Source organism: Condylostylus longicornis, unplaced genomic scaffold (assembly GCF_029603195.1).
Source record: "Condylostylus longicornis isolate FDR11 unplaced genomic scaffold, ASM2960319v2 ptg000135l, whole genome shotgun sequence".
Taxonomy (NCBI): domain Eukaryota; kingdom Metazoa; phylum Arthropoda; class Insecta; order Diptera; family Dolichopodidae; genus Condylostylus; species Condylostylus longicornis.
Genome location: NW_026578103.1, coordinates 18404403 through 18476491, shown reverse-complemented (window position 1 = coordinate 18476491; position 72089 = coordinate 18404403). Strand labels below are relative to the sequence as shown.

At 26.8% G+C, this 72089-nt stretch overlaps 2 protein-coding genes across 2 annotated transcripts; one reads left to right on the top strand and one right to left on the bottom strand.

Moving 5' to 3' along the window:
- Window positions 1-35384: 35384 nt before the first annotated feature.
- Window positions 35385-48983, bottom strand: LOC129615408 (uncharacterized). The gene is made up of 2 exons (XM_055530607.1): window positions 48924-48983; window positions 35385-36446 (listed from the first exon to the last, which is right to left on the bottom strand). Exon 2 carries the CDS (start codon window positions 36441-36443, stop codon window positions 35751-35753), a length of 693 nt encoding a protein of 230 aa, XP_055386582.1. The 5' UTR covers window positions 36444-36446; window positions 48924-48983; the 3' UTR covers window positions 35385-35750.
- Window positions 48984-49768: 785 nt separating this feature from the next.
- On the top strand, window positions 49769-53546 carry LOC129615436 (uncharacterized). The gene is made up of 4 exons (XM_055530647.1): window positions 49769-50483; window positions 50598-52986; window positions 53128-53446; window positions 53502-53546. The coding sequence occupies exons 1-4, from the start codon at window positions 49769-49771 to the stop codon at window positions 53544-53546; spliced, it is 3468 nt and encodes a 1155-aa protein (XP_055386622.1).
- Window positions 53547-72089: the final 18543 nt, after the last annotated feature.

Below are 72089 nucleotides of genomic sequence, written 5' to 3'. Positions count from 1 at the left end.
TAGGGAGAACGGAAGAGTTTTGATAATCGAAACAAAATTATTCTAAGACATTTTATATTTTAAAATTTTTGTCACTTAAGAAATTTTCTGTAAATTCCTAAAAATATTGAGTTCTTTCTTAAAAATAAGTGAATTTTAAGGTTATTCTTTTAAAAATCACTCTGGATTTTGTTCAAATATATTCCACGTTAACAGAATAGAATATTTCATAGAATATTTGAAAAAAAATTAAATAAATTTTCAAAATTTTCAAAACTATATCAATTTTCAAATCAAAATATAATCAGCGTGTGCCAAAAATATTTCAAAAGAACACAATCCAATAGCATCAATAGTTTCTTTTCAATATACACAAACATTGAAACCAAAATAAAATAAATAGAACAGCTTCTCTTTTAGTAGACTCTAGGTGAACTATAGGAAATCCAGCTGCTATCTGCAAAAAAAAATTTTTGTTTTTGTTCAAATTTTTAAAAATATTTTAAGATTTTTGTCTTCTTGCAAAAAATTTTGTTCATTAAAATAATAATCAACCTTATTACCAGCTGTGAATTAGCTTACCACCATAAGCCAAAAATTTTTAGAAATTTTATTTAATTTTTTTGATTTATGTAATATTTTTTTCTTTTCAATAATTTTTATATATCCTGCATAGATTAAGGTTGCTCACCTGAAGTCATTTATATGTGTATTTAATGATGCAAACAGAATAAACCAAAAAACATAGTTCTGTATAAAAGATTGTTTGGGAGATTTCCTTAGAAATTTTAATTCAATACAAAGGACTATATTTGTAGATAGCAAAACACACAAAAAAATAAATATCCTTATTTAATATAAATTACTCTATATATTCATTATTATATATAAATTAAAAACTAAACATGAACACAAAACCAACATTTTAGAGACAACAATGATTTTAACAAAAACTCTTACGCATATAGGGGTATAAATAAAAAATATGAAAACAATACAAAAAGTGTTATCCTTCTTGATTGTTTACCACATAATTAAGCACAAAAAAAATAGGTATGTTTGGCAAATAATTTATAAATGAGAATGTGTTAATAATAGAAAACAAAAACCGAGAGTAAAGAAAGAAAAACTGAGTTTCTTATTTTTCTTTTTTATCATTGTAACTTCCAAATGTCCTTATTTTGACTTTAAATTGTTGTTATAATATTGGTAATTTATAAGAAAACAAGGTATTCAATTATTTCTTTATTTAATATTTTATTTACTCACTTGGTGTCATTCAATACACCATAAATAGTATTATGTGTGGCCCATTATCTCAAATGTACAGGGTGAACTTTATATTTAGATAAAAATATTAAGAAATTCATTATGTATACCAATACCTCGTAGTTATTATAGTGTAAAAGGAAAAATATGAGAGAATGACGAAATATTCAAGGTGGAAAACAAAATTTCAGACTTCTGTATTCGTAAATTTATAGAAATTTGAGAAGCCAGAGAAGCGTATTTGGGAAAATTATCAAAAAACTAATTGAGAAAATGAGAATTTCAGTTTATTTTTCAAAATTTATTTAATTTAAATTGCTGAATAAATGAGTAAAATCCATAATTTTAATCTAAGATAATATTAAACACTGCTTCGAAAATATTAATAATCTCTCAATCTCGAAAGATCGTATTCGCGCAGCAACTGTAGGCAGCATATATACTCTCTCTCTCTCTCTCTCTCTCTTCGAAAATTCAGCTCTACTATATTGATTGCATTTAAAAACCAGAGATAAAAAGAATATTTTATTTATTTAGTTTCATAATTTTTTCAATACAATTACTGAGTGGGATGTTTGACATTCTTTAAAATGTGATTCATAGTATGTAAAAGTATTTTCCCTCCGGATCAACGTATTAATTCCTGACATTACGTACAGTGTTTAATAGTCATGCGCAATATTATTTTCTGCCTAAAATGCAGCCTAATTTTCATATAAACACAAAAATTTGGGAGCTTTGATATTTCAACTTAAATTTTGCTTTATGGCATTATTTATGATAATTTTAATAAATTGTCATATTCATGTTTAATTTAGCACCCTGTTTTAGTATAAATTACAAATATATCTAAATGTCCTTTTCAATAAAAATTCAAAATTAATGTATGTATAACATATTTCTAACATAAAGAAAATGAAGACACAAAACATATTTTGTGTTGTCGTAATTTTCAACAATTAAGAACAATTTTCTTTATCATATTTTTTTTTTTAAACAGCTTAAATTGACTTATAAATGCTTATATATTTATTGAACATTAGGCTCAAATTGGTACTTTTGAAGTGTTATTATTCTTATTTTTTTTTTCTAAATAATTCGGAATCCAGTAACAATTGAATTAGTAGAAAAAAAATTTTAGTAAAAAGGACATTTTTTATTGTTACAAATATATTTTAAATATTTTTACAATTCACACACGCACACACACACACATTCGTTCTTTATTTTATTAAGTCATACTTACAATACATACAAAATATATAGAAGAAACATAAAATTATTTTTGATTTGAACAATGGCCCCAGAAGAAAGAACACTTTATTCTTTTCAAATTAAGAAATATTGTAACAAAAGAGATTTTTTCCCCCGTCTGTTCTTACGGTTTTGTTAACATCTTATTAAAAGGTGAGAAATTAATAAAATATAAAAGGAAAAGGAAAAATTATGGAAGGACTTCAAATGAATTCATTAAAGATGGATCAATTTTCTAAGATTATTTTAGCTTTAATACACATTTAATTTTTTCTTTAAGTTCATTTATGTGTGTATTATTGTATTTTATAATTTTATATGGATTAAAATGTAAAAAATAATATAATAAAATATTATCAATAATATTTCATATTAAATTGAAATGGTGTGCACTTAAATTCTGGGCATAATAAAGATTTAAGAAAAAGTAAAATAAAATAAGAATTGAAAAAGGTACTCAAGAAATAAACATAATTTTTATTCATGTATAATAAATTCAGTAAAATTCAAGATAGATTCAGTATAAGAAAACCAAAATCAACAAAAAAAAAAAAACGAATAAGGACACTTAATTAATAATTGATTTTTATAGGTAAACACAATTTTGTTATGAATGGAATAATAGACTCCTTGACAATTATTCAAAGGACCGATACCTAAACAATTTTCACAATCAGTTTTTTGTTAATATTCGGTACTATGTGAAGATTTAAAAGGAGTTTTTTTTTTAATTATTTATGTAAATCACTACTTATAACTAATAATACCAGTTCTTCTATGAGTGCCTAACAATATAAGTATATAGAATTGCAATCATAATTATTCGGGGATAGTTGTAAAGTGGTTGTGAATAATTATTTTGAGAATGTGATTCTAATATGTTCGTTAATTAAGATAACAAAATACATGTACAAAGCTTAATAATGCAATATCCAGACAGGAGATTTTTTATCTTCCATCAATAAGAGGTACGTGGGTAAAGGGGGTTAACTAACATTTTGACGAAAATCGAGCTTTTTTGATAGACCATCATTAAATTTCATATATTTTTAACTTCAATTATTTTTATAGCTAGAAATTTTATATAGAAGACGATATTGGCAGTCCACATAGAAGATGAGTAACAAAAAAATTAATAGTTTTACAATTTGTTAATGAAAAAATAAGTCACAATGCAATTGTAAGTTAACCCCTTTCTTCACTTACCACTTCAATTATTAATTACTCTTCCCAATTACACCCTAACAAATCTCGACCACAGCGCATATTATTTTCTAAATTTAAAACATTACTTTTTATTTATTTTGAAGGAAATTTTCCGCATTAATGCTAAACAGTAATACCAAACAATTTTGAAAATACCTTTTTTTTCATTTATGTACGAGTAATAAAATAGTTACCGTTATAAATATTATTTTTCTTCATAATAATATAAACGAAATAATATCGTAAGGATTTCAAAATTTTAATAAAGAAAAAAAGAAAATTCACAATAACCTTAATGGTAATTTTTAAATAAATTTAAAAATTTTATAATAAAAAAATTACATCTACCGATGTGTGCGACATCTAGTGAAAGATAGAAATAACATCTTTTCTTTTGTAAACGCCATCAATTTTTTCGTTTCAAAACTATATACAAGCATGGTTTCCAATCAATGTTCATGTTTTTTATCAAAAGGTGGCGGAGGTGAATAAAATTTTCAGAAAAATTGTATATGATTCGAAGAGTACTAATACAAATTTGTAGTAGGTAATGTAATTTTGTATTAGAAAAAGTTGAAAAAAAAATATTAATTATCAATTAAAATGTGAAATCCATATACATTTGCAAATACTTTCCAACAAAAATATTTATGAGAAACTAGTAAAATTGCAAGATTTAGGAGTTTATAAAGTGACATCTAGTGAGAAAAAGTATAGATTAACAATATTAATAAAAATTTAATTTTAGCAATATAAATGTTCGTACTACTTGTACTTATAGAATAGAGTAGATATAATAATTTTAATTTTTAAAATGTTTGATAGATGGCTCTATACAATTATGGTTTGAATAATAGCTAATTCTACAAATTCAATACTATATTGTCGCTTGGAAAATAAATAAAATTATATTTTGATGTTAAATAATATATGGATCTGCTCATACGAGTACTACCTACATTTACTGACCCCAAATTTTGCAAAGAATTCCCGGGATTATAAACTCTTATTTGTTATGTGCAATATTATTATCTTCAATCTTCAACAATGTTATTAAATAGAGGAGAGTGGTGTGAGATTCCGAGTATTTAAATACACAAATATTTTGTGCATGTATATTTAAAAAAAATTGAAGTACGAAAAATAGTAGAAATTTCTGAAATTATTTTTGCTGAAATTATGACATCTACTACATCCGAATTCGGCTGCTAATATTAAATTTTTCACTAATAAAATATTTTATTCCGCTTTCAAAAGTTTTTCAAAATTCAAAATGCAATGTTCTCAGTTATAATTTTAAAATTTATTAACGTTCCCATTTACAGACTTATTTACATTAGCAAAATTATTAAAATTATTTTTTATACCATAAATCTGAATATCCTATGGTTGAACTTGCAACTTTTACCTGAGACATTATTAACATGCAGTGTTTATTTTATACTGAACAAATTATGTAATAACAATGTTGGCATACACTACACTTGGACAAGCAAACATAATTTTTGATGTTTACTATTTTATTTTATTACCCTTACGTCTGTATAGCATTTTATAAGAAAAACAAAAAATTAAGAAGAAAAATTCGAAATAATAACGCGTTTAATAGCGAAATACAAGTACAAGTAGCCAAAATAAATAAGGCGCTACAAGATATTTTATTTTCAAAACTACAAATTATTAAATTTTTTGATAGCTGTTTTAAGTGATTTTGATTTTAGGGCAAATTGAATGGTTAGTTAATTAAAGTTTTAGTTATTTTTTAAGGTGTTCATAAAAAATAATTGGAAATCTTTATAGGTGGGTATATATAAATTTTTCCTCTTGTGTTTTTGTATGGCGTAGAAGTAAGTTTGAATTTAATAATTATTTAAGGAAATATTTTACAATTTAATTTGATCGGAGCTCAATAGTAAATTGTAAGGAAGATTATTTTTTAAGGTCCGTGTATATTTACTTAATGAATGATTAAAATCAATTTAGTTATAATTAAGATTTTGATGAAATATGTATGAGTGGTCTTAGTATTTAAATCAATTGATACTTGTGTACTGTAATTATTTTTTTTGTATACATAGTTGTTATTTGTCCAAAGTATTGTACATATGCGTTTGACCACATTGTAGCCACTTCTTGTTAATGATGTTTACATAGTATGATTCGCTGAAATTGGCAAGAATATGACAACAATTCAACAAAACAATTCATATTATATTAAGATGATACAAAAATATTCCAAGCCTCAGACTGCATCGCATTTGCTTACAATCAGGAAGGTGATGAAATTGTATCAATAAATGAATTTTTACAAATTCCTCGATAGTACGAAAGCATAAAAGAAAACTATTATAAGGTGGATGTCAGCCTGTCGGCTTGTCTGTGTGTGTACGCGTGTATCCCAAATTCGACTATATTGATTTTGATAAAATTTTATATGTGATTTTATTTTGATTATGATTGATCAACTTTTAGGATATATCAGACCTCGAAAACAGGACCTTTTTCCGGACCGATAATACATTAGTGCGTATATAAAGAGAAATAATCAACCAATCTCCTTGATTTAATATCTAAATTCGAGGTATTGAAACAATGAATATGTAAAATTTTTAGAGATATCAAAGCTCGGAAACCAAACAGGGTTTCGATTTATATTTTTCACCATATTTAGGTAAAGGATTTATGGAATTTCTTGAAATTTAATATTTGAGTTCTTATTGCTACCAAAACTAACTGGTAAACTTTTCAGGGTGTTCGGGCTGCATAAAGCAAAATTCTATACTAAGAGCCAAGTTTAAATTTTCCTAAGTATCTCAACTATAAAAGCTTCTAGATGTGCTGATCACATCAGATTTTTTTACATTACAGAAGAGTAAATAAACTACTTTGAGAGAAATATCTGTTATACTATTACTCTGTCAGTCTGTCGATTATGTGCTAAAAATCTCTTAATAATATTTTGTTATAATTTCTAATAATGTAGGGCAAATTATCTAAATTTAATCTACACACAATTATTAAAAGAAAATCACTATTATCACAATCAAATTATTAATTGTATACGATTATTTTACGAACATCAATTTCATTGAGCTTAAACTTGACTCTTATATTGTTAAACATAATTTTACTTCGTATTTTTTTTAAATTGCATTGAGTGTCTTAATGAACATATGAATTTAGTAATAAAATTTGAAGCTTAATTTTCATTAAAAATTCAATTTAATTTTCTTAAAATTGAAATTGATTCGTACAAAATTCTTATTCGAACTCAATTTATTTGCTTAATTTAAAAATATTTAATTGAATATATTTCCTTGTAGAATGTATTACAACATATTTTACATACATATATGTTTAGATTACACATATGAAATAGACAGGTGAATTTAATAGTCATCTATAACCTCCATAAATACTTGGTAATCAATATTATTGTGTTATCTTTACTCCTTTCTAAATTTTAATTCAGTAAAATATTTCAATCAAGTTAGACAGTAGTTTGATTTGAAGGTGTGATTCAATTCTTCTTCTTCTTCTTCTTCCTATTTTCGATGATAATTATTGTATACACTTGAAGAATTTTTAATAATAGCACAGTTTGGGATTTTATACTTTTTATAGAATGATTTTTAACCTTTAATTTTATTTTCAAACACTTGCATTATATTTAAGAGATTGTACTAAAAAGAGATTGTACTAGCTATAGGTACATTTCACATATTATAAAATTGCACATATTTTGGATGCATTGTGACACATTCATTCACAATATTAAAATATATAAGTAATTTTTATTTTGTTCATGTTTTGTCTATATGGCAGATTAAGTATAATAAAACTACCTTCTAACATTTTGATCTTAAATATAAAATTATCGTTGAAAGGTCGTTTTTAGATTTAAAATATAATCAATTTTTAAGGTGCACAATTTATTATAAGAATTTACGTCTGTATAGGTACACATTGTTGTGTATAATGCATTAAGTGATTTTCAGATTAAAGATTATTAAAACAGGAATTTGGAACCGCGTTTTTCATCTTAAAACTCCATAATTTTTATTTTTTAAATATATATGCACATTAAAGGAGCACAGAACACACCTATGTATATACGAGTACACTTAGGTAATCATTTATTAAAGTTTATCAAAGTAAATGCTTAAAGAGAATAATGTCTGTTATACTAATAATATTTTGAGGTCATTCAAGGTGACAATAATACGGAACAAACTTATATGTTTTTATGTTACGTTATATTTGATTTCATAAAAAAGAGAATTAAAAATTTTAAGTAGAACAAGTGCCAAAAGTTTTAATCAATGGGTATGTTGTTTCGAAGAAAATATTTTGTAATTGTTAAAAACAGCAATAATTTCTATATTGTGATATTTAAATAAATGCAAATTGGCTAAGGTTTTAGAGGTTTTCATGAAAATTAAAAATAAATTTTCAAATTCTCGATTTATGCATTTACATACAACTCCTGGCTATATATTTTCTTTCCCGACTTATGAAATTGTAGGCAAAATTGTAATTTTCATATTTTTAATTGTAATCACATTAGTTAGGAAAGGTCTGAATGAATTTAGTGCAATCAAATGAAGAAAGTCTATAACATAATACGAATCAATCATTCTACATATTAATTCCATTTAAAATAGAAAGTCCAATTAGACAAAATAAGTAGAGTGTTAATATAAAATCGCAAATCTAATGCTACAGAAAAAAGAAAATGAATAAATTTCAAGTAAAATATTGGTTTAAGACAAGAACTGCGTTTAAAATTTTTAAATTTTTTTTGAAATATGCTTCTTAAAATAATATTGAGGTTGGGTTCTAAAGTGGTTAAAGCACATATGCCGTAAATTGCACATACGTATTGAAATTTGAACGAGAACATTATGAGCACTCACAAGTTTAACAACATTTCTATTATGCGGAAAATTCAATAGTTGTATGTATAAAAATTACATTAATTTTAAGATCCTAAAAATTAATATATCAAGATATAGCTACCTTACTAAGATATATATTGCTACTACGACCCCATATACTACAAAATATTTTTTATGAATTGAAAACCGTAGAAATATTTTTTATTTTTAATTAACCTCAATAATATTTTTGAACTTTTTTAACATTTTTCATCATAATTACACGATTTGCAATTTAATTTTAAGATGAACCAGAAAATTGTAATAAAAGAATCATGATGACTTAATTGTTATATACTGTTGACTCCCACATTTCACTTTTCAAAAAAAAATTGCATTGCAAAATTAATTGATCAGCTACACTTATTTAAAATCGAACAACTACACTGAAACTCATTCTGATTAAATTTCAATAATATTGTAAAATAAATTTGATAGCAGTAAGTAAAATATTATTTTAGTATTTGTGATTTACTAAAGCACTTAATCCTCTTCTAGTGGTAGCAATGCTTCTAAACTAAAATTTCAGATTTAGAAATATTTTTAATAAAATTTTTAATTTTAATTTTAAATGCTTTAAAGTTTTTCATATAATTATACTCAGAGATATTGGGTGTATAAAAGTCCCAAAATACATGCAACAGTGATGTAGTATAATTATGTGCCAATATGATAATTCCGATTAAATCTCATTAACCTTTCGCTGCTCCTGTAAAATTAAATTAAATTTATTTTTTTTTTATTCAGTAAAGTTGAATTTTGATGCTTGCTATATAACTTTTGACTTATATAAAATTAATGAAGACATAATGAATGTTGTCATGAAAATGGCGACATTATCTTGATAAATTTTTTTTTATTTTTTTGGGATCGTATTATCGAAATAATTAAATAGTGAAAAATTTTCATTAGAAGATTTTTATTTAAAATATTTCAGCTTGGTATTTTAATTCAGTACATGGGATAACTTAAAAACTACCTAATTTATCTGGGAATTGGGCTAATTGAAATGCAAATTCAATTGAGACAGAAATTCGGCGGTTGTTATTGAAAAGTATAAGAATATTAGTAAATAATATAAAAAAAAAATCATTCAAAACTGTTCTCTAGCACTAATATGATAGGCTATACGATGACACTAAATTCCATATCTTGAATTTTACAAATTATGGAACGATTTGATAAACTTTTGGAGTTAGTATGTCAGATTGCAGTAATTGGACTACAGACTAAACTCACATTTTTCACAATACATAGAGGAATGAACAACCGATATGCTTTAAACAGATTTTTTGGGAATACCAAGGCTCAAAAATCGGATATCAACTAGAGGACCGTAATTTATGGAGTTAACGAAATTTCTTAAAATGTAATAACAGACTTAGTTTCGGCAAAGAAATTAGTAGAAACTCTGCTCTCTATTTGAATATGAATCTCTATTAAAACCCAAAATTATATTTTGGAAAAACACATTAATCAGAAGATATGTACCATTTTTCGTAAAATTTGAAGTAACTATTTAAAGGAAATTTTTATAATCTTATGCAACTCCTTCGTCCATTAAATATATATTAAATAATATTATGCAGAAAATAAACATTGCACTCGATTGTGTGTTGTGCTCACCACATCAGATTTTCTTTACTTCACCTATTTTTTATAAATTTGAATGTGGGAGTAAAATGACACCCATATAATAGAAAACAATGACACTCATATTTTTCTTTAATTTATTTATGGTGTGTCACAAAAATAATAACTCATCACGTCACTATTAATAACTGAGTCATAAATTTTCATTTATAAAATTTGCAAGTGTTTCAAATTAAATCAATAAAAAATATAAAATTGAATTATTTATATTTTATTGTATTTTTTATTACTTAATCAATGACCTAAACTTTATTAATCAAATTGAAAATGAAAATTTTTCGAAAAATGAAAATTTTAACCTTTAATACTTGAATTTTAAAATTTTCATATTAAAATTCAAGTTTTGGTATTGTATGTAAAATTTTTATAAAAACACACTAAAAACAACATAAAAAAATATTTGTCCAATTAAAAGGAAATAGAAAATTTTAGAATTGAATTTAAAGATTTTGCAGGTGGTTACCTAATTCTATTCACTTTTTTGTGCCTTTTTATAGAAAAATCACAATATTTTGTGATTTAAGTAAGTGTTATTTTAAATAAAAGGTGACAATTACAATGTGATTTCCATAAAAATACGGTAAATATATGATACCAGTTGTTACAGCCTACTTTGATGTTACTCTAATGTGGTTTATTCGAAACGAAAATAATTGACTTCTTTACAGCATAATTTTAAGCATTTTATTTGAAATTCACTTATTAGTACGAAGGATGTTCTAGTTAGAGATAACAAAAATAGTATGCAAGAAATTTAAAACTGCTGGCAACCAGGTGAAATTGCCTAAGTCAAAATTATTAGTTTTGAGCAAATCAAATTTACAGATTTTAAGTAATTTTTTTGGGAAAACTTCCAAGTTGGAAGCAAATTCTGTTTAACTTATTGAAGTTAAACTTATCGGTCGAATTGCCTTTTTAATTTTTACACTTATGTTTGAATGCTAACTTTCATAAAAAAATATAGCAGACCAACAGGCGTCTTGTAGAACTTTGCCAAACCCTCGAAACGATATCCTCACATAAAGCGTGTTCTCTTCCGCATCAGGGCGCAGCACTCGCACGACATGTGACGTATATCATCCACCACCCCGATGTCTTGGCATCCCCGGCAAATATCCGATGAGGAAATGCCAAGCCTTTCAGCCATCTCCGATGTCTGAGATATCAAAGCAAATCTTCCCTTCTTCTAATTTCCCTTTCTATTGTGTTCTTCAATTCCTTCAAGGACGGAATCCATGAAGATGACCGCAGTGTCGGCCACCACCCCCAATATGGCTAGATTGCCGGCCTTTTCTTTAACTTTGACATCGCTTTTCCCCGGAACCCAGCATTTTTATGCTTTATTGTCGCAAATATTTCGAAAAAATTGAAAAAATTGAATTGTAAAGTAATACAAATTTTTTTTAGGTAGAGTTTTTTTTTTTCTTAACTTACTTCCAGTAGAAAATATCTGTTATGAAACATTTTTTTATTTTAAGATTTAAATAATTATTATTTTTACAAGATCTACAGAGCTTTGTTTGCAATACAACTCCTTAATTCTAAGCTTTTAATAAGAGCACTAAAAAAAACAAAAGACTCAAGAGAAGAACTTTAAACAATAAAGTTTCAATTCCTTATTTATTTTCTTCATATAATTATGCCATAAAAAACTATTTGTGTAGGATGAAAATAAAATTGTACTATTTGTACTTCTATGGTGCAATACAGTATATAGAAACTCATCGTGTACAGCTTATAAATATTGTGTACAATGTCTATCTAGTGTCTTAATGTTGAAAAACAAGCAATTTTTATGAATTAATTTCTAAAATGGTATAAGAAAACCAAACATGCTTTCCATATTTTTGTTTACATTTCAGTTGCTTTTATGACATTAACAATATGACACATGACATAAATGTAAGGTAAACCAAAAATAAAAGAAAAAAACAAAAATGTTTTCATTTTGAACATAAATTTGTTTTTTTTTTCAGTGCATTCGTTTGTATGCATATTAGGGCAACGCTAACATTCTACTATTTTTTTGTTTTGGTACACAGTCAGTAATTAATTGAGAACTGAAATGTTTTCATGTTATATTTTTATTTTAATAAATTACATAAAAAAAAATAGTAAAATAAAATTTTGAGTACAAAATTAAAGGTACATTTGTTTTTTTTTTAAATTGAATTTAAATATAGGTCTATTTTAGTACAAATAAATTGTTTCAATCTAGTTAGTTTTGAATTTTATAAAATGGTAATGATAAAATTTTTATATTTAGATAAAAATCACCAAATTATTTCAGTCTTTAGTTTAGATAAGATTTTGTCATAATTATTATTAATGTTTTAGGTTTCATTTGAAAATATAAGCTTTTGATATATCTAACGGTTTACCTAATCGGTGTTTTAAATTTAAATTTTAATAAGAGATTGTGAAAGAATCATAATTAAAGCATCTATTGCGTTGCTTTTGCAAATAACAAATTTTTGCCAATTGTACCTCTGGCACGAAAAGAAATCAAAAATGATAATATTGTGGAATATAAGATTTTGTAATGGCGATCAGTAACATCCATTTTAGATTTCTACAATTTTCGTTTTTGAAAAAATAGCGAACGTTAAGTAAAGTGTTAAAATCTGCAAGCCATATTTGTACTTGCGAGTAAGAAAGATGTCGGTTGATTTGTTGGATGACGTAGTCCGTGATCACCAGGCCGTCATTGGGTGTACGATCACAGGTGGCCTATTTAAGCTACCCGATGCTAAAATTCAATATCTTGTCCAGCCCCGTTATACTCGCTCTGCTACACGTGAGCAGTATTTCTTCGCCCAGAGCCGAATACTAGCAGAGATAGTGAGAAATTGTCTCCTTGCTGTCCATTTCTAGGCAGCTGCGACACGTAATATTGAATGGTAATCCTACCCTAGCGGTATGTACCACCCGTTTCATTCCACTCCGAAACAAACCCTATCCGCCAGCTCGGGACAGTGTTTTCCCACCAACTTCAAGAATTCCGTAAGCTACCTTAGTTACTATTGCGACATTACTAGCTGAAACAGGGAGATCCCTTAACATATTGCATACTTTCAATATGGTGAAAAATTTCGCCTGAAAGACACTCGGCGTATTAGAAAGCAAAATGAATGATAATGATACAATTAGGAAGCAAAATGATGAAAAACTATTCACTGTGTCGTTCCTTTTCTTATGTTTAAATGTCATGAAATCATAAAATTATGCCAGAATGTAAACTTGATCATGAAATTCATAAATTATATCATCCCTACAATGATAAACACAGGAAACTGCCAAATCATCTGAATTCACCGAAAATTATATTAAAACTTTGTACATTTTCTGAGAAATTTGTTGTGTATGTGAAATTTTCCAAAAGGTATACAACCTTAAATGATATGTCCAACTTTTTGTTTTTATAATGTACTCAAAATGACTTCAAAATTCTCGAATGTACAGTTCTGAAATCATAGTTTTACTAATGTTAATGCTCATGTTTTATCACTGTTTCCTTATTTCTTCATTATATTTGCATATTATTCTTTCAGAATTTTAATTATAATTATAAATACGAGTAGCTAACTAAACCGGTCACATTTGATACCAACAAGAACTTAATATTATTGACTTTCATTTTTTAAAATATTCAACCAATTTGCACCATAATATTCTTCCATACATAAAATTACTTGCACTCCATCTTCCAATTTTCCATTAACATTTTTAAGAAAATGATAAAATTTTAAATGCAATGAACCTTCAATTATGCAACACAAAAAACAAAATGTCATAATAAAATTTAATAAATGCTTTTAAATTTAAAAATTAAATTTATTAGATTAACTTGAACTCAAAAAGAAAAATTTTACTTAATTAAATTCAGGTTCATTCCGATTTGCTTTCCTTCTGTCAAAATAAAGTCTGAATTAAGAAGAAAATGAAATGCAAAAAAAAAACAAAAATGGTGTTCATTTCGTCACTTTTTACAACAATTTTGCATTTATTTTGCAATATTTAAAAATCCAGTTTTCCACACTTTAAAAATATCTTAAAAGATTTTATAATTTTTATACAAGTTGTACAAAACTATTACATAATTTCAAGCATCTTTCAAAGTCAAATGAAATTGTGTGAACACTTGACCGAGTTTGGCATACTTTTATGCTTTCATCCTTTTTTCCTTTCACCTTTTTTTTTGTATTTGTTCTTCTCTTATAAAGTGCTTGCTGTCTGTTACCTCAATTTTAATCTGATAAAAATGAGATAAAAATTAACGTTCCTTAAATGTCATGCATATTTATATACATGATATACATAACCTATAAATTAAAAACTGCATGAAAAGCATAACGTCTTACAAAAAACGTTAAATGAGTACAGGGTGGTGTGTCTCCAGAAATTAGCTGAAATTCTTGAATTGTTGAAAGTTTAAACTAATTGTTTCTCATTTGTAAAATCATAATTTCGACTCTTATTATTTTATCGTCGATTTTCGTCATAGGTATTGTCTGGTACAGCTGTCAACATATTAGCCATATCAGCTATATTCTGAAAGATATAATTTTTTGTGTTAATTTTTGGAACAAAACTGAGCTTAAATGTTATTATAGATTGTAGATTTTTTAAGGGAACTGAGTGGGATAGAAGTATCCCTTGGGACACCGCAGCCATTCGCGACTTATTGTAGCCTCCCGACGCCCCTCCTACAATATCCCCGTTCCAAGTATGAAACCAGAGATATCCCTAAGGGTATTAGACAGCACTTCTCGAACACTTAAGAAACCCTGTTCAAAACAATTGCGCCGCTGGACAGCCAGTACCGGGCAATCGTAAATGTCATAGACACAAGGATTAAAAAAGCAGTCCTGGTAGTCTTTCGATAAATTTACCCAAATTGGTAAAAATATTACTTTGCTAATACAAGATCTAGAACTAACGGATTTAGACTTTATTTAGAGCTCACTTTGTATTCAAAATAAACTCTTGTATATTGTTAACTGTTATTCATTACACAATTTCCAGAATAACTCCTTCATTACAAAAAAAAATTTTCAAACACTCTGTAATTTAAAACAAAATTTAATGAAATTTTTGTATTAAATACAAAACACAATATTTCAGAGATTTGCTTTTCTTTACTTGATCGCGCACTACATTTAAAAAACAATGCGATTTGTTTCGGCTCCGATTGAACAAGAAATAAAATTTTTAAAGTGAAAAGAAGATTTTCAAAAGACTGTTTAGGTTTCTTGTTTTCCTGGTAAATACATTTAAAATTCTTTTAACTTTATTTTATTAATCAGTTCGGTTAAATTGTATAACACATACGATTATGCAACGAAAATTGAGAGTAACAGCAATAAACTGATAAGAATTGCAATTACCTACAAACCAAGTATGACTAAGATATTTAAAATAGGCTCATTTTTCTTTTCAATGTATTGCATATTGCATTCGGAAATTCTCAAAATTTAAAAGGAAATTATAAGTTCATTGTATGTCTGTAGGAAGTCGTTATCATTCATTGTTGTCTCATTAATCCGAGAAAGGTATAAAATTAAAAGAAGTCGTCAAATTAATAGAAAATTATTTTAAATAAAGTTGGGTCAAACCAATGGTTTGTATTGTAGCACTTTTCCCTTCAACAAGTGAAAATTCTGCTTTTAAATACAGTCTACGAGTATGGATACCTATCACACTATTAAAATTATTTTCATTCATATACAAAACTATTTCTAGGATTGCATATATTTAGGATAATGCATACATGCAGTCTCTGAAATAAAGCAAAAATTAATATAAAGAGGGGTTAACATAATGCTCGATTTTAAGGGTTATTTGTGTGAGTTAAGAAAAATAATTATATTTTTTAATGTCATGGAAATTACCGTTAGCTTTTTGCGTTTATAGAAATTTGAAAAAGCTTGCGGTTTCGGAAATATATGGTATCAAAAATTCAAATTTTACAAATTTCAAGAGGCGATAACTTGAGAGGGGGTGGAGATGGAAAAAAATTTTCTTCTAACAAAATAAACTATTTGTTAATGTCTAAAAGGCCCTAAAATTTCAAGCTTCTACAGGCTGGGGTCTAGAAGAAAAACGAAATCAAAAATTTGCAAAAAAAGGACTTTAGATAACGGTAAATTTGAACGGCCATTTTGTTTTTCTAAAGTTTAGCTGTAATATACCGTGCTAGAAGAAGCAAGCCACTGTCTTTCTGCGTTTGCAAAATTTCAAAAATGCTTATGGTTTCATTGCAACAAATGGTTAAAAAAGGCCATTTTTAGGGTTTTGGGGGGTATAACTTCTAGAGGGGGGGAGATAGGTAAAAATTTTGTTCTACGGAAATAAGTTTCTAGTAAAGATCTATGTACGTATTAAATTTCAGCTTTCTATCTTCAAGGGTGTAGAAGTTTTGTAAACAGACACACGGACAGAGGGACGGACGGACGGACGGACGGACGGACGGACGGACGGACGGACGGACGGACGGACGGACGGACGGACGGACGGACGGACGGACGGACGGACGGTCGGACGGACGGACGGACGGACAGAGTGAAACTAATAAGCACTTTTTTTCAAAATTTTTTTGGAAAAGTGCTAAAAATCAAACGAACTTGTAACTCTATATAATTTAAATATATTGGTTGGACATTGCGTTTAATTAGGCTCAATGTCAAATACAATGTGAACGTATTCAAGTATAATTCAAATTTGTATACCCTTTAACTTCTTCTGGTTATTTATATAAGATTTATAGATAGAACAATTTTGTTATAAAATTTATAATTTAGAGTTAGTGTTGTTGATTTTGTCATTAATTCAAAAATCTAGCTACCATATTATATAGCAATATATTAATTTTCTTATTTCGGTTAATAATAAAAGGAAATCAAATTTTTATCGGTGTAGAAAACGTTCATTTATTTTACAATATCACGTTTTTATGCAAAGAGCGTAAAAAAGCAGATCGTGTGCTTTGATTTGAAATAATTTTTGATTTGTTTGTTTGTTTTCGTTTTTTTTTTTTCTAAAATTAGATTAAAGATAGTGAAAAGAAGTTCATGTTATTCGTTACCCATATGCTTATGACATGTTATTTACAAATTAAATTTATAAATTATGCAGGAAAAAAATAAAACATTTTTCATCAGCGATCATAAGATTAATTTCAAATAAATGAGAAAAACTCTAAAATTATATTTATAAAAATGTTAAAATTTTCAAATATTATAAAGGCACGTTCTTTATGTTTGGCCTTGTTACACATATTATGCAAAAAAAATATTCAAAAGTGACATTTTTATTTTTTTTTCTATAATTTTTGTGGCAATTAGAAAAAAAATGGACTGAATCGTTTTTTTTTTTAAATCCTTGTTTTATTTGTTCTTTTGTTTTTGGTCTAGTAAAATTTGTTACAGAAAATCACTAACTTGTGATCATATTGTGATTGTGACCTTTTGGTTTTAGTTCATTTTTCAGTGTATAGATGTAGAGTGTACACATAAAACTGATAAAACATGACCAACTATAAACAGCAATAATTAATTTTTAAGCTTTAAATTTGTACAAATAATAAATTCAAATTAAATTAAAGGTTTGTAAAGTAGGACTTTTCCATTTTTTCATTTAATGGTTTTTCTATTCAAATTACTTCCATTAAAATACTGAAATATTACAAATTATTGCATAAATTTGGGATGAAAAAAAAAATTTGAACACTAAATTAATAGTCGAATTCAGTACGGTAAAGTAAGTGAGTTAAAACAAATGATTATATTTTTTGTTGGTACGGTATTTACCGTTAGTTTTTTAGTATTATAGGAATTTGGAAAAGTATACATTTTCCGAAATAAAAAGCGCCCAAAATTCATGTTTTTACAAATTTCAAGATGGAGGTGGAAAATAATTTTCTTCTAAGGAAATAAATAATTAATTAGAGCGTATAAAATATGCTAAAATTTGGAACTTGTCATCCAGGCGGACAACATGAAACATATAAGCAATTTTTTTTTTTTGGAAAATGCTAAAAATAATTTCTCATTTTATGGGGGTTTTATACCCTTAATCAATTTTAGCACTATAATTTTTTGCGTTTTTGAATTTATTGTTTTTTTTTTTTTATTTACGTAATCTAACAAAGTCAAGTGAGTCGTAAATTTCAGAAAAAATTAAATCGTAGAGGGTTTAATTTTATATCATGATGTGAAGACAAAATTTGGCGGAATCTTCTTCAAAACTTGAAAATTTAACTATGTTTTCTATTAATCGTATTTAAAAGTTGATACCGTAAGGATAAATTGTGTACACGAGAACTAAAGTATTATGAAAGTACATAATATTATGCACATATTATAATATTCTAGAATAAGTTAATGGATAGAACTGATTTTTAACAAACAATTATTAATTAAAATCAAAAAAGACAATAGGCCTACCTCACTAATATTTTTAATAATTAACAAAATTCCTTTTAAATTTTTATTAATTTAATTGAACAAACTATTTCACTAATACGGCTATAGTAAGTGAAATGAGAAAGTAATATTATCGTATGCATAATAACGGGCAATTCTACCAACACTAGAAAAAACTTTTAGCATATTATATGAAATGTCACTGTTCGTGACCAATTACCTTTAATTATTCTCTCTTGTAAACTCGGAATCAATATTAATTTTTAAATATAAATATTTTTAATTTTCGAATGCTTACGAACGTCCTTACGAGTATTCTTTGATGACGAAACAATTCAAAATTTAAAAAAGAAAAACTTGTTCATGTTTCAATAATCAATCCGATTTAAAAATTTCAAGGAGGGCTTAAGCTAATTGTACCTGGTTATATTGCGAAGTTTGCAATCAAAGTAGAATGCAAAACAATACTACCCAACACAAATTAAAATATTAACAATTTGAATAATGAGTTTTACAAAATCTTAATCAATATTATCCTTTACTACAATAAATTTACAAACACGAAAAACAATGAAAAATCTTTAAATAATATTTTAAATTTAAAAAAATAAGTTCTAATCGTAGATCATTAATAAACTTATATACAGATAATCTTAATACGAGATAAATGAAGTACAAGAAAACCGAAGAACCTTTGATCATTAATTTTATTTAAAAAAAAAACAAAACTCTTAATTCACTGAACAATATTCAAATTTAAATAAATATCATTAATTTCAAAAAAAATAATTCTCTACTTCAAAAAAAAATATGCATATTTATTTTCAGAAAAAAAAAAAATAATATTGTAAATTGGTTTTTAGTGGACTTTTTTTCATTTGTAGGCTAAAAAACAATTGTTTTTCACCTAAATACGAAAATTTTCAATATTATGACTATTAGAAGTGTACAAAATTTTGTTTATTATGACAAAACAACAAAAAAAAAAAATAAACAATATTCACTCCTCAATTTGTTTTCGTCTAAGATTAAATCTTAACAAATTGCAAGTCTATAATTTTATCCTATATTTAATATATGTATACGATCAGTATTAAAGAACATTAGTAATGGACCACCTAAATAAAAGCAATGAATTTACAACTAAATTAGTTTTAATCGCGATCGTAGGTGGAAACTATCAAATTATTTATGGTGTTATTATGCTTAAATTAAGAAATAAAATAAAAAATAAATAAATAAAAGTTTTTCTTAAGACTTGCATTTCATTTAATTTTTGCAGTTCTATTTGGAAATATTGGAAAACGATTTTATATATGTGGGTTTTTGATAAAGAATATAGTGATAATATACGCAAATTATAATGCAAAAAAAAAAAATAATAATTACTATCTAGAAAACTTTAAACTATGCCGAGTTTGAGCAAGTGTTGAAAAATGCTGCTATTTATACCAAATAACGGTAGCAATAAGTGGTCAGATTTCTGCTAGAAGGAACATTTTTTTCTTAATAAATTTAAATGAGTACTTAATATTTTAGGTATAGCAAATTATACTCGTATTTGTAAAAATAATGATTGTGTTAAATTAAATTGCTATACTTAAGTTACAATTTTTTGTTTCGGATGTCAGTAAAGTGATAATTAACAATTATATTGCTAACAACTTAAAAATTATTTTGAAATCGAAAACCTGCTTAAAGTCGTAGTAAATTGAAGGTTTAATTGTGAGAAAGTTGTATACTTGGTAGTTGCATACAGTGAAGTGTCAGAAACTTGAATTCTCACCACTTTAAATGACTTTTATAGAAAGAAAATGTGGCTAGGACGCGTTAAAAATTTTACAAGAGTTAAAAATTAAATTCAATGTTATGCTTTAATTTTCTAATGCGCACTCTAATATCAAATTCATAATTAATTTTCTCTCCGATTGATAAAAATACAAAAGACTCAAAAGAGAAACTTGACTCATTTATATCGTAATTTTTTTTATTCATTAAATCTACTGGTTCTATAAAAATCATAGAAATCTTTAATTTTTCATTTACTAGATTTAAATTATCATTCCAATTATGTTTTACAACTACCTTAAAATTTAATGTAAAGAAACTATTTTTAATATTTTTATTTCGTTAAAATTTTCCAACCAAAATTTTTACATAAACGTTTCTAGCTGTAAGGCGAATATTATAATTTTTTCTTCATTTACATTTTTAAGACATTTCCAATCTGTCAGTTACTATTTCAAAATTTAATTAATTGATTTATTGCTTGTTTTTTAATATTTTTGAATAATATATGCAAAAATTCATAATGGAAAAATTTTTTATTTAAATTTTCCAATGATAATTTTATTCATATATTTAAATTTAAAGAAAACCATTTGCTAGTTAACAAAGCTATTACATTACACTTATAGTTTACGTTATTTGAATTTCTATTAGACTTATAGTCTATGTTGTTCTAATTCCGACAACTTTACCGTTGTAGTAATCTCTTGTAATATTCACACGCTGTTAATAACTAGTTTAATGATTATTTCAAAATACCAACCGCATTCCATAAAATAATGGAGGCAATGTAATGGCATCAAATTTCGGATGTCGAGTTTTTAGGGGGAAGGTACATCTCCATAGTAAGAAGCGCAAAAAAAATATTTTTATATAGGTATCGGTCTGTATGTCTATCGGTGCGTCTGTTTGTCGATCTTTGTGACTGTCGGTTTGCCTGTCTTTCTATTTTTCGGCTTGTTTGCCTGTTGATCTATCTGTCTGTTTGTTCTCGCGTTCATCTCAAGTTCGGCTGAGTCGATTTGGATGAAATTTTATATGAGAGTTTATTTGACAACAGAAACAAAACAATCTGACCACATCAGATTGTTTTGTTTCTGTTGTTGATGTACTCGTAATTAAAGAAATTAAGTAATCTAATGTTAAAATCGTTGAAATTTAATTAATTTTTATTACTTGCGAATTTGTGTAAATTCTACTTGTTTTAAATTAACTTATTTATTATTGCTGTGGACATATTTGAATTACTCAGTAAATAAATGTATGTATAGATGCCAAATGATTAAACTGATTACTTAACGATTATCGAAGTTGAAAATAAATTAAGATTCGTATATTTAATTAGTTTATGATGCTTGCAATAAATTTCAAAATTTAAATTCATAATCTATAATAAAATGCTGAGTACCTAGACCTTTTGTTAGAATTCACTTATATTATTACAATGCCTTCCTGTAAGCTTTAATATTCTTCTCTCGTTACAAAATCCTTTCTTAATATGCAATTCATACATAATTTTTTTCTCCTATATTCTATCAAATATATCGTATTATTAATCATAACTATTATGCATTAGTAGCGATAGCTCTAGAATTCAGTTTTAAAAATAACTTTCGAATAAATTATTGTTTAAGACTTCATATATTCCATAAAAGACATCTTAAAAGCCCTTATAATTCATGATTATTAAATTTAAACGATGTTACATTTTAAAAAAAATCAGATACCAACAAAAAATAAAAAGGATTACAAAAAATATTTTAAAATATAAAAAATTTTTGACCTTTGAATTGCGTTTGATTGATCTATAATAAAAAGATGATAATTATCTTATTAGGTCGTCCATTTTTAATGGGTTGAGTAGTTTAAAAATTTAAGGTTTGTTGATAAACAAAGTATATATACTATATTCTTATACATACGATATTGAACTATAATCTTATACTGGCCTTTTGAATTATTTATTTCACATTTTTTTAGCATATTTTCAACAAAATTGAAAAACAAATATGCTTATTAGATTCATTCAGATCTGTTCATTCTGTGTGCTTGTATATAAATCTCATATATCTTTTAATATAGAAAATCGAAATTTTTCAAACGAAGTTATTTTTGAAAGAAATCTTTTTTTCTAGAATAAAGTTTTCAGCAATTTAAGTCGCCTTCTCAAAGCCTCAAAATTTAAGAGAAACTAGAGGCCAGCTAGTTGTTTCAGCGGATTTGATTCACTTGTAATCGTACGCTCAATGACAGTCAAGGGGTAGCGGTAGCAAAAAGACAGATTTGTTTTAATTGTGATGCAATGGACCTGCTGTACCGGCCACGTGAACCAAGTAACAATTTTAACAAAAGTATTTTGATTTTCTCAAGAAAATGTGCTATTTTTCAAATCATTGCTTGAATCGGAATTTATTTTCATATTAGCTACGATCTAATTTTTCTTTTCAATCACACAATCACTTTTATAGTATAAAATATGAATTTTCAATTTAAAATCCAATGTACATTGGTATATAATGAATTTAAGACTTGGTCAAAACATTCCCTATATATTGCAATATTATAATAGAAAATTTATAATAACTGCATACCTAAATATGGAATAGAATAAGACGCAAATGTGGGAATTTTATTCAATCAAAATGTATACGAGTAGACCTCAAGTATATTTATTTTGATTCCATTTTTGATCCAGCAGAGATAAAAAAGAAAAAAAAAAATTTATAAGAAGAAAAACTTATTTAAAAAAGTCACCATATATTTAAGGTGTGGAAAAGTACGTAGCAAGTAGTTGAGATTTTCTAGTTGAAATAGTTTTAAAAATTATTAGAAAAAAAATATTTACTTGTAATTTTACTTTTTCTGTCAATTTTCAATGAAATATTTATCTGTCCATCTTAAGCAAAAAAAAATTTATTTTGATATGTTGTGCCTATTTTTTCAATAAAATACTCGTAGTTTCTTAAATTTAACTTGAAATATTAATTGTCAAAATATGTCAGAAATTTGAAAAAAAAAATTATATGTTGCTTTACTTACTCCTTCTGTTTACAAAAATTGTAAGAATCCAAATCTAATTTCAGATGATGAAGTACTCGCAGCAATCGCTCAATTTATGAAAACCGAGATACAACGGAAAATTGAAAGGGAAGTGACTACACGATAACTTGCATGCATAATAACTTGAAAGCAGGATTGATAAGATTGAAAAAAATTTAAATGAAAAGATTTGATGTTGATGGTTATTTTGGACCATAATTGGGCCATAACCTATTTTAAAACATTCAAATCAGAAAGCTTTTGTACCAAAGTTAGGTTAAGATTAATAATAGAACTCAAGATATTCATAAATAAGTAGAAATTAATTTAATGCTTAATGTTTTATAATCACAATTATATTTATTAATTAGTTACTTATTATAATGTATTCTTAGAACCGATTCCACGTCAATTTAATTTTTCAGAACGACTCTAAACTTCGTGTAGAACCGCATACGCGTTACAATAGAAAATATCATAATAAACGAATGCAGTTCTGAAATTTCGGCCGGTCCTGAATTTCTTAAGGAATATATTATAGGGTAATATTTAGACAACAGTCCAGTACTATTTTTAAGGTAATAATTATTAAGAATTTTAAAAATAATCATTGAAATCGGTATAAAAACCATGAGATGCCAAGAAATTTATTATTTAAACAACTTAAATTACCAATAATTATAATTATATTTTGAATATTATTAAAACTTGTAAATTTGTAATAGTCACATACTTTGTCTATAATTATGTAAACTTAATAATTATTATATAAGGTTAATTGTAACTATGCTATTACATTTCTACTCTATTATTACAATTACAATTGACCATTTATTGACCTTTAAATTTAAGATTTTATTATATCTCTTATATATTTGTCAATTTATCTTAAAATTCAAAAATGACCCTTATTAAATTAATTTGATTTTATATTTTTAATTATTACACAAACTATGTGGTACTAAGTATACAGTGCAAGTATATGATTATGGTTTCGACCTACGTATTGACAAAGAAACAAAAAGGCCGGGCCTATTACAAATTTATTAACAATAATTTTTTTGTTAAATAGCTTACAATCACATGTTGATCTCTTTGCCCTTAATTAATTGAGGTTTAAAGAAGGTTTTCCCATACATATATCACAAGCTCAAATGACAAAATTTAAATTATTTAGAGGCATAAGCATATCTTTCCTTGGTCATTTTAAAAATCAAATTTTTTTCTTTCTACATATTGTTTTTTCTTAATTTTCATCACCTTTATTCAAAAATTGTTTATACACAATAACGTATGATAACTAATTATATAACGTAATTAGATGCCAATGGGACATTATGAGATATGTACAGGGTGATTAAGAATAGCATACAACAACATATACACCGTTGGTTAGAATATTATAAATGGGTAAAATTTTTGTTCCGGGCTAGGTGTCAAATCTCAAGGGTTTCTGAGTTACAGAAATTTTTACGAATTTTTACGAAATTTCTTCTTATCCAAGTTTTTTTTTGATTATAACTTCTGTTCCACAAAACTTTAGGGGCTTAAGGCAAACAGTTTCTGACCGGGCTAATTGGTTTTGTATTTTACGTTATGTACTTTCGGAATACCAAGAATTCGAACTTTAGGAAATATCAAATTATTGCTTTTTTTTTAATTTCTTCAGTTTTCTTTTACCCGTTAAATTCGTACAAAGTTTTTCGACAACTTTAAAATTTTTTTTACAGAATTTTGGCCACTATTTTAAGCTTTAATTTAGGTTACTAAAAGTTGAAAAATCCATTATGGTATAGAAGATATATTTCTATATCAAGATTTTAGAGGCTCCTTATAAAATGGGTAGAAATTCCAAAAATTGTCGTTTATATTTTCGATTTGGTACATGTTGTTGTATACCTTTCTAAATCATCCTGTATGTAAGTGTGCATATGCATAATTCAACTTAATTAATTATGATTTTATTAGAGTCTTGGAATTAATTTGAAGCTTATTTAAAATGCAGTAAAACTTAATGTCACCCGTAAGTGGATATGAAATTTTTGTGCTATAAAATTTTGTGCTTTTTTTTATTTAACCTTTAAAAGAATTTTTGAAAATTTTTTTGATTTGTAAATTACAACGTATTATATAATGCCCTCTGGGCCTATAGGCCTAAACTTGTAATTTAAAAGAAATCAATAGGTGTACTAATTTATGATTGTAACCTTATGTAATAACAAACTATTTATCTTACAAAAATTTAGGTTTTAAATTTAAAAAATTACATTATATTTGATTAGACTATGTTAAATAATAATTTGATTAATGTTATCGTTAACTTTTTGCCCATGTGCATAAAGCACATGTAAGATAATAATGAATCAAAATTCAAAATTTATTCAAAAATTTCAAAACCTTTATTCAAAAATTGTTTATACACAATAATTAAATAATTAACTGCAGAGATTTTGGAAGAAATTCAATTAGGTAACTAAGAATTTTTGAAACCGGCTCAATTATTTCGGAGAAAATGGGCTGAAACACTGATTTGACTCAGATTTTTCAAATATGACTGGGATATATATTTGAGGAATTCGTTTGGAAGAAATTATTATCAAAAAAATTTTTAATTGATTCAAAAAATTTTATGTTGCAAATTCACAATAATCTGAAAACAAATGACAGTCGCGGTTTAATTTTACAAAAATTAATATTTAAAATTTATATGCTCAAGTTAATCACTCCTGCATTCTGTAATTTACCTACATAATTTCACAAAATCGCCTACGCATAATAAATTTCATATTATACAGGTATGATTTCTACTCTCTTGCTCAAAAATCTTAACCATTCTCATACATTTATTATATTGAAGGTATATGAGGTACAAGAATAATTTGAATTCATTGATAAATTCATAGTGACAAAATTTTTAATTCCTTATATAATTTTTACTCACCTAGTTTAATAAATTTACGCTTATGAATATTTTACTTTAAGTTTATTTTGAATTAAAACACGCAATTTAAGATTATACTCGTATATAGGTGAAATGAAATATTAAGTTACGTGTAAATCTAGTTTTTCTAACAAAAAAAAAAATGAGTAGTTACTCACTCTAAATGGATAATTATTCAATATAAATCTTCATATTAGTTTCATATACATATCATATTTACGTATAATTGCTAGGTTTATCAGGTTTGTCTATTGGACGTAATAATTTACAAAAAGTTATACAAAAAAAATAACACTATAATCGAAAAAAACAAAAAAATCATTGAGATTATCTTTTATTACAAGCGTTCTTTGCTCTCCTATATATCTGTGTAAATGTTGTTTCTTTTTTTTTATTTTAATTTAATCAAATTAGTAACACCCCATATGTTACAATGACTTATATTTTTTTTTTTTTTGTTAGTTCCATTAAAACCCTTGGGGGTCTTTAACATAAAAATTTATTAAAGAAAATTGTAATGTGATAGCATGACATTTTGTTTTAAGCTTGCAAAGGTATAGAAGATATTAAGGAAAAAAAATCTACTCATTAAATACCCTACACCTGTGTACAGCTCAGGTTTTTAAGATGAAATATTCAAATTATTTGCGAGTCTATAGATATTTATGCAGGGGTTTTATAAGTGAAATCATTTTTGTGATTTTATAATAAACAAATGGATAAATTTTATTTATTAAAACAACAATCTTTTAGAAACTCGCTCAATTCGTTTGAACTATGTCTATTAATATTAGTCAATTAATAATCCAATGCGCATTGAAAATAATTGGTAAACCGGCTAGGAATCTTCATTCACTCTAAATGGGTTTTGACTGTAATATCTCACAAGAAGAAGAAATTTAGAAGAAATTTTTTAGCTGTAAACGAATTCGTATTGATTTCCAAGCTAAAATGTTATTAATTAATGGAAGAGAATAGGTCAAGTAGAAATTAGTAGGAAAACACCATCTGTATTTAAAATTTATTTTTATTCTAAGAAATAAATTTTCTTCATAGGATGGTTTTTTTTATACCATGCACCTTCGTGAGGGGCATATTGACTTTGGTAAGAAGTCAATATAACCATTACTTGAAGAATCCGTCCGGAATTCAGCTTAAAATTCTGCGTTGAGTTACAATTTTCCGCCCGTCCGATCGCACGATAACTCAAAAACGAATAAAATAAACACCTGTTTCCTTTCTGCCTATTGTAATTGAACCAATTGGGTTAACGGGCTCGGGTAGCTACCATATTTTTTTAAATATTTCAAAAACTAATAAAGATAATACAGGTATTTTAAATAAAATTTTGTAAATATTTTATGTCTAATAATATTTTACGTATATCCTGAAATAGATATAAAATTACATATGATTCCGGTAGTTGCCATATTACTCCACAAAGCTAATTAGTAATATTGGAAGAAAATATAAAACAAGATTTATGAAATGTGGCAGCCGTGTACCAAATTACAGGTGAAACATATCCGAGAAGTTTTTATGGAGTGGTTAAAAAGAGTCAATTCAGATCGACTGAAACGTTTTTACTTTTTCAGATATCAACATGTAGGGTATAAATTAAAATCATCACTAACTGATAGTAGTATATGTATGTCATTAGTTGTTTACTATTTACTATTGCAGGATAAAAAAAGTTGTGTCATACTGAATAAATTAAATTCAGGCATCCATTAAAACTGTTATTATTTAGAACTGAAAGTTAATACATTAATATTTCATAAAAAAAAAACAAAAAATGCTTTTACTTTAAGAAAAATTTTCTTAAAATACCTAGTTTAATATATTATGCCCCAGTACAATTCTCAGCTGTGTTTATTCAAATAAATAAATTTTAAATTTATGATTTACTTTTGATGCTTGATATTTTGTAAATAAATACTCGTATTTTATGTCATATAACAGTTTAGTATATAACATTTAAATGTACTCGTATTTAGGTATAAATTTTGAAAATTTATCAATGATAGTGTAGTAAATTGCTACCCAGTTAGGGGTTTGAAATATTTGTAATTCATGCTACAAAATTTATAACATACAATAATCGTTTAAGCCATAATTTTAAATTTATTCTTAAAATTTAATTTAATGAGTAGACTATGAAACATTAATTTTGAGCATTTAACAATGTATTTTGCATATAGGCTTAGAATTGTATATTACACTTATAAGTTAAGAATTTAGATTTCCTATGTACATAGTAAAAATTTTACACAACTTTCTTAAGTGCCTTACTATTTAAATGGTAAACTATGACTTTAATTTTTTCTAATATTCAAAATCTACAAAATTTTATTCAAAAAATTTTGGGTTACCCACGACTGTGTTTCTCATACGCACGCACATTTTAATATCTCACTAAATTAAATTTTATCTTATGTATACAAGATCGATATCTATAAGATTTTGAATATAAATTATTGATATATTATGACGTAACTTTTTATTACAGATACAAATTGCACTAAAACACCTTAGAAATTAAATGAAACCACGCATATGCAAAATAAAATTTCTTTTAATTAAATTTTGTTTGTTTTCTTTTTTTTTTTATTTGCAGGCGAATTAAAACTTTCATTGAAATTCATTAAAATTTATTTTAGCTACAGGACGTATTTATTTATAGGTTTGTATAGTATGACTACTAGGTATATGTGAAGAAATTTTAAATATCGATATCTTGGCCGAGTATTGGGTAACATTATGAGAATTTTAATTTTAAAGAAAATTAAAACTGTTACTCGTAATTTATGTTTATTGAGTCAAAACGGAGTAAATAAAGTGATTAGAGTCTCAAAATAGAAAAAAAAATATGGATATCTGCAGTAAATAAAATTTTGTTAGTATTATTGGTAACACTGTGAATTGTACTGTAAATTTTGTACTTAAAAATCGCCTAAACGATTTTTATGGTAAAAATTGTGTATAGTTAGATACTCACTAAAGTTTCATTTTCTACAGAAATCATTATAAAATTGCAATCTGGACTGCAGATTCTTATTTATGGTTAAAGTTTAATGAATTTATTGTTCACGTCATTACAATTAATTTGTTAGTAATTGTGTGCTTAATTTTATTACTCCCTATACCTTAATTATACCTTCGCTTTTCGGTTTCCACCATTACAGAGAACGAACTTTTTAAGGCATGTACACTATGTTTTTTGGACGGCTCCACTCATATCTTCTTTGAGTGTAGTGGTTTAATTTTTAATTGTATACATATACAGGTTCATATGGATGGCTGAAATTAAATATAGATAAAGCTAAAGAAAAGATAGCTTAAGTTTATAAAGGTGTTATACATTCTAAGTTCCTATACAATGAACTTGCGAAATACACAAAATATCAGAAATGATCATGGTGAATTTGTTGACATTTTCCCAATAATATATTGTTCCGACAAAGGCTAATCTTATCCTTAATCTAAAAAAATATTAAATTTTTTTATAAATATTCCAGGTAAAATATAAAGGTTTGAACACAAACAACTCCTTTCTTACTTATTATTGTAAAAACTATCTAACCTGTAGTTATTTACAATTTTATAATTTTTAATAAATAACTGTAAAAGTTGAACTTATAAAGTTGGAAAATTGAAAAAGAAAAAAAAATATAATAAAAAAATTCACATAGAAAAACTAAATTTATTGAAGCGAAGCACTTGTTCTGGAACTAAACAATCAAAACCAATAATAATAAAAATCAATAAAAAAAGAAAATTAATGTTGATCTTCGCTCATGAAGCAATGTTCCACCATTAATTTTCAAATATTTTAATATTCTTGTTAAATTGTGTGAGAACAAATCTTAAACTAAATGTTGACAAATTTATAAAATACAATCAATGGGTGTGAAATACTGTAAGATTAAAAATATAGAAATTTATTTTGAACAAAAAAAAAAATTGGAATCTTGTTAATATTTTTCAAAATTTCAAATGACATAATAAATCTGTCAAAAAACATATTGTCTTTTATGAAATCAAATTGTAAACTTGAATTATTTAGTATACGAAGGTGCAGTTTTTGTATTTGGTAAAAATATTACAGGGTTGTTCATTAACACTAATTGATATTTCCCATTGCAATTCTTCCGAATTTTTCGGAAATTTTAAAGTTAAGAAGCTCGAATACAATTTTGAATATTAAAAACATAAGTAAAAATTCAACAATTTCCAACTACTACTGTAAAGACAGAATAAAAGAAACATGCGAAAGCCTACTGGTTGTAAAATTCAGAAGCAATAGTGATGTAAATTATTTCAAGGTGTAATTATTTTAAGCAGTTAATATAGTAAATTTAATGAAATTGAAAAAAGGAAATTTGTATCATAGCAAAGACTATCGGTTACACACCAAAAAATATTCGGGACAATTTCTGCAAATATGCATCAATCATCAACGTCATAAAAGGCCTCAGTTGTTTTTATTGGTTTTTAATTTTTGTGATATCTTACTCACATCTCAAATTTAGGCAGTATTGTTTAGTCTGAAATCGTTCTACGGTTCAAATGACTGATCGTAGTGGTTAATGAGAAAAGTAAATTTTGTTTAGTAAAATCAGTATAAATATTTAAAATTATGTTACAAGTATATTTTAAAATTTGTGAAGTTTAAGAGTGATTCCACATTTTCTTAGATAGTAAATTTCAATGCAAATTTAATCAAACAATTATGCAATCGATCACAGTAAGAATAATATCAATTGGAGCATAGGAAAAACTAGTGGACAATGGAATTCTAATGTAAGAACAGCAATTCTTAATATATCTAGGTTTATTGAACTTAATTTTAATTAAATTATTACTTGAATATCAACTAGAGCATACAACATTTAATAAATTGTGTACGAAATTAAAGAATTTTGTATGGCTTTATTAAATTTATATTAAACCTTACTCCATTTAATTTACAAGCAATTTTTTTGTAATCCTGTTTATGAAAATTAATTTTAAAAATTTCTTACACCTGTTTACTAATTATTGGTTTAGTATTTCAGCACAAGATCGCAATTTAACTGTATATGTACAAAATTTTAGCAAAATTTACATTTAAAAATTAATTTTTGGTAATGAACATGCTGCGATACATTCAATATAAGAAGCATGTACGTTACAGATTTAGAATAATTATTTTGTTGTGTTTTATAATTTTATAACCAACTATGCCTTTCAGTATTTTTCGAATATAATTGTTTTATTATAATATTTACCATACACCATCTATATAATATAATTCAATTAGATTTTAGGTTGTAAATATATCTAAGGAAAAAAACAAAACATAGAATTACATGTTGTTTTATGACTTACATTTGGTCTTTTAAAATAAACAGAAAACTATAAAAAAAAAATGTACACACTTTATTAATGAAAATTGTACATTTTTAATTTGTGCTACTTGTAATGTGCTACTGTTTAAAAATGATTTTATTGGGAACAAAACAAGCAAATAAGAGAATATATAACTTAAGATATTAGATTTATCAAAGAGCTAAAGAATTTTATTATATTGAAAGTATAATATCGTTTTGTTATATACTAGTTTTGTTTTATAGCTTAAATACTTAGAACGAGACCGTATGCAAGGAACTCGTAATATTTTTTTTTTTCAAAATGAATTTTTATGAGCATTTGGAGAGATAGAAAAATTAAGAGAGATGGGATGTCTTCCGACATTCAACAAAAAAACTTGAGTACAAAATGGTCCTAGAGCATATCTGGCAGTTGCACCAATCAGCCACAATTAAACACCTCACAATTAAACTTTATTCGATCAATTGTTTCTCCACATCATAGAAAAATCATTACAAATCATCCTCGATAAAGTCTACTTATATGATTATGTAGAATAATGACAATGCACAAGAGGCCAAGTTTTTCACAAGAGGCAATTTTTTAATTGGCATTTACTATAAGGCTTCTCTGTTTTTGTAAAGGTTCAATTCTTGGTCCTTTGTCATAATATTAGAAGTTTTGCATTAGACTCGTAAAATTTTTTTCATTACACTATTAAAAAAGAATTTCTGGTGAAGAACATAACAAACAGCACATAATTATCCTACGACTTCATGAATATTATGAAACTTATGTAGACACCAATAGAGAAAACCTAAATAGCAAAAAAAGAAATAAGTGAAAATGTAAATTTCTTGTTGTTATCGTCGTCTACAATAATAATAATAATTTTTGATTTTAAATATGCGCAAATATTGCAACATGAAAATCGTGCACCAAAAAAAAAAAACAAAATTCTCTATTTATTGTTTTAAGAAAATTTTAAAAGTCTATATAAATTTTAAGTAAAATAAACGGTCAATAGTTCAGATTTTTGCATGTAATTTTGAAATTATGCAAATGAAAAAAATATGGTGATCTATATATACATACGTACATAGATTATTATACATTTATGCTAATAAATGAACTTCGAAAACCTATAAGCGTTAAATGTACTACACCATGGTAACTATTGTAAAATTTTACGATTCATGTATTTTGTGTAAAAAGGTCGAATATAAATTTAAAGTGTATTGCAATTTGTAAATTGTAACAATAGTAGAATACATTATATAGGGTATATAGTACCAAAAAAAATTAATAGAACAGTAAACCGTACATATACATGAAACCTACGAGTATATAGAAAAATAAGTTATTTGGATTAGAGCAATTTTTCGAAAATTTTACAACAACTACATATTTACACTTTAAACATATAGAATTTCAAATTCAAGATTGTATTTATAAGATATTAAATTACAAGTGGTAGATTGGAGTTTAATATCTTATTTGGGGATATTCACATTAATAAATGAGAAAGCTTAATCTCTTGACGAACGCGAATATTATCTAAAATCCTGATGAGCAAGCATGGATGGAAATATATCCATCTTTCGGCATAAAGCGACTTAAGTGCAATTAACCTTTTAATTAAAAATCTAAATCAATAATCAATTTCGGAAATTTTCCCGCATTTCATCATTAGACATTAATATTTCTCAACTTTTGATATCTGACAATTTGTTCAAAGATCAAAAATATTTCTGATTATTAAATTTTGCTTTAATGAAACCCACAGTTCAAACAAAATCATATATCTGGTGAAGCCCGAAACTCCAAATATCGAACATTAGTCACCGGTTCTAATGGCAATTTCAAAATATGTTGATTCAACACCGAACCATCAGACATCGCATATGTTAAGTTTTTAGTAATAAGTTTAATTTAATTTTTCGGTCTCTGCGTATGATACCTACACAGACTTGAATCAATATGATTTTCCCATGGTTTTTGGATTAGACGTTACTAGGTTTAATAGACATTTTTTTAGTTTAGACGATTACTCTTGTATAGCACTGCTTATTATTTATATTATGTACAATTCAAATATAAATGTGGGACTGATATAAATACATATATATATATATATATACATTTTATTACATAACTATTATAATACTTAAGTGAAGTCTCATGCAATCACATAAAATGACATCCAATAAATTAAAATTACTCACTTTTTATAAAACCAAAAAAAAATTACAAATTACCATTGAAAATTGCTGTAAAGACTTTATAATGCTCATAAATATTTTTAAATGTCGTCTCTTTTTAGGAATTAAAACATGAAATTAAGGTTGAAAGAAAAGGAATTAAGGTGTACCTATATCTTTTTTAATTTCATTATAATGAAAACTTCGCACTGCTTTATTTTGACTTTGACACAATTTTGATATTTTTATTTTTAATTTTATTCAATTATCTGAAGTAAAAATCCGCAATTATCTGAAGTAATTAATCATAAACTGTGTAAACATATCACAACATTATTCAGGAATGTCTCAATTGAAATAATTAAATATTTTTTATATGCACGTGTGAATTGGTGAACAAATCACATTTGCTTACAAAAAATTGAATTGAATTCAGAAACACTAGTTTATGAATGGCAATCGGAAAATTGTGCGGAAAATTGTGGACACAATAAATTTCACTCAATTTGGATATAATTTAGGAGCATATGATGTAAAAATAAAGGACAGTAAATCATTCGTAAGTCATAGATAATTAGTTCTTTTCAATTATAACACAGAAATCAGGAACTCAGAGTAATTGATACAGATAATTGCAGGAGAAGAACATAAATCTATGGTATTCAAAAGAAACTATAATCAAATCAAGTCGAATGAAAAATGTTTTTTTGTAGAAATTTAAATATTATAAACGTTTCCTTCGCTTTATGGGTACATTTCATATGAAAATATGCTTTTGTGAATGGACTTCTAATCACTGTATTTTTGGAAGTTGATTATTGACGTGATTGCACTGGCTTTCTTGGCAAAATATTCTGAAGCGAAAACTTCAGAAACTTCCATTTTATAGTACGAACCATTGGATGTATTTTGTGGTAATGCGCATGTTATATGAAATTAAAATACATTAGTATTACTACAAGTATGCTCAAGGCTTATGGAAGCCAATATAAAAATTTTAGTTTTATATAAAATTTTTTTGCTAACAAACTCACTAGTTTAGGCCATAGTCATAGCGCCTGTATTGGTAAAATTAATTTTCCTAACAACATGAAACATCTTTCCTCTTCTGTTCCTGTTTGCTCTTCCTCTTATAAATGATGACGATACAACAGTAATTTTAACATGAATAACTTAATGCTTGTACTCAACTTGTATTTTCTATAATAATTATAAACGGCAATTCTATTATAATTTAACCGGTACTTTAAATGTTGATCAATTTCTTGCAACTCCGAAGAAATAAAAAATAATAAGAAGCATTGCTTTTACTTTCATATTTACAAAAATTTATTTTTTATTTTTTTTTTCTACTTATAAATTTAAAACATTTTTGTAGTAGAATTAAAATGCATGGTGACCAAATAAAATTTGAATAATTACACTGCATCACTTTAAGGTATAGATGAAATAGATTTATGAAAATAAATAGAGAACTATAGAATTTGCTAACTCTGCTAAATAATGGCACTCATATATGTTACTACACAATGTTCATTCCTCTCCTTCTTGTTTTTACACCTAGTTCGTTTGCATTCTTCATCTTTTTAGCTTTATTCTTAATTATAGCTTTAATTAAAACTCTGCCATTTTTTTTTTCAAACAAAAACAAAAGAAAATAATTTTGTTAATTTTAAAAATATCAATTAAAAATCAATTGAAATTCAAATTAATTTCGAAATGAATGACCAAATTGTAATGGTCCCGGTGGTTGTAAAGCTTTTCTTGTTCTAGCATCAAGTAAAGCTCTACTAGCTTGTTGACCACTTATATATCCTAAAGAACCGGAACCTAATTGTGCTTCACCATTTCTCAATTGTATATAACCTAATGATCCGGAACCTAATGCAATTGGACCATGTCCTGTTGTTATCGGATGCAATATTTGTCTTGATAAATTTGGATTTTGTGCAATAAATTTTGATACAAAACTATCAACAAGTAATGGTGATGGTCCTAATAATTGATGTGGATGTTCAAGATCTCCAATTATTCTTTCCATTACTTCATATGGTCTTATTAATCGTCCATTTTCGGTTACAATAAGTTGATCAGAATTTGAAAAGAAATTACTTAATACAGCTGGTGGTATATCTAAATGAATTGATTGCGGTATATGACCAATATGAAATTGATTTGATGATTGAATTTGTGATGTAGTCGATGATGTTGGGAAAAATGATAATGGATGTGATTGTAATGGTGTCTGATAAGATGGAAATATTGTTACTGGTTGTGATGGTGTTGGTTTATTATAAATATAACCAAATGGTGTATTAGGAACTTTTTGATCTTGAATCAATATGGCACATATAAATTCCAAATAATATAAGATATAAAGTAGAATTATAATACGGTGCATGATCTGAAACGAAAAAACAAAAATATGTATTTTATTTTAATTTGAAATCAAAGATGCGTTGAACATCATTTGGAACAATTTGTTATCAATCTATAAATTGTACTAAGAATTTTTACTTGAATTTTTTAGAACAGTTCGTAGAATATTCTATTTAAAATATGATGGTAATTCACTTAGCAAAATTTCATGAATTTTCACCGTTTCAATCATTATATTGATCATTAATGTTCATATTGAAATTTTGCTTAATTCATAGCATTTAATATCGAATTATGCATGCGTAGATTTGTAGATTTGTACAACGGGGCCAACAGTGCACCGCGACCACGTATAAGGATCTATTGTGCGCCCCTATCCGAGTGCGGGGCATGCCCAACAACACACGCTCGAGACCCACTCTCCTGATTAATTATCCTCATGTTTTAATTATGCATGCGTATTATTGCCTTATATTCAATTCAAATTCCATTTAACTACTTTTTAAATCTTAAATTTCTAATTAAATTCTTACAATCTTTTATAATGACCTTGTAACCAAATACAACCATATTTTACCGCAGAGCTCACAATATATAATTAAATTGTAATTTTTGTAAATTTTTTTAATTTTAAATAAATTACGCATTGTTACAAATTTTTATTGAATTTCTATTACATTATTATTATATTATGTACTCGTAATTTAATTTATTACATTTAACCATTAAATGCTCTAGTTATATCAATAGATTTTCTATATAGTTTTAAAAATAAAATTCATTCAAATAAAAATAAGTCGTCAGGAAAATGAGCATTTCCAACAAAAAAAATAATAATCATGAATTGTTGTCAAAGTCAATGGTAAGCTTTAAAATCAGTAGTAATCTATTTTGTTTCAGGTCAATTTATTGGTTTGTTATTTAATAAAAACGAAAAAAAAATCCAAGTTTATTGTTAGCGTAGCAAAGAACAGGCGCGGTTCTGATGTATTCGTCGCCCTAAGCGGTTCCTAAAAAGTGCGCCCCCCCCCCCTTTTCACCTATTTTATTACTGTGAACAAAATTTAAAGCAGTTTCCTGTAACCTTATTGTGCTGAATTATAGAATTAAATTGTGCTGAATTATAGTCTGGAACTAAACTTTCAATTTTTTGTTTTATAAATTCAAAAACAAGGTAATTTATTTAACGTTTTTTTATGAAGCTATGATCAGATTTATATCAATCACTTAAACTTGATTTTTTGATTTTAACAACCAAAAAATTTACTTTTTGACGTAAGTGAAACTTTTTGTAAAAGGTTCTATGAAAATTATATCAAATGAACTTTTTCAAAGCTTATTTGAATATGAAAAAAAGTAAAAAACGAGAAAAAAAATAGAGTTGACCTTGTCAACTCTGTGATACCCGTACGAATTTGTTATCCTATGTGCGAATAACTAATGTGCCATAACTAACTATGGGGCAGACTATGACTTTAAGTTGCCGTATTACCATATTAATTTATGCAAAATTTCAGTACTATGTGTTATTCAAAATACTGGTTGTGCCAAACTACTATTGATGTTGTATGGCAGCTACCAGAAAGAGCCAAGAAATTTTAGCGAATTTTATCAAGCACATCGGCCCTACTAATATATTCACTTGTGTGAAATCTCAATATCACAGCTTTTATAGTTTTTGAGATATAGTCAAATAACTTTTGAAGTTGTATGGCAGGTACCAGAAGGAGCCAAGTAATTTCAACAACTTTTATGAGACACATTGGCCCTACTAATATATTCGTTTGTGTGAAATTTCAATACCATAGCTTTAATAGTTTCTGAAATATAGTCAAATAACTTTTGAAGTTGTATGGCAGGTACCAGAAGGAGCCAAGTAATTTCAACTACTTTTATGTGACACATTGGCCCTATTAATATATTCGTTTGTATGAAATTTCAATACCATAGCTTTAATAGTTTCTGAAATATAGCCAAATAATTTTTGAAGTTGTATGGCAGGTACCAGAAGGAGCCAAGTAATTTCAACGACTTTTATATGGCATATTGGCCCTACTAATATATTCGTTTGTGTGAAATTTCAATACCATAACTTTTATAGTTTCTGAGATATAGCCGAATAAATTTTGAAGTTGTATGGCAGCTACCCGAACCGGTACCCCGATCATGTCCAATTTAAATAGGGTTCCGGCACTTACTACAATAAATCATTTGTGAAATTTTGGTGAACTTAGCTCAATTAGTTTTTGAGTTATCGTTCGGACGGACGGACGGACGGACGGACGGACGGACGGACGGACGGACGGACAGACAAAGCTAAATCAACTCAGAATTTGACGCTGATCAAAAGCATACACTTGAGTCTATATCTAACACCGTTATTTCTTAGCGTTACAAACGGTAAGGCAAATTTAGTATACCCTTCGAACATACGTTCGTACGGGTATAATTATTTTTATTTTTATTCGTAATTTTATTTTTATTTTTATAATTATTTTTATTTTTATTCGTAAAATTTGGCTTTTTATTTCACAAATCGCCTGAGAAATGAAGCAGCGTATAAAAAAAGTTTCGACTTGCATTCAAAAATTTAAGGAAAATCAAAGTTTCGTTCTAAAATTTGTGACTTAAAAACTAAGCTTTTCATGTACATAGCTATAAGCTTTTATACTGTTCATTATATTTTTTAGATTTTATTAAAATAAATGCATTTACTTGTATTTATAGGCTTGTTTTTTTGAAATTTCAGAATGTCGTTTTGCTTAACTGTTTTAATTTTGGAGATAAATGTGTGAAGCAAATTATGCGCCATTTCATTTTACTCTTATTTTTTGGATGACTTACACTACATCAATTCAGCATAAAAATTCTTAACATTCACTTGATTATTAAACAACATTTTTTCAATTCAATATAAGTATGTAGTAGATTTTATCAATTAAAATTTAATTCTGTGATTGATAACAGTTTTTTCAAAAACGAAAGCAGAACATAGTAGTAGAAATTCATAACGATCATGTAATTTTAAAATTCATTCAAAATTTTTTGTTGTTAAACAAAAACAAAATATTGGTATACACAATCTCAATATCAAGCTATGCTTTCCATCATTTAAGAATATTGCTCTCATTCTCTTTTTCTAATTTCTTTCTATTCTCATTCTTAATTTGTGTTTTTTTTGTTTTGTTCTTGTTGTTTACTAATGCAATAGTATACAGAAAATTAATACATTATAATAATGTGTTTGTTTGTTTGGTGAGTGGGCGACAACTAAGCAGAAATAAAATTTTGCATGTATGAAACAATTTAAATATAATGTGTACGAACGAGTGTAGCCACTAAGCATAATAAAAACATTGCTTTGTTATATAATTATATGTGTACGAGCGAGTGTTGATAGGGAGCAATCTCAGCAAAATAAAAATTTTGCTTTATGAGATAATTATATGTGTACGCATGAGTGTTGATCTTATTCATATTAGACAATATAAATTATGTGTACATGTGTATTTTTGAATATTTTTATTTGTTGTGTACATTGCTTCTATATATGTATGTATATTATATGAGACGATTTCACTTATATATATGAACGATTGAATGTATACAGCTGTGTGAAATAATATTCTGTGTTTATAGGCATATACAGTACATAAAAAATAAGAATGAAAGAGTAGTGTAGAGTAAAGAAATGTATGAGTAATTTTAATTCTATGAACATTTTTTGTTATATGGTGCAAATAGAAAATATGTGTAGGAACAAAATATTATGTTTGCATGTAGGTAGATTTTATTAAGTTAATTTCGCTATAAATTGATGTATAAAAAAAAACTTGCAATCCTTTTTTTTGGGTGAAAATTTTTTTTTTTTAAATTTAGGGGTTTTTTAAGTTTTCAATGGCGCCCCTATTTTTTATCGCCCATTGCAAATGCATACTTTGCATGTATGATAAATCCGGGGCTGGCAAAGAAAAATGCTGAATCGTTAGCGTAGCAAAAAAACATTATAAAATTTTATTGTAATCGCTGCGAGTGAGAGAAGAATGAAAAAATTTTTTAGTTTTATTCGCAACTTGTTAAATGGACAATATTCACTAAGCGAAAATGCTTTTGTACAAATCAATACACAAACTGAATATAAAGTTAGTTAAAAATTTTTAAAAATCGGAAATAAGACCAATATAATAAAGCATTAATTTGACAATTAAACGTTATTATTCAAGTAATATTGATTGCAATGCGTCCGAGTTTTTAAAAAAATATCTTAAATTGAAATTAGTTGCTTACAAGTCTCGTATATTCAAAAGAATTACTTTGAGTAAGGCTGAATTAAAATATATGTACTCCACAAACCTAATTGGGTCACTTAGCAAAGCTCAAGCTCAAATTTCTCTTGAACACATTGTTTTTTGTAAAATCTAAATAAATCATCTTTTTTTGCAGTTGAGTTATCGCAATTCACAAAATAAAAAAATCTAAGCACAACTTTTAGCTCTTTTTATAAAATTAGAAGGAGCTATTTCTAAAAGAATACTTGCGGGCTCTTTAAATTAATTCATATAAAACTAGAACTCCAACTTTATTGAAATAATTTCTTACAAAAATTTAAATTTAAATATTTATAAAAACGAAATTAAATTTTCTAAAATGATTTTATCTTTAAAATTAATTTTAGAAATAATAATTTTGATAATTGATTACAACATTTTATGCAATTATTGTCGAGAAAAATGAAAAATTGAGGGAACGCCTAAATATTTTCATTGAAACCAGTTTATTAATTCATAGTGAATACCAAAATATAACTAATAAGATAACCAAACTGTTAAAATTTCTTAAAGAATTAAAAAGAAAAAATTGTAATTTATAGGAGAATTGGTTCTGATAAAAAAGAGTAAATTACAGCACCCAATTTGTACTATAATAAGAAAATAACATCACTTGATCATATCTAAGATTTTAATTTAAAAAAACAACACACATATAGGTAAGTTCTTGATTAAATGCTTCTGCAGCTTCGTGCTTGTAATATCTTAGTGCCTAAAATCTTCTCTTTCTTCTATATACCAAACCTCTCAGATGCCACGTCAGTGACCCGTATAAGGAGATTCAGCGGTTTTCTCCCCACAACATCAATCACAAATAAGTTAACAACATAATACCAAAACAGTTATTCAATCCAATTCTGATAATTCGAAATAGCATCGGTAAATAATAAACTCTTGTCAATAAAATTTTGCAAAATCATTTATTTTCAATACTTGCTTTAGGTTTCCAGAAATTTTTTTAATTTTTCATTTTATTTTATAATTTACGAGTATTTTAAAATGAACTGGTTGATGCTTCCATTTTATTGTTCAAGTTAAAATTCTTTTCTTTGAATTGTACTTTTTTAATGTATTTTCCGCAAGAACAGTTGAAATGTTGAAAGTGAATGGTTTAAAATAAATGAATGAAGGTTAAATTTAATAATGTTAAATGGTAAATTTTTAGATTCACTTTTTTTTAATGAGATTTTTTTATTAGAAATCACAAAATAGACTACTGATGTGCGTGATCCAATTAATTCAAATACTAAAAGTGTATTCTAAGTTATTCTTAGTCGAAAGAAATCAAACGAAGTCATTGCTTTTTTAAATTATCTAGATATTTAACTTATCAATAGTTTAGTTGCACTCTGGAACAGTAATGAAAATATGCAACTACTAGTACTACAGCAGTATTTCTCCAAATTTACTCTTTAATTTTTACTGTCTGACAGAAAACTATCCTGCTTAATCAATAACTAATAATCAGCATGATATACGAAAATAATGATTTTGTAGATTGGTAGAGGAGCGAATCGAAATATTTTTTCTGAAAAATGTCGTTGAGGATCTCCAGCACAGCTCTAAACCTTACTAATGGTGACTGAATGTTCAGTAAATCGGCGTTGGAAGATTTTTTTTTGAACCGTTCATGATGTGAACCCGGAGCTCTTCGCTTTTAGAAATGGTACAGTGCCCGCTACATAATTGGTCAGATTTAAAATAATAAAAGAAAATGTTGGGAAGGAAATTTTTTCTGCTATTGCTACACCATTCTACTTTCTACCTTTATTTTGTCAATGTAGAGTCCGATTAAATATCATCTTGCTCCATAATGTTATTTTTACAGTAATACTTTGTCATAACAATGAATTAACTGTATATAATTTTTCTATAATTAAACCGAAAGAATAATATTTTTTAATCTGTCCAACACTATTATTTTTACAATTATTTTTTCCTTATTATACGAGTATATTAATACATTCACCTTGTATGATGACGCTACCGTTTTGCAAAAATATATCTAGTACTTGCGCGAATTTTATTTACATGTAAAACATGACACAGACAATCTGTTATTTATGTGTTTTTATTTAGCAAATTTTCTTTGAATTCAAAGGTCATTTTCAATGATCGACAAGTTAACATTGCACGAACTTAGATTTTAGACAACTATATAAATGTATATGTATATTTTTTAAAGATAAAATAAAATATTTTTTTTTGTGAGCACGACTTTACCAAGGAAGATTCTATTTTTAAATAAATTTTATTTCCATTTTTATAATAAATCAATGACCTTCTAACAATTTCAATTATTTTTCCACAATTCTAGTTTTGGATTACACAATATTATCGATTTAAATAATTTTCTTGATTTGTGATTAATTTAAATCCGGATGTCTGAGAGTCTACGTATGTTCTTATTATTGTTATCATGACATTGTAATTGTTGTATTAATTACTTGAGTAAAACTTATAGGTTGTTAATGTTTAATAAGTGTTAGTGTTGAGATTTAGCAAGAATATGGTATGAATGAACGCGTAAAATTTTTAAATGTTAATTTTGATATTTCCGTTCGTGTACATATCACAACAATAACCGTGCTGAATAAACGAATCAGCAGTTATTTAATTATAAAAATAATTACTAAATCCTTATGTAATTAAAAAGAAGTAATGTGAAATCTGGAAGTATAATGATAAATCAATAAAATTAATTTATTCGTAATTCTGTATAAATTAAAGAAATTATATAACTAAGTTATTATATAATTAAGTTATTATATAATTAGTATTATATAATTAAGTTTTCTCTTTAACTCACTGATTACACCATATTAAGACCCAAATCCATAGATTTAGATACTTTTCAATTTCTGTACCTTTTAAAGCAATTGGAAAATGTAATTTTATAATTTTGAAATTACTTATTTAAATCATGTCTTTTCATTCATCTTTTTCTATTCTTGTATATGTTACCATACATCTACCAAAGAATCATCTCAAATAAATTGTATAATCATCTCTATTGAAGCATACCGAATTTAATTTTCTATAGCTTGTAAACTTGTAGCTTTATCTAGGCTAAATTGTGAGAAAAAAAAATTTTCACTTACTTATTGCACTTCATTATTTTTATATTCATTTTCTTTGTGCATTCTGTTTCTCAATTATTACCTTGTTTAATGTAAAATTTTATCATCTGCATGATTTCATTGAACTTTATTTAGAAACGAATCACAGAGACTATATTTTAGACTTCTATGGTTAAATTGAATAATCACGAGAGAGGCGTACATGCTATTCAAATTATTTGAAACAATAATGTTGGTTTACAATGCAATTGAATGCAAATTAAATTACAAAAAAATGTTCTTCCACATGTAAAATGTTAAAGTAAAATAAAATAATTACATTGCAAATCAAATTGTAATTTACATAAGCCTACATATATGTGTGCATAAGAGTTTTTTTTTGGTGAAGTTGCTGATTTCAATTTCATGTTCTATAATGTTCTTGTTTTGAAATGAATTAGATTATATACTTTTACATGTTATATGGCAATTCTTACAATTACAGGTTATATGGCAAAATTGAATTAGATTTTATTTTAATATTTTAATTACAAACAATCGAATTATAATAAGGAAAATTTTGTAATGTGCATATATTATGAATAGAACAGTTGCTTTTAGAAATTCATTTAAATTACTTTTAATGGGTATGAAATGAGCTACAACAACAGTAATAATAAAATTTAACACCATAATTCATTATTCGTATTGGTTTTGATTGATTCCAATCAGGCAAAATGTCAATGAATTTTTTTTTGAAAAAAATGGAACGTCATTCCTTTCTCTGGTAATCAAAGTCCTACCTAAATAAAAGTTTTTGAATCGAATTTTTGATAGGGCAATACAAATAGAAAACTGATAATAAAATATATTTGAATGATTTTATCATAAAGGAAAGAAATCTAAATTATTGTCTCAGTACAAATCGATTACAACTACTAAATATTGCAATTAATTTGTTAAAAAATTACAAGCTGTTTGATTGCTTAATTACATGCGATCATACAATTGCTACAAATACAAATAAGCAATCAAACAGTTTGAAAACTAAAAATGGTATACCTGCAAGAGCCCTTAAAGAAAGAAACCCAAACTGTTATTATTGATATAACTTGAATATAATAACTTGGTGGGTACATAAAGACAGGTAATTGTGCAAACTACTAAATCCCCGGACAAGACAATTACTCTTGGATATTGTATCATGCTTTAATGAATGCAGAAAAAAACCGATTTAAGAAATTAGAAGAAGTTTTGTTGTTTTGAAGAAAAACATTTCATGAGGTTTTTTTTTGAAAAATCCGCTCCACTCAATTTTTAATCCGATCTTATTTATAAATAGGTTAATTTTGATTGATTATTTATCAAGTAAATCTGCCTTTCATAAAACAAGAAAAAAAAAATTGCAATTATAATCGCCGCTCATATGCGAAAATCGAACAAAATATTTTTCAATTTTTAACAATCAATAAACCATATTTGATCTGGTGGTAAATCAAAATCAATTCGTGCTGTTAAATGTTGAAAAATCATTAAAATCATTATTTTAATTTCATCGTAATTTTTTCCAATTTTTATTATTATTTTTTAAGATCACATCAGATTTCATTCAGATAATCAGTATCGCCTCCAACACGATCAATTTTAAATTTATATAAAATTAAATAAAATCAATATTGTACATTATAAGAAAATTATTTTCATATAAAAATAATAGCATAATATTAAAACAACAGGTAAAAATCCTCTGGCACCATTTTCATTAAGAGTGTATATCTCACTTGAAAGGTATTGTACCGAATTAAAGCAAAATTTGCTTGCAAATCAAAGAATTACAAAAAAAAAAAAGAAATATGCTGGACACGCTTGTTACGGCTTATGTTACTTTTCGGTGTAAATTTTCGTTTTTTTTTTTTCGAACAGTAAAAAAAAAACAAAAATGACGCAATGTTTACCAGCCACATAATATTTATTCAATGGTTAAAATATGTGGTTATGCGTACGAGTATAACGTGTGTCCAGTCGTGAATTTTTTGCTGTTTTTTTTTTTGGCTTGGAAAAAGGAAAAAAAGTGATTTATTTTGGTCAAAATGTCCACCGTTTACTTCAATATATAATTTAATTTGAGAAAATAATTTTTTTTTCTTTTTTTGATTACTTTATACTTTGATTTGGGTTGAAAACAAAAAAATTGTTGAATTTGAAAAAAAAAACTTGATTATTATAAAACATAAGTGTTGTTCAATAAAAATCCTTGGAATTATTTCATATAATGAAGTAAATTTTATGGAGAGATTAAATAGTATTAAACTATTTTCAACTTTTATTTATTTAAGATGAAATAATCAAAAAACGATTTTTAATTTATTTTCTATGTAATCAACACAATCTCGCTACTGATTTTCGATTATCTTGAAATAATCTTAATAAAATTTTAACACTATAATAAGTATAATAGTCAAATTTTATTATAATAATGCATATAACAATAATACAACCCTGCTTTTGTTCTTGCAAAACGCATAGGTTACATCGCTCATCGAACAAAAAATACTTTTGTGGGCAAAAGTTTTCCGTATAATCTGATATTATTAAAATAAGACACAAGACGTTTAAAATAATTTTCGTTGCGGTTTTACGAGTAATGTAAAAAAAATTTCTACTTTATTATGTTTTTAAATCACATTTTATGACATTAATACTAATAGATATAATTTGGGGCTCTTTACTGCTAGAAGTTCATTAAAACAATATCGTCCATTTTGTCAAATAAGAAACGGTAAAGAAAATTGCAAGAGTAATTTCACAAGAATTCTAATAGTGATTTTCTTCTCATAGTGAATTGATTAAATGCAACACGTTCGAATGGCATTCAAACTTGTGTGAAAATATTATCTATGTGTCGTTTTATTTTATGCTTTCGAATAATTCTCATGAATCCATACTTTTTGAGAATAATTTCAAATAACTGCTTTAAAGGCTCTCAAAACCTTAGTTTTTTAATAAATGAACATGCAAATCAAATTTACTGAGAGTAACCGAAAAAAAATCTGCTTAATCAGGAATCTTAATAAAATTATGAAAATAAATGTTATCGCTTTGGTAATTAAATTACATTTAATAAAATTTAAATAATTATGCAGTAATTATAAAATTTATGCAGTAAAGCAGTAGAAAATTATTTAAAATAAAAATTTCAGCAAAAATTCTAAATTCTAAAATTGAAACTTAAAGTTAATTGATGGTATGATAAATTCAAAACCATTAGAATGGACAAATTGCATTAGAATGGAAAATGGAACAATTTGCATAAACATTGTATTGTATGATTTAAAGAAAAGAACTAATAATTACAGTAAACATTGATGTCATTGAAGTTCAATTGAAAAAAAAATTAAGTACTAAGTTTCAAATTTTCTGGTTGGATTAATTAAAAATTTTAGTGAGATACTTAAATTCATATATTGAAGTTTTCAGTAAAAGGAAATTTAAATTACAATTCGGAATATAAACAACTATAACTTTTAAATTCTAACAATCAAAAATAAAATTTTTTAATAAGTCTTAGGAGAATTTAGGTCACTGTTTTCGAATTGACTAAAAACGCTAAAATTATTTGAAAATATAAATTATGCACAGGCTCACGAAGATTCTAAGATGTTAGAAAATGAATTGCTTGTATCTATGCTTAGAAATTTTTCACAAATTATAAATATAAATATTTTTAAACTACAAATATTGCAGTCATGTAATTTTTATACCCGTACGAACGTATGTTCGAAGGGTATACTAAATTTGCCTTACCGTTTGTAACGCTAAGAAATAACGGTGTTAGATATAGACTCAAGTGTATGTTTTTGATCAGCGTCAAATTCTGAGTTGATTTAGCTTTGTCTGTCCGTCCGTCCGTCCGTCCGTCCGTCCGAACGATAACTCAAAAACTAATTGAGCTAAGTTCACCAAATTTTCACAAATGATTTATTGTAGTAAGTGCCAGAACCCTATTTAAATTGGACATGATCGGGGTACCGGTTCGGGTAGCTGCCATACAACTTCAAAATTTATTTGGCTATATCTCAGAAACTATAAAAGTTATAGTATTGAAATTTCACATAAACGAATATATTAGTAGGGCCAATATGCCACATAAAAGTCGTTGAAATTACTTGGCTCCTTCTGGTACCTGCCATACAACTTCAAAAATTATTTGGCTATATTTCAGAAACTATTAAAGTTATGGTATTGAAATTTCACACAAACGAATATATTAGTAGGGCCAATATGCCACATAAAAGTCGTTGAAATTACTTGGCTACTTCTGGTACCTGCCATACAACTTCAAAAATTATTTGGCTATATTTCAGAAACTATTAAAGCTATGGTATTGAAATTTCACACAAACGAATATATTAGTAGGGCCAATGTGTCACATAAAAGTCGTTGAAATTACTTGGCTCCTTCTAGTACCTGCCATACAACTTCAAAAGTTTTTTGACTATATCTCAGAAACTAAAAAAGCTGTGATATTGAGATTTCACACAAGTGAATATATTAGTAGGGCCGATGTTCTGGTAGCTGCCATACAACATCAATAGTAGTTTGGCACAACCAGTATTTTGAATAACACATAGTACTGAAATTTTGCATAAATTAATATGTTAATACGGCAACTTAAAGACATAGTCTGCCCCATAGTTAGTTATGGCACATTAGTTATTCGCACATAGGATAACAAATTCGTACGGGTATCACAGAGTTGACAAGGTCAACTCTATTTTTTTTCTCTTTTTTAATTATTTTTATTAAAAATATAGCTAGCCAAATTCATTAAATTTAATTCAATGCAATACAAAAATTTTTAATTATTGTGTCTCTTCAAATAATATTTTCAACTCTCTTATTCCTTAAGTAGAGTCCCATTTAAATCAAAAACTTAAATATAGTTCAATTAAAATTTTCATTATTAAGTATACTTTATTAAAATAAAATTTTTCATAAACTCTATATTTTCTGAATAAAATTTCACCATTAGAATCTCATTATAAATTAACCAAGCTTTCTATTTTAGTATTTTATAATATATTTAATCCAATATTTTAATTATTACTTACGTACGAATAAAAACTGTATAAATAATCCTTTTGAAAATTTTTATTTAAAATAAATATTCCTTATGTTTAAGACGCAACAACAACAACCAGTTATCAATGCACATGTCAAGTTTAGAAAGTTACTATTTAGTTAATTTTGTATTTTTAGAAACCTTAACAATAAAAGGGATAAGAACAATAGATAATAAATTATGTTTATGAGAGAAATCTTTACTAGTAACATATTACAATCATATATTTGTATAATGTCTACAATATGATAAGGATATGACAATTTTTAGTATGCATTACGAAGTGTAAAGATTATAAAAATAGGGACGATTTAAAAATAGATTCATCTGTTGCGACCGTCATAAAATTATCAATTTTGGTTATGTGTAAATATTTGGGCTCAATAGATATCTGTGTGTAATACAACTTTTAATTGTATTGTTTCATATTGTAAATAAAATATTCTTTGTAATTTAAATAAAAATTATAATAACGTAAAACTAATAGTTAAAAATAAATTGGAGTAGGGATACGTTGGATTGTAAATTTAGTATATAAGTCTTAATATGTAGAAAATAAAGAGGAGTTAAATAAAGGTTGAAGAACAAGAAGTATTGTTTTTCATTTTTAACATCAAATATTCTGAGCAACCATATCAATTCATTAAATTTTGGTTACCAAATTTACCCTGTGTTGATATATTGTTCAGAATTTCAAACAAGATTTAACATTTTGGTGACCCCGACGTGATCTGGTCAACGTTAATACAACACGACAAGCATCGTGTATTTAAGAAGTCAGATCAGCATCAAGTAATTATAACAAAAGAAGTAATCACGACTAGTCACGAGAAGTAAAATGGAGTCAGCAGCTGCAAGTCAAAGTAAAATTATCAAGCAATTGAAGGAAGTGTACGGTCAATATACGAAGCTACCCGAAGAAAGGAAGACCGAAAAGTTAATCCAAGACAAATTGGAAAAAGTAGAGCATCTATGGGCATTGTTTGAAAAAGGTGATGATGACATCAGAGCCAAGTTCGAAAAAGAAAGAGGACATTTATATTTCACAGAAGAGTGTTATAAAAATGTACAAGAATATTACAAAAAAATCAAGACTGAATTTGATCAGAAATTGCAAGACTTAAACCTAAACAAAGCAGGTGTTCTAGAAATCAAAGATGTTATGCAAAAACCAGAGCATGTTATTGAGAATCCAGAATTACAAAAATTAATCTGGATTTGTCAACGAAAACAGCAGCGATTGAATTACATGTTACAAAAAATTGTAATTCAGAATCAGCACGATAACTATTACAAGAACAAATTAGACGAAATAAAAAATTTATGGCAAGAAATAAAAAATGACGATATCGAAATTGCTGGAATGATAAGAAATCCAGAACAAGCTGGATATGACGTTGTAAAAGTACTTGAATTGGAAGAAGAAGTGCAAGACATGATAATAAGTTTACAAAAAAACGTCAAATTACAACCTCAAGATTCAGTAAGTCAAGTAAGCAAAGAGGTGACACCTAGCATCAAACTTCCAAGTATCGATATTCCGAAGTTTGATGGTGATTACTGCAAATGGATACAATTTAAAGATATGTTTTGTCAGATGATAGATGGACAAAAATCACTAAAAAATACAGAGAAAATGTGGTATTTAAAAATGAATTTAACGGGAGAAGCAGAGAGGTATATAAGACATCTTACAATAACAGATGCAAATTATTCTGTAGCTTGGAAGTTATTAGAAGAGAGATACAATAATACAAGGTTACTAGTAACAAACATTTTGGATAAGTTAATAGGACAACCAAGTATTGTACCTGGGTCAAGTAAATCAATTAAAGGACTATTTAACACAACACAAGAATGTATTATGATGTTAGAAAATTTAGAATTGGAAGTTTACAATAATTGGGATCCAATTCTATTACATATTTTAATGAAGAAACTTGACAAAGACACTCATGTGCTATATGAGCAATCTTTACAATGTACCAAGGACCTACAGAGTCTACAAGAGTTTCTCACGTTTATCCAAGCAAGATTTCAAGCGCTAGAAGCTATAGGTGATAGTAGAGACAAGTCAACAAAACTCAAGAAAACGGCTTACGTAACAACAGGAGTAATTTTGAATAGTAACAGTGAATGTTTAGTATGTAAAGAGAAACATTCATTATTTAACTGTTCAAAGTTTTTAGAAATGACGCCCCAAGAAAAAGGCTTATGTGTAAGGAAGCATAATTTATGCACAAATTGCTTTAAGAAAGGCCACTTTTGGAAAAAATGTGTTTTGAGTAACTGTAGAAAATGTCAGCAAAAGCACAACACATTGATTCATGATCTATACAAAAAAGAAGTTAGTCAAGGTTCCACTACAAAACAACAAGCGACAGTAAATATATCAATGTCAGAGGTTGAACCTGAAAAATATGTAATTTTGGGAACGGCAATAGTTCAAGTACTTGATAAGGCAAACAATCCAGTCGAATGTCGAGTATTATTAGACTCTGGTTCACAGGTAAACCTCATCACGGAACGTCTTCAGAAAAAATTAGGTTTGGATGCAATAGGGGAAAGTTTGGACATTCATGGTGTAGGAAACTGTCAAGTTCAATCTAGAAGTCGACTGAATGTGAAAATTATGTCAAAAACAAGTATGTTTGATACGAGCATTGAGGCTAATGTGATAAGATCAATAACTACTTGTCAACCGCAAAAATATATTGACATATCACAGTGGCCAATACCAGCGTCAATAAAGTTAGCTGATCCACAATTTAATAGTCCGCAGAAAGTGGATATGCTACTCGGCGTTGAGATGTATGCAGAATGTGTGAACGGGGGCCAATTAAAACTGGGAGCAAATTTACCGATATTACAAAAAACAGTATTCGGCTGGATGATTCTTGGTAAAGTGACACAACAGAATCAAACCAATAATTTTGTTGGAATAACCAACATTCAACTAAATGAACAATTAAATAAGTTTTGGGAAATTGAGAAAATTCCAGAAAAGAGAATCATGAATGCATCAGAGAAAAGATGTGAAGAATATTTCAAAAACACTGTGTATAGAGAAGAATCAGGACACTTTGTTGTAAGTCTACCAATAACTAGTTCAGATAGCTTATTAGGAAATTCAAAAAATATAGCAATGCGAAGATTTTTAAACTTGGAAGGCAAACTGTCAAAAAATGTGAACCTAAGAAATGAATACATTCAGTTCATGAGGGAATATGCAGAATTGAAACATATGGAAGAAGAAAGACAGGTGACAGTTCTAATAAATCAAGCTGTTCAAAAACAAGAACAACACCCACTTCATTTAATTGACCATCATAACTGCTTTAAATTTCTTCAAAGAACTATGGCATACATCTTACGAGCAATAAATACATTTAAGAATGGGACACATAAGAATGATAATAAATGGCTCACAACAGATGAGTTAAATGAAGCCTTATTAGAAATAATTAGAGGAGTTCAAAGAAATCATTTTCAAGAAGAACTCAAAGATTTGAAAAATAAAACATTAGTAAGACCACATAGTCGATTGTCTTCACTAACACCATTTATCGATTGCGATGACATCATACGAGTAGGGGGAAGATTAAACAACGCTGCAGTTAACGAATATGCAAAACATCCTATTGTGCTTCCAGGTACAGACATTGTGTCAAAATTACTTATGAATCACTTACACATTCAACATTTGCATGCCGGACCGTTGGCATTATTAGCCATTTCTAGACAGAGATATTGGATTTTACAAGGCAGACAATTGTCTAGAATTGTTGTTAGTCAATGTGTATTATGTGCAAGAGCCAAACCTCAAATGTATACGCAATTAATGGGAGATTTACCAGAAGCTCGAGTTTTGCCAGAAAGAGCATTTTGTAATACAGGCGTCGATTTTTGTGGGCCTATATTAACTCATTTTCACGTACGAGGTAAAAAGCCCCAAAAAACTTATATAGCTGTATTTTGTTGTTTTAGTACAAAGGCTATACACATGGAAGTAGTATCAGACCTAACAACTGATGGGTTTATTGGAGCATTAAAAAGGTTTATTTCGAGAAGAGGACTATGCAAAAATATTTATTGCGACAACGCTACCAATTTTGTTGGAGCAAAAAATAAATTGAATGAATTATATGAAATATTTAAATCAGAAAAAGAAAAAACCACAATATATAATAACTGTAGCGCTAAGGGGATACAGTTTCATTTTGCTCCACCAAGATCACCGCATTTTTCTGGATTGTGTGAAGCGGCAGTTAAATCAGTTAAAACGCTGCTAAAAAGTATTCTTGTGTCAGCTTCTCTAACATTTGAGGAACTATGTACAGTAACAGCTGAAGCAGAAGCCATTTTGAACTCAAGACCACTGACACCACTTTCGTCAAATCCGAATGATTTATCAGTACTTACCCCAGGTCACTTTCTAATAGGTGAACCATTGACATCACTTCAAGAACCAAATAAATCTACTCAAAATCTGTCATCATTGTCAAGATGGAAACTAGTTGCAGCTATTAGACAAGAATTTTGGAAAAGATGGACAAACGAATATTTACTAGAGCTACAACAAAGATATAAATGGAAAACATCAACAGAAAATATAAAACCGGGATTAATTGTAATTATGAAAGAAGAAAATTTACCCCCGTTGAAGTGGCCAATAGCAAGAATTATAGAAGTTATCAAGGGTAAAGATAATTTGGTAAGAGTAGCTGTTGTAAAAACAGCACACGGAACATATAAAAGAGCAATTCACAATTTAGCTCCGTTACCAATAGAGAGTTCCGATACTCAATTAACATCACCTGAGAGTTCTAAACGAAAATTAGAAAAAACAGATGAGAATTCGAAGGCAAAATGGAAAAAAGGGAATAAATATTCATCACATACAACATTATTTATGATCTTGGCATTAGTATTCTTACCATTAGTAGTATTTGGATCTTCAGTACCTTATCAAATTACACAACTTAACAATAGCGGTGTATACTTCGAGAAACTAGGAGAGGGACAACTTATTGCAACTAACTGGAACTTAGTAGTATACCACAATATGAGTGATTATTGGAATTATAACAAGGCCATTATAGAAGGTATAAACCAAATGACAAGTATAGCAGACACAATGAATGAAAAAGAACTATCAATGTTAATATTAGATCGGTTCAAACATAAGCTTCAAGAACTACATGAAAGAAATCAACTCTTGTTCCCAACCACTGTCAGTCCGCAGCGTTTCAAACGAGGACTAATCAACATAGTAGGCAACATTGCAAATAAATTATTTGGAGTTCTAGATGATGAATACGCAGAAAAAATAGAAAAAATTATGCGAGAATTTGAGAACAAACAAACAAAATCCTTTCATATTATTCAAAATCAAACGTCAATCATTGAGGCCACAGTTAATTTATTTAAAAAGAGTCAGGCTGAAAGATTGCAACAATTAAAGGTTATTGATGAAGAAATACATGAAGTAAATCGTACATTACAACACTTAACACCCAGCCAGCAAAATGAAAAGCTTCAAAAGGTATTTTTAATGTTGAGTCAATACATGACTCTAGTAATTGACGAGTTGGAAAAACTTCAATTAACTATTTTAAATATTATTCATGATGTTCATCATGAAAGATTCAACACACTGATATTAAAGCCTCAACAACTTGTTGAATATTTAGAAGAATTACAAAAGGTCATTCCAGCAGAATTGCAGGTACCAACTATAACACAGGTGTATGGAATAACAAGAGTCAAATCAAAAATAAACAACGGCTCTGTCATATTCACGTTAAGCATTCCTTTAATAAGATCATTGGAATTGGAAATATTTAGAATTGTGCCATTCCCAACGAGAATAAACAACACATTTGTTAGTATAGAACCAGACAAGGAAATTTTGATGACAAATCTACATAAAGATTTAGCATATACCTTATCAACAGCAGAATGGCATAATTGTATTTCATATGACAATGAAAATTATCTATGTAATCAACTCCGGCCATTTTTCACCAAAGATGCAAAAGAAGTCGAATGTGAATTTAATTTAATAGCACAACAATCAATTGCGGATAGATGCAAAATCAAAATAACAAAACCAAGTAGAACATGGATTCAAATCATCAGAAAAAATTCATGGTTGTACTCATTAAGTAGCGAATATCTGTACAATATTGTTTGCAATAATTCTGCATACCAAATAAGATTGCAAGGCAATGGTATAATAACATTCAATCAAAACTGTTTGTTAAAAGACAAAGAGCAGATCCTTCAAACGTTTAAAATAATCGAAGGCAACTTCAGCAATTCATTTCTGCAGCCACACGTACTACCCCAAGTACAACACCAAATTGACTCTGCTATGTTCAGCCAAGCACATTTTGATCTGTTAAATATAACCGATTCGTTTTCTCTTGAGTATGGTAAAATCAAACAACATATACGAACCTTGAAGGAACAAGAAAACAACTACGAAGAAATTTCCAATCACGACATACATCAATATATTATAAGTTATTTGGCAATTGGGTTCTGCATCATCACCGTTACAACATATGTGGTCAAAAAATATAAAACTAAACCATTATCTAAAGCAATAACAGTAACAGCAAATGATCTTAAGGTTTGATGTGCAAGCAATCAACGCGGGGGAGAATGTTTAAGACGCAACAACAACAACCAGTTATCAATGCACATGTCAAGTTTAGAAAGTTACTATTTAGTTAATTTTGTATTTTTAGAAACCTTAACAATAAAAGGGATAAGAACAATAGATAATAAATTATGTTTATGAGAGAAATCTTTACTAGTAACATATTACAATCATATATTTGTATAATGTCTACAATATGATAAGGATATGACAATTTTTAGTATGCATTACGAAGTGTAAAGATTATAAAAATAGGGACGATTTAAAAATAGATTCATCTGTTGCGACCGTCATAAAATTATCAATTTTGGTTATGTGTAAATATTTGGGCTCAATAGATATCTGTGTGTAATACAACTTTTAATTGTATTGTTTCATATTGTAAATAAAATATTCTTTGTAATTTAAATAAAAATTATAATAACGTAAAACTAATAGTTAAAAATAAATTGGAGTAGGGATACGTTGGATTGTAAATTTAGTATATAAGTCTTAATATGTAGAAAATAAAGAGGAGTTAAATAAAGGTTGAAGAACAAGAAGTATTGTTTTTCATTTTTAACATCAAATATTCTGAGCAACCATATCAATTCATTAAATTTTGGTTACCAAATTTACCCTGTGTTGATATATTGTTCAGAATTTCAAACAAGATTTAACACCTTATATATGTGCATAAATTATTCGCGACAATATTTTTTATATTATATCAACTAATTTACAATATTCATTAATAATTTATATATTATAAATACATACATTAATAAATTTTCCAAAAATTAATTTTTCCTTATTAGATATTTATTCCGCGAATATGGTTTATTCTAACCGAAATGTAAAAATGAACTAAAATAAATTTTCTTCTTTTACATAATAGTAATATAATAATAACAATAATATTCATTCAGCATAAAAGAAAAATATGTTTACAACAATAAATTACAACTACAATGCAATATCATACTCACATAATTTCATATTCATAAAAACACCAATCTGTAATCAATAGCAGGATTCCCACAAAAAAGAAAAAATTATGTGCTCATAATGAATATTGAAAACATATTAAAATTATACTAGCAACATGTTGCTAAATAATTATGTATAAAGAATTCATTTATATTAAAAAATTCATTGATTCAATTTTGATTTAATATGCGCGTGTTTGATTGTATGCAAATTTACCGCAACTACATATAATCATAAATAATATCATTAATTTATTTATTGCTGTACTTTTAACGAGAGACAATATTATTACATTTTATTTAGAATAATAATTATTAAGTAGTAATTCAACGTCGGCTCTGATGCAACATTATGTTGTAATCATACAATATAATTATTGTATTAGTAACTCAAAATTATTTTTTGTTCTGATTCTAAAATGAGAATATGATTTTGGAAAATGTTTCTAATCAAAACTTCATACAAAAAAATTTACTATCATGATATAAATTTAGTAGGTAACATACATATTTTTATCTCCTGAGAGAAAAAAATTTCTGGCTTGATTAGATTATTTTTTTGAAAAATTTTATTACAAAGTGTGGCGTGTGCCGATGAACTCTCATTCACTTGAAAATCCAGTGTTAAGTTTAAAGAAACAAAAAATACTCACGTATTGCTCATGTAATTTATATGAGCGCTAACGTGATAAATTTGACTTGAAATTGGCATTTGAAAAATATATTCATTTTTATGTTAATGTTAATTTTACTATTTTACTACATTTTACTGCATTTCACCTTCTTATTACCTTCTGCAATAGATTTACTTTCATTCTCCTACATTTCAATCAAACAAGTATTTCATTTAGTCACAACTGATTTGAATACACTTGACCTGTAAATTAACTTTTAACCATTTTTTAACCTTAAAATTGTAGGTAAATGTAAAAAAAATTAAAAATGTAAGTAAATTTTTAAATCAAATGTGGTTTTAAAATCTTAAATGTTATTCATAACATTTCATTAAAAAAAAAATTAACCCAATTTTCTATATAACACTCTCTTCATCTCAAACCAGCTAGACATTATTTTAAAAAGGTTTTATATATGACATAAAAATATATTTCATCACATATAATGGATAGTTTTTGCAATCTGAATTCATGGGAACAAAATTAATAATTGAGCGTTAATGAGCTTTTCATTGCTTTTATATAAAGAAAAGAATTTGCCATTTTTAAAAAATTTGCCATTATGAATTTATTTTCACATTTCAAAGTTGTACTTGTAAACAAAAATTTAAGTTTAATGCCCTAAAGTTTAGAAAATTGAAGTTAATTTATTTGCAATTTATGAAATAATTGAAAAATTTTAAGTGAACTTGTTATATTGATAGCCTTAGGCTATAAAATTATTTTTGAATAATTATTAGGAATAATTGAATGAATTTTTGAGTTCATCTTATTACTTTATTTAAATTTTGAAGGATTTTTCTGGAAAAGTGTGTATTAAAATAATATCACTGTTAAATTTGCAATAAAAATTTTTCAGTTTGATGAATAAGTAATTTGATTTTAAGTTAATGAGCGACCAAATTTTTACCCGTAGCTGTAGTGTTACGGTGAAGAGATAAATAAATTTTTTCACATAATTTATTGAAAATAATAGGGTGTAATAAACCATTTTAATAGCAATTTGTGATAGCAGCAAAAAGCTTCACTACTTTAATACACTTCTCTTATATCAACAAAATTACATAAATTTATTGAGTTCTTTAATTACAATTCCAGAAGGTACATATACAAAAAAAAATTTTATAAATACAAAAAGGGCGAATAAGCTCTCCTATATTGCCTCATACATCAAAAATAGTTTTTATAATTATTTAATACAGGTATAAACCTTCAAGTAAATTCACGAAAAATAAGTTATTATGTGATAAATGTGTAATTAAAAATAAAAAAAATATATATAATAAAATATAGGAATACTGTGAAATTACTTACAACTACATCAAATCCATTAAATAACTATTATTCGGTACAATGGAAAACCGATCGCTTTTAATAATAATTTGTTCATTCTTCTAATTTATTTTATAAGAAAACAAAAAAAAAATGGGAAATTATTACTTAGCTCTTTGCACTTTGATGCACTTAACATTAGCAGTTCAACGAAGAAAATGAACGGTTTTATGCTTGCTCGGATAGAAAAATTTTTTAGAGGTATGCTGAAATTTCCACTCAGCTCTTATACTCGATGATAGCACGTTTTATAAATGAGCCAAGTAGCTTTTGCAAACTAATTCAAATTTTCAGTTTGAACAGTTTCAGTTCAGGTAATTTTATATTATTATACTATACGTTTTCTGAGTGAAATGTCTCTTTCCCGGGAATTTTTCTCACGTTTCCATAATTTGTAACGAAAATTTGTACTCTAATTAATTTATTGGCGAAATTCGTACAATAGTTAATGAAGCATCTGCTATAGCTTATATTTTTATAAAAATATAGTGCAACTTTTCTCAATTTCATGAAGTTTTAAAAGAAATTTTTAGACGTTGCTTCACAAATACCCTCAACTTACATTAGGAAATTTGTACTAGTACTATATGGTTGTCTGTTCTAACTCTATTATTATTTATACTTAATAATATTATTGAAACGAAAAAAAAAATAATAAATTAATTGGTAATAAATAATTTAAATTGTTTTATTTTAAGTATTATTTTCACGCTTCAATTTTATAAGTTACAATATGATTTTATAGTGTGAAGATTAATCGCTCATAATTTATTAAAAAAAAAAAAAAAGATTTAAAACAGTTTTCTTGCTAAGACGGCTACATAGAACTAGTTATTAAGCGGGTGTCATAAATAAATTTTTACAAAATATTAAACAACTTCTGAACATTATTTTAAACACAAATTGCAATTATGAAAATTCGTGATTCTCATTAATTGTTGTTCATATGTGTAAAAACATTTTAGAGTGCAAACGCTGTAAACAAAAGTCGATGATTAATTGAAATTTTAAAGAGACACGGTAAACGAATTTATTTTAATGTTGAACATTTTTTTTTGTTTTAGAATTTTTGTATGTACGAGTATATGTTCCTTTTTATAAAAGAAAAAACAAAACGGCTGAGAATTTTTTCTAGATTTATGACAAAAAAAATATGAAGCACGTTACATGAGGATTTTTGTAAAAATAATAATTGATGTTATTGGAAAATATTATGAAGTGCTATAAAAATTTTTAGGGTTTTAAAAGAAGTTTAATAACAATATCGATATTATAACACTATACGATCGTCTAGTGTTATAGATGTTGAAAGAACTTAAAATCAATTTGAGTTCACAATTATTAGCCAGGAGTATGCAAAAGCGTGGAAATACTACAAGTATCAAACAACAATAATTATGAAATTGTTATCATAAGCTCTTCATTAAGTTGGAAATTTAAATGTCACAAAACTGAGATATATATATTTGTATGTCGATGCAAAAATAATAACATATTATTATAGTTTTTTATCATTTTTATAAAGATTTTTTGTTATAGCCTCTCAGATCTTTGCTAGAAGCTTTAACTATCTCTCCCCCTATATAAAACCCTCAAAGCCCTAAAAATCCAATTTTTTGACTATTTACTGTAACAAAAAGTACAAGCACTTCTGAAATTCTGCAAACCCAGAAAAGTAATGTTTGAGCTTCTTCTACCACAGCATAGTATAATTTAATATCAAGAATACAAAATGGCTGTTTAAATTAACAGTTATCTAAAACTGATTATTTGTATATTTCTAATATTGTTTTGCTTCTTAACAATAAGTTGTCGCAGTCTTAGATATTAATAAATAATTTATTTCTTTAGAAGGAAATTTTTTTTCCACCTCCACTTCTTTCAAGTTATAGCGCCACGAAATTTGTAAAATATGAATTTTTGGCACCTTATATTTGGGAAACTTTAAGGTGTTTTAAAATTCTATAAATACAAAAAATTAAAGGTGAATGTAATCAAAAAATATAATTAGTTTTCTTAACTTACGCAATTAACTCTTAAATTCGAGTATTATGTTAACGCTTCTTTAAATTTTTTTTCTTTTATTTAAAAGATTACGGACATTGCTTAATGCATCCTAAATGTATGCAATTTTTACAATATATTCGTATATGAATGAAAGTAGTTTTAATAATGTAGTACCTAGATTGTTTTTAAAAGCAATATTTTTACTTGTTGAAGGGAAAAGTGCTACTTTACAAACCTTTAGTTTCACTTTAATTTTTAAAAATTTATTTAGATCAAGTTCAACTGCACAAATAATTTGGCAATTATCGTTGAGCGATTTGATTTATTCCCAATATTATTTCTACAATTTCTTACTTCAAAAATTTGGAATTGAAAAAATTATTCATAAAATGTCCATTAAGCTTAGGCAACTAAAATCTATATACATACAAATTAATGCTTCTAAAACTTCCCATATTTCCTTTTCAGCATAATATACGAATTTTATAAATTTTATTTATTGCTAAAATAATTTGTAAAACAAGAAATAATTTAAAAATCGTTAATTTAGTTATAAACTTGATAATTTTATATTTGATAGAAATAAGTTAATTTGGAGTAGCAGTAATTTTAATATACGATTGTATCAGTTTTACCAGAACCTGTAAAATACTTATTTAAAATCCAAATTATTTTTACTTATTTAGACATGCAAGTTAATTATTTTACATTCGTAAGTTTAAATATTCAATTAAAAATGTTTTTAATTAAGCCTTTGCGATTTGTAAGAGGCGATATCGTATTCAACAATTTTACTAATTATTTTGACTTCAAAACAATTATTTAACTACAATAATGTCGTCAACATTCATTAAAAATTAAAATTTTTTTTACAACGAAAGTCACTGAGGACCACAGTGGAAACTAAAGCAATTTCAGTTTAACTAAAAATTTAAAATACTTTTGAATATATTTTCAATTGTTTTAGTAATCAGTTCCCTTAGCAAAATACCTATAGGTTCATCATATGCAAATACAAATAATGATGTCACAATTGAATTAAATAAATTCGAATAGCTCTATTTCAAAACTTCCACACCTTGATTGTAATCATCTTTACTAGCAATAATAAAGTTTTTAGTTGAACTATTAATTTTTGTTTTAAAATAAATTGATAAAAACGGATTGAATTAATATTATTGTTTAATTAAACATAAATTTCTTTTAATTAATTTAGAAATCTTAAAGAGTTTCCCATCATTTACTAATGTGGTCTTATACAGTACTGATGTTGCAATGGATTTCACGAAGGTTACAAATATACTCTTTTCAATTATTTTTAAATGTAAAACAATACTGAATACCTTCTAAAAATTTATATATACCTATATTACTTTTAAATTGAATTTTTACGATAACATGTGATTGCATTTGACTTATAATACCCAGTAAAAATCAGGAGCAAATTCAGTATATTAATTACACTTTATTTGATTTTCCAAAATTATTAAAAATCTTTTATATCTGCAGTTTTTCTAGAATTTTTTCTTTCTTTGCAGTCTAAATTTAATCATGTCGGATAATTGGACTGCTATCGGGGCGCATAACTCACGTAATGCCACCTTAGAAATAATGAAGGATCATCATGCTAAACTAAATAGCTGAATTGGACACAATTAGCTCTGACAATACTTGTCAGAGCACGTTTTTATGGACTATTATAAGGAGTAATACGTAAAGTAACGGAACTCGTACTTTATGTAACTTAGCGCAACGTTACCCAAACCGTAACGGAAAGTAACTTAATATAATGTAATCTAACGTAACGTAACTCTAGTGTTTTTGTAAAATATTTTAAGTTACGTTACGCGAGATATCATACAACAGTTATACAAATATTATAACGCGATGTATCTACAAGAGAACATTGTTATAAAGGAGAACAAAAGAAGATTGATATAAAGCAGGTTAATAACAGAATGTGTTGATTATCATTTAACAACAAGGAACCTAGCTTTACTATAATTTTTTCACACATTATTATGAATAAAATTGCTAATAAGTAAAAATTGCTACTTAACTGATTTCTTTTTTAATCGATTTTTGTCAGCATTGCTTTTATGTACACGTACACTAACTTCCAAATTTAATATATTATAAATATTGTACAATAGTTTAAAATTCCGTAAATAACTCTTTACAAATTTATTTTATAGTTATCTTCCAAACCAAAAAATGCGTTTAATCAAAACTGTTTAAATGCAAACCACACAAATAAATGCAATAGGATGAAGAGAGTAAAAAAAAAGATTGATTAATGTCATAAAAGCGACCATTGAATTTTAGCACATTTAATTAATTTTTCATTATTTAAACATTTTAACTACTATAACATATTGCGTGCCGGACATTAATTAATATAAAATATTTCCCAGTTAACAAATTTAAAACGCTTTATAATAAGAAAAAATTTATACTAACTAAAAATAATTAATTTCTCAGACCTACTTAACAAGCAATACAAATGATTTTATAGTTAAAATGGTGTATTTTGTTAACAAGTCTAAATTAAATTTTATTCCACATACGTACATTAATTTTAAGTTTAAAAACCAAATTTACAAGTTGTTAGTTAACATTAAAAAAATTCCAAATTAATATAAAAAATTTACAATTTTAAAAAATTTTACAATTCAGGATTAATTTACAATCGAATATTAATTAACTGGAATTTGTAGCAAAATCAGAAAATTTTTAATTGAATATTTTCTGAAACAGCTTACGAATGCTGTGCTATCACAAAATGAAGTACGTGACTCGCGGTTTTTTTGTTACTTAATGTCCTTAATTGAATATTCACTCAATGATAGGGAACACAATAATAACAATGAGTGGAATCTTTTGAAATGACCAGAACAGAACCGAGCCAATTGAATGTTATTCAACACTTTAATTTTCTTCTTTTATTTCGGAACTATTATAAAGAAACATACAAATAAGGCATGCCTTTTCAAACAAAATTTAAAAAAAAATATGATTTTGCAAAAAAAAAAAATATTCTCGTTGCACTACATAAAAATATTTTAATCTAAGAGTCCCTTTGAGTATACAATTAAAATATCTTTATAAATTAAATTAAAATGAGATTACGAAATTGGATTAAAAATTTTTTTAATTGGCCCAAGGCAATTAATTAAAATAAAATATTGAATAAATTGTTTAGGATTTAAAAAAAGAAATTTCAGTTTTGAATCTGGAATATAAAATATAATAATTCAATTTTATTCATTTCTATAATATAGACCTTCTTTTTCAGTAAAACTTTTTATTGTAAAACAACTGGACATCATTACATTTAACGAAAAAAAAGAGTCTCCATGTAAATAACAAGACAGAATTAATATTAATCATAATCAACAATAATGAGCATAACTTTCTTAGTATATAGAACTATAGGAGTATACACTGGTGCGTAACACACAATTTCGGTAAGACATGTTATTTAAAATTGTTTTAGACAAAGACTTATATATGTATCTACATTACATGGGGCATAAGAACGTAATAAAGCTGATTCTAAGACTCATACTGTTGGATCTGACATAAAATGGCGCCGGAGTAGTAATTTTGAGTTTGGACATGCTGTGTACAACCGTGAGTAACGAAAACCAAATCTCCAGCTCGTGTGGAATTATTAACTTAGAATTTGATATTAATTTTTTATTTTTCAGATAGCAGTACATCTGATAAAACTTCAAAGAAAAATATGATTTTTATGACACAGTTTACCAATATATTCAAAGATTCTTTAATAGACAATTGCATAGGCATTATAATATTTTAAATCTTAAAACTTTTTAAATGAAAAACGCGTTAAACAAACATATGCTCTAACAATCTGTAACAACTACATTACCTGTACAAAAATATTAGATAAAAATAGTTAATAGTTATTAAATTTTGTATAACAAAAAGAAAAACGTGTATCAGTAATCAAAATTTTCACAGTGTATTTGTAAATATGTTAATGGTCTTATCTACACTTATATGCAAATCATTCATGCAATTTATTGTAAAAACACCATTTTAAATTGTCAATAAGAACATTGTATAATTTCACGGCTGATTTTTGTTTTTTAATGCGACCAACAGAATTTAATAGGCATTTTGTTTTTCTTTCTTTCTAAAAATCCTAATAGCATAAATATTTATTTTTGATAAAATCAATTGGATTTGTTAGTAAATTTGGAACAGAAATGAAATAAAAAATTCAAATTTATGTTGAAAGGTGTTGTATACTTTTGTATAATTTGCAATTTTACGTGCAATCAGATTTCATGAGTTTATTTCCATATTTTTTCTTCTACATATATTTGATTCAATTGGGTGTACTCGAACAAATTGAATGTCTTTTTATTGTATGTTAATAAAATTATTATTAAAAATTTAAAAGTGTTAAAGCATGTCATGCTTCATTCCTATAAACTCCTAAAACTACATTGAAAATAATATTTTTAGAATATTATGTAATTGGATCGGGAAATTTATAAAGATTTGATTTCGGTTTAATTAAGTTTTCCTTCGTAATTTCACAGATTATACTAATATGATATGTTTGAAGGTAGGTTATTAATAACTTCACATCCTCTGCACATTTTTAGATTCGATTAGTCTTAATTTGTTGTATTTAATTCTTTCTGATTTAACCGTTTTTTCTTTTGATTTAACCGTTTTAATATTTCCTTTTCTTATCCTCTCAGTCTCACATGATACCCTGTGAGATACTCTATGTCCGAGAACGCAAGCAACTCTGACTTTTCGCTACATTTCCAACAATCATTGCAAATAAAAAAATTCGCAATATTTACGAAAAATTATGTTGGCACCTGATACATTTTGTGTCATGACATAAATTTGTATCGACAAAATAATACTTTGCGTTAAAAAAATTGTGTAATAAAAGTAAAAACAAAATGTATGATAACAACTTGAGAAGTATTAGTATAAGAGGTACCTTTTCTCTATGAGTTTCGTTCACAAAGCGATACAAAGGTTGTTTGTTTGTTTTATGTATTTAGTATGAGTGCGGTAATGAGTAAAAACAGATACCTAATTATATTATGTTATGCCAGCTACATTAATAAAATAGAATATTGCTTGTATGCAAACTGTTAATTTTCTTTATTGAAAAAACAAACCTTAAAAATGAAGGTAATTAAGGTATAGGAACATTATTTCAAAATTAATTAAAAAATATGGGTTATTTATAGAGTGAAAAGACATGAGTTTACATAAACTTTTAATTCAAGCTTACTTATATAAAAAAGTTTGGTCAAACAAATGGTTTATAATAGTTTCATATATATCAAAATATTTCAAATGATTCAGGACATTTAAGATGACATAAAAAATAAAACAATTTTTGTCATTTTAATGCACAACTTGTCATTGCCGCGGTAGAAGTGGCTATTTCAGCTGTCGTCTATCTTAAAGGGTGTAGATGTTTTGTAAATTCTGATGAATGGACGGCCAGACGAACTCACGTTCGGCTGGACAAACGAATATACAGACAGAGAGAAACTAAAAAGTTTTTTTTTTTCAAATTTTTTTGTAGAATATTATGGAGAAAAGCTAAAAACAAAAATTCCGATTAAAATTAATTTAAAAATAATCATATACAAAAATTATACTGTAAATTGCCATATTTTGAAAATGTTAATTAATTTTTTTATTCATTTCATCTGAAAAATTCGGAACCTCCCAATTCGAATAAAAACAAAATATCATTGAGCATTAAAGAAAACAAAACAAAAAAGAAAATTTAAATAATCTTTATAAATGCAATCATTTGATTATTTACTTGAAGAAAAAAATTCATACCACATAAATGCCAAGGTAATGACAAAAGTAAAAGATAAATTTTTTTTTTTTTGCAAGATCATTTCATTTATTATTCAATTACTAAACATTTCAATCATAAAACGTATCAGTAATCAGATGAAGCGTTAATATTATGTCTTAAGAGGTTTTTGCTCATTATGATCGGCGGTACAATTTTATTTTAAGTACACATTTTATCGCTTTGGGAAATAAAAAGATAATAAATTTTAATCATAAACTGATGAAATTTTCACAAACGCATTTTTAATCTAATTTAAAAGTATTCCAGTTTCAGTATGACAAAAAATTATTTGAAGTCGAAATAGTATCATTAAATTGTGATTACTTTTGGGAGATTATATGAATATATGAATATTGTTTATTCCTTCACTCGTATCGCAATCTTAAATTAATCAATTATTAATTAATTATATACAAAAGCGCAAGAGTGTGAGTATGAGACATATTCGTTCTCCGTAAGTTTCGTTGAAGATGCAATACAAACTTTTTTTTTGCTTACTCCACTCGGGAGCATTAGGAACTTCAAATTGACTTTTGAGAGTCAAGCATCAGGTCATTGGATTTAACTAGGCTGTGACCAGCCTGCATATAATATTAATCAAAGTTAATCACGTTATAGGTAAAACCTGTATAACGATATGAAATGTATATCTGGCAACAATATTCAATCATAAATACAACTTAATGGTATATTAATTTTGTATATAATTTGGTAAGTACATCCTAAAGTTGTTCTGATTGTGTTAAGTTTTCTTTGGTTTTTTTCTGTATTTCTTATTTAATTAAATTGTATTTTTAGTGTTACATGATAACAACCACTTTGATAATTGTATTTAATGAATTTTATAAATAAAATTAATTTTTTTTTTAAACAAAAATATCATAATTTAGTTGTAAAAATAAAAGTAAGCGCATATATACATAGGTACATTTTTAATGGGTAAACGTGTCGGTCATTTTTGCGCTTGCACAAGAAATGTAACAAGCAATAATTATTTAAGATATTTTTATTGCAAAATTTCCTACATTTTTTAATATTAATTGTTTTTTTTTAAATTTCGAATATATTTTCATACTATTCGAATATATTTTGATATAAGGTATGTTTAATAAAATCTAAAATCAATAATTTTGGAAAGCTAATTTTACTCTGTGCAAACTAGTGCATGTAAGAACAAAACGTTGACTTAATTTTTCCAAAAATAACAAAAAAAATTTTCAAAATGTCAAAAGTGTTTTTGAAAATTTTGAAAACTCCTTAACTTTTCTGGCCGTTTTTCAGATTGCAGAAATTGCCCATCCTAAATGTGTGCAATTTTTTGAAATATATTCGTACATGAATAAAAATAATTTTAACACTGTTGTACATAGCTATTTTGTTTTTAGAAGTACTATTTTCACTTTTTGAAGGCAAAAATGGTACATTACAAACCAGATGGTATGACGCAACTTTATTTACTTATAAAGCGTTTATAAATTTATTTTCTTAATATAAAAATGTATCCGCTTAAATTTGTGTTTTTAGAGACATTACTTTAATTAGGCACTTATAGAATATAGGGATATATTGCATTTTCTAAAGAATTTAATGAATAATGAAGTTTCACTAAATTTCCAAAAATTTAAATAATTATTGTGGATGTCGCCTAGGGTCTAGGGTTAATAAATTATTATAATACGAGTGTCATAATGATAGTATGACAATGCTGTTAAACCTTAAATGTACAAAAACATTATTGTTTAAAGTTTCTAGTGTTTGTTGATTTTGTTGGGAAACTTCCACAGTACAAAAAAAAAATTTGGTACTTTAACATAAAAACTAAAAAACTTTCCATATAATAAAAAACAAAATTTTCCAAATACTGGAAATCTAATCAATTTCATCAGTGACGCCGCATTTTTAGTAAATCCAAAAAGTGTATGTAATTTTTTAACTCTGAAAATATAAATTTTGCAAATATTCGTTAAAATCGCCCTCTTTGAGTGCTAATAAATTAAAAATTCAAAGTTATTGTTTTTAGCATATAAATTGCATCCTAAGAATTATTATTGTTCATTGAATGCATAAAAGTAAGAATAATATTGTAGATCTTTTATCTTTTCAAAATATATGGAAATAACTAAATTGAATAGATAAAAATAAATATTTGCAAAGAATGAAATTAGCAATGTGACACAATTTTGAATTATTAAAAGAACTCGTATATTGCAAAGGCTCACCCTTTTTTCGAAATTAATTTTTCTTGTTTTTTTAATTATTTTAAAATCAAATTGATTTAATTATGTTTTTTTTTAATTACAAAGATTTGTTTAGCATTTCATATTTATTTTTTTTCCTTAAAAGTAATTTTTAATTTGATGTTATTAACATAGTTAATCTTTTAATTGCATTAATTCCATTTTTAAAAAATTATAATTGTTGAACAATTACTTAATTCCTAAACTTTTTTAACTAATTCATTTCTTATAAAAAATATTTAGGTTTAAATCCTTATTTTGGAAATTAAGATTTGAAGATTGCATTCAAACAGCGCATGAACAAAACCTAATTTTCGCTTACGGCTCATTCTATAATAATTCTAATACAACTATAATATTTCTGCGTAATTAGCAGTGCTGCCATCCTTTTTCAAAATTAAGTAAATTTTCCAAAATGATAGTATTCCAAAATAAGTATAGAGGGTAACTAGTTATCAACCAAAATTGTTGCTCCGGCTGTATTTAATTTTGATCCTCTGGCATAATCTCATAATGAAATAAATGAAAGGTAGTACTCGTATTAACTTTAAATATGGCTGAAACACTTATTAGAGCTGTTCACTTGAAAAATTGAGGAATACTCAAAAACATTGAACTCCAATTATGTAAGTTTGCAATTGAATTTACATAAGAGTTGTGAACTAATTTTATCATTTTTTTTGAGTTTATTAAAATTGTAACTGCATATTAAACTATTAAAAAAATAGGAATACTTGTTTGTTTAGCGAAAAACATTTCCTTTCTTTTACATCATAGATTTAAATTAGTTATTTAACATAGTCAGTAAATTAAGTCACGATTTTTAAAGAAAAAGCTTTTTCATTTTCTAATTTAAAATTTTTTAAAATTTTATTAAATATTTGACTTTAAATACTACATGTGCGAGTAATGTTATAATATCATATTAAAATGTTTAGTAGGTTTAACAAAAAAAAAAAAACGCGATATTTTAATTTTTTTAAAGCGTGAGTTTCTTAAACTTATAATTAAAAACATATAAAAATATCACTACTGTAACCTTAATAGTATATTATTAAATTACAAATTTATGAAACCAAGTGATTTTATAAAATTAAAATTAACGCTTCACTACAAGCAATGATTAGAAAAAGTGAAGTATAAATGAAGAAATATTGCCAAAATAATCCAAGTAATTTCTTTGGAGTTTTTGTGCAGTTTATACCCGGCTACAATTACTATTACAATATCCAGTAAGTGAACCAATCGCTTGGTGGCTAGTGTTTTTAATAGCGAAATTTTTCCCAATTACCTTATTTGCTCGGCTGGACACGTCTCTATGTAGTATCGCAACAGACAACAGTAAAGGTCAAGCTTAACAAAACTCAAAGCTTTTAAAAATTTGCAAAACTCAGCGCCTCTACATGCTGGAAAAAAAATTCGCCACCTCGTTTCCTGGGAATATTTCTCATCAGGGTGGTGCAAATCAAAGTAACTATTGCTCAATCCCCAATGAGAGGCTATACTACTTCCAGATGGGGAAAATAAAAGTAGTCATCATGGACGAAATGGACAAGGCTCCCTACTCGTACAACCAGTTTACTGCGTCGTCGCAAAGGAATGGATAGATATCCGTCACAAAGGATAGGGAAGCAAAATCCCAGCTTGAAGATGAGCTCTTGGAGATGCTCCGTATGGATAGAGAAAAGAACGGGGGCTGCTCCATCACCTTCTCCGTAGACGATTCCGGTTTGGAGGATCTACGGAAAGCGAAGTTCTGTCTTTTCATTAATTTCTCCCGAATAACCGTCACATAAATCGTGGTGGATGATCTAATTGCTGCACTCAGGGTCTTCGGGGCGGATGTCTGGGGTTACGCCGATGATGTGGCTTTTGTCAAGCGGTAAATTTGAGAGCACTATTTTTGACCTTCTGCAGCTGTGAAAAGGTGGTGCATATGCGTTTGGTTAAATATACATCCCAGCAAAAGCACTTTGGTTGCCTTCACCAGACGCAGAAGCAGGTATAAATTAACGGGCCTAATTCTGTTTGGTGAACGTATTGGTTACTCTAGGGAGTTGAAGTACTTGGGGGTAACCCTACATTATCGTCTCTTCTGGGATACCTACATAGATAGAGTCATCGGGAGGGCTACAACGGCCTTGTACGTAAAGGAGCTTCATCGGTGGAGCCTGCGGCATCATTCCTAGGATCGCGTTGCGGGTATACACGGCCCTTGCTAGGCCCATCGTCACCTACGCATCGAGAGTGTGGTGCAAAAAGACCCAACAAGTGAGTATGCGGACCAAGCTGGAAAAGTTTCAGAGGCTGGCCTGCTTGGGAGTGACCGGGGTTATGCGGCTGCATTGGAGGTACTGATTGGATTGCCACCGCTGCATCTACATATAGTGAGGGAGACTCGGCTAGGCCAATGCCCGTTTAGATATCACCTGCATAGGCTGGGGAAATCGGGCGCTGTCCAGTGCAGATTTTGCAAGGGCGGTGATGAAACTGCCGTGCACATACTTTGCGACTGCCCGGTACTGGCTTTCCGGTGGCACAATTGTTTTGTCAGGGTTTCTTAAGTGTTCGGGAACTGCTGTATAACTCCTTTAGGGATATCTCCGGTTGGAACGGGAATATTGTAGAACGGGCGTGGGGAGGGGAGGATCAAGTTTTTTTTTTGGGATGTTTTCCCACACCTGATTACAGAAGCATATCTAGTAATGGGATGAACAAGCGACAGACATATACACTGCATAGTTTTATGAAAAGTACTTATAACTAAAATGAATATTGAATGAAGCTCTTGATTTTAAAATAAACAAATCAAAAAATGAGAAACTTAAAGTATTCTTCCTTCCCCCATGTTTGCACCTTTATAATATAATTTTAAGAATCAATATTTATATTATTTCTTCTACAATAATGTGTCCTAAATTTCACATCATATACCTTCCTACAAGTATACATATTTCAAACAAGCACACATAAATTTTAAATAATACACTAAGGATTAACATATAGATTGGATAATTTTTTTGCTTTATAAGTCACACTTACATAATAATAAATAATTCAAGATAATATTCACATGCGAATAACTTCTTCTGTTATATAGCATTCTATAGTCACCTGAATTATTTATGAATTGGTTGCGTTTTAATGTCGGCAACATGGAAAATTATATATTTTATAAAATTGTATTGCATTATTATTGATTTAAGCAGTATATCGATCTAAATTGTGACTATAACAACTGCTCTTATTTTATTGCGTATACGGTCTATATTATTAAGTTTTATACGATTGTTTATATATAGGCGTATAAATCATTTATTATGCTCTCAAATTTCTGCTAAAATATTGTACTCATGTAGAATTTTAAGTGTTAAGTTATTGAATTAGTTCACT

Coding starts and splice junctions, on each gene's coding strand:
- LOC129615408 (XM_055530607.1), bottom strand. CDS start 36,443: ATGCACCGTATTATAATTCTACTTTATATCTTATATTATTTGGAATTT.
- LOC129615436 (XM_055530647.1), top strand. CDS start 49,769: ATGGAGTCAGCAGCTGCAAGTCAAAGTAAAATTATCAAGCAATTGAAG. Junction 50,484..50,597: donor CGATATTCCGAAGTTTGATG/GTGATTACTGCA, acceptor ATTTAACGGGAG/AAGCAGAGAGGTATATAAGA. Junction 52,987..53,127: donor TTTATTGGAGCATTAAAAAG/GTTTATTTCGAG, acceptor TAATAACTGTAG/CGCTAAGGGGATACAGTTTC.